The sequence below is a fragment of the Nycticebus coucang genome, chromosome 4 (genome assembly GCF_027406575.1).
Source record: "Nycticebus coucang isolate mNycCou1 chromosome 4, mNycCou1.pri, whole genome shotgun sequence".
NCBI lineage: Eukaryota > Metazoa > Chordata > Mammalia > Primates > Lorisidae > Nycticebus > Nycticebus coucang.
Genome location: NC_069783.1, coordinates 94,781,397 through 94,853,485, shown reverse-complemented (window position 1 = coordinate 94,853,485; position 72,089 = coordinate 94,781,397). Strand labels below are relative to the sequence as shown.

At 42.4% G+C, this 72,089-nt stretch overlaps 1 protein-coding gene across 8 annotated transcripts; it reads left to right on the top strand.

Annotated features, from left to right (window-relative positions):
* Nucleotides 1–26,618: 26,618 nt before the first annotated feature.
* CHST10 (carbohydrate sulfotransferase 10) lies at nucleotides 26,619–62,663 on the top strand. Of its 8 annotated transcripts, none has more exons than XM_053589758.1 (9): nucleotides 26,622–26,915; nucleotides 35,707–35,801; nucleotides 38,102–38,223; nucleotides 38,341–38,449; nucleotides 38,995–39,126; nucleotides 45,455–45,546; nucleotides 56,752–56,968; nucleotides 59,017–59,122; nucleotides 60,541–62,663. In XM_053589758.1, the coding sequence occupies exons 4-9, from the start codon at nucleotides 38,407–38,409 to the stop codon at nucleotides 61,076–61,078; spliced, it is 1,128 nt and encodes a 375-aa protein (XP_053445733.1). In that variant the 5' UTR covers nucleotides 26,622–26,915; nucleotides 35,707–35,801; nucleotides 38,102–38,223; nucleotides 38,341–38,406; the 3' UTR covers nucleotides 61,079–62,663. The 8 variants fall into 8 exon arrangements, with proteins under 8 accessions (XP_053445739.1, XP_053445737.1, XP_053445733.1 ...); XM_053589759.1 differs by having other exon boundaries at nucleotides 38,085–38,223; XM_053589760.1 differs by lacking the exon at nucleotides 35,707–35,801.
* The last annotated feature ends 9,426 nt before the right edge of the window (nucleotides 62,664–72,089 follow it).

The window sequence follows — 72,089 nt, the reverse complement described above, 5'->3', positions numbered from 1 at the left end:
GTGAAGAGAAAATAGAGTACTGACTAGGTACTTGAGAAGCCAGCAATCCAGAAATGCCAACAGGGTTTGACCCAAAAAAGGGCCCAATTTATTCTAAGCTTACAAGAAGGCTTGTTCGATGTTTGAAAATTAGTCATTGTAATCTACCATGTAGAAGAAAAAACCCACGTTTTTGTAAAATATTTGACAAAATTCAACATCCATTCATGACAAAAACACCCCTCTCAGAAAAGAGGAATAGTGGGTAACTTCCTCAACTTGTTAAAAGCATCTACAAAAAGCTCACCACTATACTTAATAGTGAAAGGCTGAATGATTTCTCTCTAAGATCAAGAACAAATCAAGGATGTCCATTTCACTCTTATTAAGAGTTATGACCTGGCTCAGCACCTGTAGCTCAGTGAGTAGGGTGCCGACCACATACACCAAAGCTGGCAGGTTCAAGTCCGTCCTGGGCCAGCTAAACAACAATGACAACTGCAACCAAAAAATAGCGAGGCATGGCAGGCACCTGTAGTCCCAGCCACTCGGGAAGCTGAGGCAAGAGAGAATCATTTAAACCCAAGAGTTTGAGGTTGCTGTGAGCTGTGACGCCATAGCACTCTACCAAGGGTGACAATAGTGAGACTCTGTCTCAAAAAAAGAAAAAAAAAGTTATGACCAGTATAATAAAGTAAGAATGAGAAATACAAGAACATGCTTATAGATTGGAAAGAAAAAAATAAAACTGTCCCTGTTTCCAGATAACATATTGTCTGTGCAGAAAATCTCAAGGAATTAAAAAAAAAAAAAACTCCTAAAACTACTAAGTTCAGGAACATGACAAAATACAAGGAAGTATACCAAAAAACAATTATTTCTATATACTAGCAATGAATAAATGAACACCAGATTTAAAAAGATACAATACCATTTACAATGGCTGAAAAATAAAATATTTAGGTAAAATAACAAAACATATATAGGATTTGTATGCTGAAAAGTACAAAGTGCTAAAGAAATAAATCCAATAAATTCTAAATAAGTGGAAAGACACATGATGTTCCTGGTTTAAAAGACTCAACATAGTAAAGATGTCAATCCTTCCCAAACTGACACACAAGTTTAACACAATTCCTATCAAAGTTCCAGACAGAATTTTTGCAAAAACAAGTTTACACTAAAATTTCTATGGTAATATAACAAAATTAGAATAGTTGAAATGATTTTGACAAAGAAGAATGTGGGAAGAATCCATCCACCCAATTTGTAGGCTTCTTATTTAGCTACATAATCAAGAATGTTTGGCACTGACAGACAGAGAGATACAGAGATCAATGGAACAGAACGGAGAACCACACAAATATGCCCAACTATTTTTTGACAAACGTGCAAAAGCAATTCTATGGAGGAAAGATAGCCTCTTCAACAAATGGTGCTGGAGCAATGGGATATCCATAGGCAAAAATGTGACCCTTAATCTAAGTCTCATGCCATATGTGAAAGTCAACTCAAAATAGATCATGGATTTATATGTAAAGTGCAAACCCATAAAACATTTAAGAAAAATAAATGAGAGAAAATATTCAAGGTCCAGGGCTAGGCAATCTGAAAGCATGAGCCCCCAAATTAAAAATCAATACACTGGATTTCATAAAAATTAAAGACTTTTGTTCTGCTAAACACCTTGTAAAGATGATGAAAAGGAAAGTTAACAAACTAGAAGAAAATATTTGTAAAGCACACAAAAAACAATATATAAGGAATATATAAAGAACTCTCAAAACCCAACAATAAACACAAAATCCAATTAGAAAATGGGCAAAAGACAAAAAGGCATGTTAACAAAAGTTAATACGGATGCTAATTAAGCACAAGAAAATGTTCACTGTCATTTGCCATAAAGGAAGGATGGATGGAAGTGGGTATTGAGGTCTGGAGTGGCAGATGGCGCATTAGGTGCATGTGGAGGATACACAGGTGAATTTGACAAGGATCTAGCTGACATGCATTAGGGAAGACATTGTGTTGACATTTGACCCAACGAAAGGGTAGGGGCTGGCAAGAGGATCTATGGAGAGAAAACATTTCAGATGAGAGAGAAACAGGACCTAGCCTTGGAGTTGGGAGGATGTAGGTTTGATTGCGCTGGTGTTCGGGTTGAGAAGGGGGATGCTGAGCTGGGAGTTGAGCCTGGAAAGGTGAAGTGGAGACAGAGCCCAGAGGACCATAAAAGTATTCATTAGAAATGTGCTCCCACAGCCAGGTGTGGGATTTATTTATTATAATAAATTCCACATTCTGTATTATTTCTAGTGGTTGTGCATCTTGGATTGAACTCTGACGGCTACATGGGGAAATATCCAGATTTTTCTTCTTTTCCTAACCTTTGTCCTCATGCTGACTCATTAGAATAAAGAAGCTCAAACTTTGGAAACTCCAGAGATCATCCAAGGTAGGGGATGTAGGAATATCACTAATAAACACAAACAAAATGGGGAAATTCACCAGAACAGCAAAACACATCAACATTTTAAATTACACAATTTTGGCACTGTTATTTTCATGATTCTTTTATGCCTTTTGGTTTTTTCTTTAAATGTCATGATGAAATTTTAGAAATTCAGCTAAGTTAAAAGAAAATAATTAAAGCAAAACCTTAATCCCACCACATCACATGTAACCATGATTAGCACTCTGTTGATTATCTTTCTATTATGTTTTATGCCTATAAGGTAAGTAAAAAAGAAGTAAACACTTTTTTAAAATGCCAGGCCTGGGGGCTCATGCCTGTTACATTACCAACACTTTGGGAGGCTAAGGTCGGAGGATCATTCGAGGCCAAGAGTTTGAGACTAGCCTAGGTAACATGGTGAGACTCTATCTCTACAAAATAAAAAATTAGCCAGGCACAGAGATGTGCACCTATAGTCCTAGATGCTTGGGAGACTGAGATGGAAGGATGGCTTGAGCCTGGGAGTTCGAGATTACAGTGAGCTATGATTGCAACACTGCATTTTGGCCTGGGTGACAGAGCAAGAGTCTGTCTCAGAATAAAAATAAAACTGTATTACTGAGTAAAATAGGCTGTATCTAAATACATGGTCAAAAGTAATTTACAAAGAAATTATCACAGTATGAACTCATGAAATACATCTGTGTATATTATATACGTACATATTTTTTTCTTTTTCTTAGCTTGGCTGAAAAGGCAAAAAGACAATGAGGATCCCGGTAACAATGAGCAACTCTGGAGCCCAAATAGTGTCTTCAATTACCATCTCTTACTAAAAGAAACCATAGCTTCTTGGAGAAATTACTTCACCTTTGGGAATGTACACGATGAACCTAAAACATCTTATGTGTGTAATACCGGGCAGCACCCAAAGACTACCAGGGTCATGGCTAAAGGACTCAGGACTGAGGAGACACCATCTGATCAAAGATGTGACCACACAAGCTTCCATGCTGTTAATTACAATGTATTCAAACATATTCAAATTCATTTGAATCTATGAGCTCATAATGATGTTTTTAAAAAATACTTTTTTACCTTGAGAAGATGATGGGGAATGGATTTGTTACATTGAAAACCAGTAAGTAGAGGGAATAAAGTACTTTTCCTACCTTTCTAATGTAAACTAGACCCCCAGGTAACTGAATAGTGGAGGACAAGTAGCGTCTTTTTCTAAAAGTACTACAACCAATACATGAAAAGGAGATTTTGGAACTCATTAAGAATGGTAGTCAGTCAGCATCAATTGTTGATAGGATCACATGAGAGAGACAAATGGAAATCTCATTCCTCCCTGTTCAAACACAGCCTAGAATCTCACCAGAGAAACTGAACCCAATTCTAATCTGATCTCTGAACAGAGATGCCTACTGGCCAGAAATACAAAGGACAGGGAACCTGGTAAGCTGCACTGTGAATCTGTAATCACAAAACCCAGACTACGAGAAATTCTCCTGGTCACAGAGACCAGGTTCTTCAACAGATAAACAGTAAAGAAATGAAAGGATGGAGGAAGAATCTGCAAATTGAAAGGGACTTAAAATGGATACTAAATTTTTAAAAAATCGTTAAGAGTATACATATCTTCCGCCACGCTTTCCAGCATAATAATTGGTATCAAAAAAATCTGATGATCATCTAATTCTATTTCCCTTAGGAGTCATAGGTGGTTCTCCTTTTCTAGATGCTTGTCTTTTCCATTAAGTCCAACGGCTTAACCAGAATTCATCTCAGTGTTTACTGTATTGGTACGATTATGGGGCACATGATGTGTTCTTTCAAAAATGGCTGCAAGTTCTTCTTTATTTCAGGAAATCGCCTTGAATTATAGTTTTTAGTATATGTTCTGTTCCCTCGATTGGTTTTCTTCAAGGGGTCATTAACATTTGTATTTTGTTTACTTTCAATATTTGTCACTTCATTTCTTTTAGGTCAATCTTATTTTTCTTCTTTTCTACCTTGTGTTTTGTCTGTTTATTGTTTATTCATTACCGTATTTGTCCCGATTTACTTTTTATTTCTGTATTGCTCTTTGCCTTTTCTTTCTAATTCTTTCCTGAGTTCTGTCGTCTCATTTCTGAATGTTCCTAATTCTGATTTTTCTTTCACGTCTTACATCATTTTTTACGTCGTTTATGTTGTTCTGAGATAATGCAACTCACTTATTCCATTCTGTGGGTGCATCTTTACAGCATGTGCCCAGGGACGTTCCTCTGCTCCTTGCTTCCTTTTTTTTCTTATAATAACTTTGTGAGGGTTAGATCTTAGTCCTTTTCTGTAGCTCCTTTTTATGTGGAATTAGTTTCTCTAAACTTTTGGAATGTGGAAATCCTTTCTCAATCCACAATTTAGTCTCTTTCTGTCATTTTTATGCATATTCAAAAATAGGGCAGTTTGCTTTCTGCTGTGTCCTGCCTCTGTTTTATAATGTGTATGTCTGTGTGTTCCACATAAACAAGAAAGGATGTTCACAATCCATTATTTTTTCAGACAGATAAACACTGTTAGGGCTCTTGTATTTTAACAACAACAACTATATATATATATTCACTGCATTTTTTCAGTTTTATTGAGGTATAATTGACAATTAGAAATTATATATATTTTGGGTGCATGCCTTGATGTTTCCATGTATACGTTGTGAAACGATCATCATAATCAAACGGTTAGTATTTCCATCAATTTACACAGTTATCTTTGGGTGGGATTGAGAACACTTAAGAGCTACCTTCTTGACAAATCTCAACTATATAATATGGCATTATTAACTGTACTATAGGTACAATATAATATAGTACTATTACCCTCCCTGCTTGGTTCTGGGTCATCTCTTTCTTTCTTCTTTGTTGTGCTTATCTGCCCCATTTTGATTTCATTTTTAACAATTTCTCCTGAGCATGGAGCCCCTCCTAGAATGGCACCCTCGTGCGTCAGTCTTGCGAGTTCCTAAGGACTAGACTGCCCAGCCCTTCAGTCCTGACCATAGGCTCCCAACTCCCCCCTGCTGTTGGGTTGAGCAAGATCTTTGTCAAATTCAGCTGTTCTCAAACTCAATTCTCTGAGCTCTTTGGGGTTTCTCCTGTTCTCCAGTCTTTCAGATGCTACTTTCTGCTTCTTTTTCTTCCTGTACAGATGCTGCTATAGAAAAGTCTGTGGTCTGTCCCTGCCCACTGGTATTTTGAAGTTTGTCATAATACCTTATCACCTAAGTTTTCTTGTACATGTTGTTTATGGATTTCTGATTTTACTATCTGGTTGCTCTGTCTATTGTTACATGGATATTTTGAGAGGCTAAAAAAACTATGCTGCCACCATGTTCACATTCCTGGCATCTTCACTCTTTTGTTTTAAAATATTATTTCATAGTATCACTTGTAATAGCTACATGCAATTCCATTTTACCAGATGACTGAAGCATACTAAATAGATCTTTTTTTTTTTTTTTTTGGCCATTTAGGACACCTCTAATTCTTTGGTGTCATAAACAGGAAGGTGGTGAATCTTTCCCCTGAATTATTATGTGGTGCTTTTCTAGGGAGAGCACTCTGAGACCTCCACCTATTCTCAGAGAAGCAGCCCTCTCCTTCCCCACACCTTGCCAGGTTATTACCACCTCCCTCAATGCAGAAGGGAGGCATTGCCCCACACCCTGAAAGAGCAAACTAAGTTATCCCGATCAGACACTTAAATTGTTTACTTAGAGAAAGTCAGCATTCCAAGCCTCCTTTGTCACCAGCCTTTCATCCCTGGGGTTCTTTTCCCATCTTGCTCAGAGCACCTAATCCAACAGCATAACTTTCCCCCAACCCCTCCCTTGTGCCCTGTGCTCCTGGCCTGTGACCAGCAAATCCTCACATGGTCCACTGAACTGCATTTGCCAGAATTCCCTCTGCTGAACATTTCAGGTTATAGTAAGCCACAGGAGCTGTTCTTGGTGAGGTTTGGGGCACAGAAGGGAAGCTGTTGTCACTTGTATTAAACACTTGTGCTCGCAATCAATGCTTCCCCCAATTGGGACACCTCTGCCCTCACCCACAGGAGCTATACAACAGCATCCTATGGAGCCTGTGGCCTCATGTCGCTCCAGTGTAGACTGAGGTTGTACACGGCACAACTGATTGCTGCTGACCCTGCTTCCCATCTCGAGGGAGCCTGGAATTTTAACTTCTTCATTTGCAAAATAGATTCACAAGGTGGAAATTTCCTCCAAGGCTGAAAGGGCTTGTTCAAAGATGCTCAGCGCCCGTAGCACAGTGGTTACGGCATAAGCCGCATACACCGAGGGTGGCAGGTTTGAACCCAGCCCAGGCTAGCTAAACAACTGCAACAAAAAAAGTAGTCTGGTGTTGTGGCAGGCACCTGTAGTCCTAGCTACTTGGGAGGCTGAGGCAAGAGAATAGCTTAAGCCCAAGAGTTTGAGGTTGCTGTGAGCTGTGACATCACAGCACTCTACTGAGGGCAACATAGTGAGACTCTGTCTCAAAATAAAACCGAAGATGCAGGGTAGCCATCAGTATGGAAAATGTCCCCTAGTCGGGCCTCTCTAATTCCGTTATTGTTGTGACTGTTGTCCTGACCTTGGGCAGCTCCCAATTCAGGGAGAGTTTGGGGAAGCAAGATTTACCTCCAGAGGATGTAGGGAGAAAACAAAAACAAGATGCCCAAAAGTCAGACATCTGGAAATTTTCACAACAAAGGTCCATATTCATTCATCTTTCAGTTGTTTAAAGCGATTTACAAAACAGTAGCTTCTATTTTTCAATATTGCAAATATAAGAATAGAATTTTTAAGTTAAGTTCTTTTAAACTGTGGATAAACAAAAAAAATAAAATAAAATCATTTATAATCCCATGCCAGGAGATAACCATTATCAGTATTTGGCATTCATCCTTCTGTTCTTTCATCAATGCATTAAATATATAATATTCTGTGAACTAAAACAAAATCCTAAGTGCTCCACCCACCCCAGTGACTGAACAGACCCCCATCTTGCCAAGGGAACCCCAGAGAAAACTTAAATTGAGTTCTCGGCCATGATGGGATAGGTGGTCAAACACACATCATTATACCCCCTCCCTTGCTAATGCCCAACAGGCTTTTTTTCCCCTAAGAACAAAACAAAAACCAATCTCCTGATTCACCAGCATTCTTTCCTGACCACCAACCACAAAGTGGGCTTGACCAGTCTATGGAGCATGTGCAGAGAGGGTTTTCATGTTCTTGCTTCATCTATTTGACCTAGAGGATGGCCGTTTCTGAACATGGACCCCATAAAAGGGCAGAAAGCTCAGTTGTGCAGACATATGTTTCTATTTTCATAAATATTCATGATTCCTCCTGTCACTTGTTAAATAGGTATATTTGGCCAACCCACTCAGCATAAATTCTTGTTGCCATTGTCCCTGTCTTGAAGTACATGTTCCTGGCTTCTGGCCAGAAATTGGGTTTCCAGCCTGTTGGAATGGCCACCCACAAGCTGCAACCCTTTATGAGTAATGAAGTTATCCTTTCCAAATTATGAATCTTGTTATTCTTCAGTTAACAATACCATATGCTCTTTAAAAAAAAAAAAAGCAACTGAATTATATCATATGTATTTTAACTTAAAATATAGCATGAATGTTTTTCTCTATCATGAAATAATCTTCATCAGCATCACTTTTTTTCTCTATCATATTCTAATATTATAAACTTCTATTACCTAATTGAGAATACTTAGGCTTTCTTTAGTTTTTATAGAATTATAAGCACCATTATTATGGAGACTTATATTTAAATCCTCATACATATAAATAGTTATTTCCATAAAACAATTCTTAGATATGGAATTGCTGAGTCATGGGCTGTGCAAAAATATTAAGGCTTCTGAAGCAAATTTTCTGATTTCAACAACCAAGACTCTGGCTCCCTCTTGAAAAGCTGGTACTGCAATTAACTATGCCAGTATTCATCCTACTGTGTTCCATGTGTCAAGTAATATCTGTGTCATAAGGTAAAACTAATCTTTAAGAGGCCTTCCATACATAATAAAATGCCTCCGAATTGTAGAAGCAAAACATTACCAGCCCCATATTCCATTTGCTAATTATCCTATTCTGCACCCCCCTCCCTTTCAAATAAGTCTCCTCTCTTACTGCTAATGGAATTCCAGTGCTTAGCCTTGAGACTGCAGGCCCTTCCAACCATACATGAAAGATATCTCAGAAAGAAAAGAAGAAAACATCATCTTGTAGAAGAAAAATTGTGTTTTCTTCTATACTTCTAAGAAAACAGATTCTGGTTTGTATAATAAGGCTGTTTTTGCAAATGTAACTGGATTTCAGATATTGCTACTGTGAATGTAAAATTTTTACATGCACAAAATCTATAATTATGATTGGTTGTCTTCATTGTTGCCCTGCTTATAATAGTTTCTCCATTTTCTGCAAAGTTTAAATACTTTGAGTTTTATTTACCATTGTTCCTTGCCCAAATACATGGAGGTTAAGAATAAGTAACACTTAACAGTTCATATTTTAAAAAGAATTTGAGATGTTGTTTCTCATAAACTATATAGATGAAGGGAAGAATCAAAATATGCCCTCTTGATCAAAACCATTCCAAGACTCAATACCAAAAAATGATTTGTAAAACTATGTGAATATTGCTTTGATGTTTGCAAATGCATTTCTGAACTCTGCCTACTTCTGAACTCTTTAAGACATTACACACACACAAAGAAAGACAAAAGAAAAATGCTAACTGGGCATTGACAGAAGAAGCCATCCAAATTCAGCAGAACAAGCACTGAGTTATGACCTCACATATCAAAAGTTATGAAGTACAGCCAAACTTACTTAGAGGGAGAATGATAGCTTTAAATGCAAATATTAAAAAAAAAAAGGAAGGTTGAGAATAAATAATCTAAGCTTCTATTTCAGAAAAAACAGCAAATAAATAAAAAGATGAGGCAGAAGGAAATAAAGATAAAAGTAGAAAGTAATAAAACAGAAAGCAGGCATGCAAGAAAGAAAAGCCATAACAATCAAAGGCTGGATTTTCAAAAAGTATTAATAAATGATAAACCTTACCAAGACTGGGGAAAAAAGGGAGAAAACACAAATGACCAATACCCAAAGTGAGAGGGAGACCTTACTACAGATTCCATAAATATGACAAAAGACAATAAGATATCAGAGATAAGCTTATACAATTTTGCAAATTTGGATGAAAGTGAAAAATTTCCCCCCAAATTAAAACTTACATAAAAGAAAATAAAAACTTGGGATAACCTTATCTCTGTTAAAGAAATTGAATCTATAATTAAATATTTTCTTACAAAGAAAATCCTAGCAACAAACTTCCCTAGGGAAATCTTTCAAACATTTAAAGAAGAGATAATTTCATCTTAGAAAACTTTTATCTGCCTAAAGAGTTGTTGTGAGGACAAAATGACCTAATATATATAATCCTCTGGATTTTCTCTATGCCAAATTATTTCATCAATGAGTAAGATAGTTTTACTCCTTTCTCCCTAAACTAAGACCCTAATACAATATTAAATACAAATAGAGAGAGTGTATATATTGGCCTTGTTCACCCAATAAATATGGTGTCAGCTATAAGACCTTGGTTACTTTTGTTTATTTCTTTCTAGATGTCTTTTATCAGATTACAGAAATTTTCTTCTATGTCTAGTTTGATGAGAATTTTATCAAGAGTGAGTACTGAGTTCATTATCAATAAATGCTTTTTCTGCATCTATTGAAATAATCGCACTATTCTTTTTTTATTTATTTAATGCAGTGAATTATATTGATTGCTTTTCAAATATCAAGCCCACCTTTAATTCCTAGAATAAACTCCACTTGGTCATAATGCATTATTCCCTTTACATATTGCTGGACTCAATTTGCTCTTATTTGAAAATACTTTCTTTGTATTTTTGAGAAACATTGATCTACAATTTTATTTTCTTATAATGTCAGATCTATATTGGTTTGAGAAGCTGACAATGCAAACGTATTTATATTAATACTTTCAGTAATAATGTTCAAAAATCATTGGCTTTACAAATGTGTTGACCAGAATAATAGGAAAAACGTGTTATATTGCGACCACAGCATATAAATGTGTGTTTGTGTGTATAAAATTAAAGTTTTATGAAACAACTCCTTTCCCTAATAGGAAGGAAGCTTTCTACTATTTCCTATTCAATTCTCTTTTATTCTTTTAAAAGATGGTTGTGAATCACTAAATTGATTTTAGTGATAATAGGTTGCTGTGTATAGTTTTTAAAATATTGCTTTCATATACGAGATACTATACGAGTGTTCGCTATAATTATTATTATTGTTAATATATGGATTTCCCAGCACCTGGTGAAATACCTGGCAGGTGGTAAGCATTTGAAAAAATGTCTATGAATGAATGAATTTAGTTATCAGTGGCTTATAAAAGAGTGGTTTCAACAGGAGGTTGGTCCGCTTTACCTTGACTCTTTCTAGGAACTAAGGTATCACTTGGATCCATGTTTGGCTGTTAGATTTGATAGCAAAAGAAATTTGCCAGCCAGAAGGAAGGAAAGGTTGTAACATAGTTGCATTGTTTGAGTGTGTGCACTCATTCAGGCAGGCCAGGCATCTGTTCATCCCACTGTCATCTCAGGTAAACTAGTTTGAAGGAACCCATGTGCGGTGGAATTTTAACTTGAATATAGATTCAAGTTAAGAATCTAAGAATTTAAGAATGAAAAAATGAAGTTTTCCAAAAGGAAAGCCTTACAACCACAGTATGTCACTGAAACAGTGTCTTCGGGTATACAAAGCAAAGCAGTGTAAAGCAGGGGGAATTAGCAATCCTCTCAGAGGTCCAAACCTGGAGTGTCCAAAGCTAGAAGAGGTTATTGTAACCATGGTATCTTAGGGTATACTTTGCAATGGTATCCAAATGTATTGGATTGCTCTGTAAAAAGCCTCCAGCCAACTTTGAGGAAGAGCTTTTAAACATCCAGTAATGAGTGATCCAATTCAGGGGAGAAGGGATGGATGAACTGATTTTGACCAAGTAGAAACTGCAGATTAGCATTTTAGATAAAATACTAATATTCCTTTGTCTACTACAGAATCATTCACTCAGTCCTGTGAGCTCTCAAGTGCTCAAGATCACGCCCTCAGATTACTAAGGGCAGCTTGTTTCCACAATGAGGTGCATTATTGCCAGGGAATCAAGGCAATCTTCAGATTGTGAAAACAAGGAAGACTTAGGCTAAAACTTTGAATGTGTCCTGAAAAAGAAAAGGCTGTGTATTGGCAAGGATACGTAATTACCATTTTCACTTAGCAAAAAGAGTTTTAATACAATAAATATAGTGTTTCTCTGCCTACCCTGTCCCTTCAAAGCTGTTCCTTTCCAGCAGATCATACTGGACACACACACACACACACACACACACATACACAGCTGTTCCTAAATTAACATAAGATCTTACAGTCAGTGGCATCTGAGTACTGATCACTGATGCTATCCAGTAATTCAGAACCTTTATTAAATCAAGTGTTCTCAAACCTGGCTCCTCAGTGGAATTGTTCAGGGAGCTTTTACCAATTAGGGTTTTCGGGCTTCCTCTGAACCTACTTGTCTAGGGAACGTGGGGCACAGATCTGCATTTTCTTTACACACTCCATGTGTTTCCCTCTGAAGACTTAATGCTCCTCTTTTGCAGCTAAATTACATTACTAAGAAGCGATTAGGATGGTAAAGAAAAGAGAGCACATGCCTGGCGAGTTTCAACTTTCCACTTGATACAGAGCTTTTCTGATAACCTTGAGACATTCAGTAATGAGACATCAGAAGTTTGTTACTTTTTAATACTTAGAGCCTATTCACACTTTATTATTAATAGGTCTTATCTGAGAGGGATACATTTTTCTGTGGTATGTGAGCTCAATATTTGAAGAGAGCTAGCACCGATTTTTCAAACTGCCAACCTAGCACAACATCATCTTACTATAGGAGATGGTTCCACTTTTGCATTCTGAGCAACATACCTCGTATGAAAAAAGAAAATAGTAACTTCATTTTAATCAGCATTCTCCTTACAAGACATAAAAATATATCCTATGCTTCCATTATTGGAAAGAAAACAGTAATTGTATTTTCCACCCACTGGATTGGCAATTATTTAACTATTAACATACGCCTCACACAAAAATCAACTTACTCATTTCTTTTTCCTTTCTCCTTATTTGTCCTCATTTTTTTCCTATCTCCTTCTTTGCAGGATATAGGAAAACATGAGGCTTTGCTACTCATGTTACAGAACATAGATCCAGATACAAAATATTTGTTCCCTACAGTGACTGAACAGGTTCAGGCCTAGCTTCCATGGAGTAACAGGCTGCTAGAGCTGAACGGGAGTAACAGGCTGCTGGAGCTGAACGGGAGCACGGCACTCACTCACAACAAGATTGTTTTCATTGAAAAAAATAAAAGCCCAGAAGGTAAGTGATTTACCAGAGTCCACAACAAAGCCAGAACTGCTTTCTCCCTATTCTTAGGTTGTAACTGGGTTATAGCTTTCATGTGAAGGTCCTACATTAGTTTCATAATAAGGGTGAGTACATTGGGTACTTTTTCTTCCATTCTTGGAGAAAAGGGAAAGGGAGGGGAGGGAGGGGGAAGGAGGGGGATTAATGGGATTACACCTGCGGTGCATCTTACAAGGGTATATGTGAATCCTAGTAAATGTGGAATGTAAAGGTCTTAGCAAAATAACTAAGAAAATGCTACAAAAGCTATGTTAACTAATGTGATGAAAATGTGTCAAACGATCTTGAACCAAGTGTATGGTGCCCCACGATCATACTAATGTACACAGCTATGGTTTAATAAAAATAAAAAATTAAAAAAAAAAGCCAGAACTGCAGTATGTGTGAGGATAATTGTCAAGAGGTCTCTAGAGAAACAGAATCAAGAGGAGAAACACACATGCACACACACACACTCACACGGAGAGAGAGAAGGAAATAAAGACATAGAGAGTCATTGATTTATTATTGGAATTGTGATTATGGAGGCTGAGAAGTCCCACCGCCTGCTGTCTGCAAGCTAGAGAACCAGGAAAGCTGGTGGTAATTTATTCTGAGGCCAAACGCCTGAGTACCAGGAACTCCAGTGTCCAAGAGCAGGGGAAGATAGGTGCCTCAGCTCAAGAAGAGCAAGTGAAATTTGCTCTTCCTCTGCCTTTTGGTTCTGTTCAGGCCCTCTGTGGGTACAGCGATGCCTGCTCACATTGGTGAAGGCAGATCTTTTACAAATGCTTATGTCTTCTGGAAACATCCTCACAGATACACCCAGAAATATTATTTTATCAGCTGGCAGGGCATCATGTAGCCTAGTCAAGTTAATACATAAAAATAACCATTATAGAAGGGTACTTTTTAAATCACTATACTCCCACATTTTTTATTAATACCTTTACTGAGATATATAATTTCACATACCACAAAACTCACCCATTTAAATTGTATGGCTCAATGGTTTTTAGTATGTTCACAAACTTGTGCAACAATTACCCTAGTCCAATTTCAGAATATTTTCATCACCCCAGAAAGAAATCCTGTACTTAATTAGTAGTCATTCTCAATTTTCAACCCCCACACCAGACTCAGGGCACCATAATCTACTGTCTGTCTCTATAGATTGGCCTGTTTCACACAGTTCATACAGACGGAATCATATAATGTGTGGTCTTTGGTGACTGGCTTCTCTGACTCAACATGTTTTCCTGGTTCATCCATGTTATAGCCTATACAAGTATACATGTATAGCCTATACATGTATATAAGTATACACGTACTTATTGTCAAATAATATTCCATTGCATGGATCTAGTATGATTTTTATTCATCACTGGATGAATATTTGGATTGTTTCCACTCCAGTTGTTATAAATAATGGTATTGTGAACATTCAGGTACATGTTGTACATAGACTTAAGTTTTCATTTATCTTGAGTATATACTTGAGAGTGAAATTGCTGAGTTACACGGTAATATTATGTTTCCCTTTTTTTTTTTTTTTTGCAGTTTTTGGCAGGGGCTGGGTTTGAACCCGCCACCTCCAGTATATGGGGCCAGTGCCCTACTCCTTTGAGCCACAGGTGCTGCCCTGTTTCCTATTTTTTTCAACTGCCAAAAAGTTTTCCAAAGTGACTACACCATTTCACACTCTCATTGGCAAGGTATGAATGAGGGGTCTGTTTTCCAGGAGTCACCAATACATGTTACTGTCTTTTACAGCCATCCTGGTGGGTGTGAAGTGGCTCTGATTTACATTTCGTTACTGATTAATGATGTTCGTATCTTTACTGTCCTTATGGTCATTTCTGTATCTTTATTAGAAGAATGTCTATGCAGATCTTTGCCCATATTTAAATTGGATTATTTTTCCTTTTTATTTTGTATCTGTAAGACTTCTATAGATATTCTAGATATTAGTCCCTTATCATATATATGACTTGCAAAAATTTTCTCACATTCTGTATGTAGTCTCTTCATTTTCTTGAGCATAACCTTGGAAGCATAAAATTTTTATGAAGTCCAGTTTATCTATTTCTTTGGTGTTGCTTGTGCTTTTATTGTCATATCTAAGGGAACATTGTCTAACACAAAGTTACCAAGAGTTACATGTATGTTTTCTACTAGTTTTTAAATTTTATCTCCTGAAATTAGGTCTATGATCAAAATAGATCATAGACCTAACTATGGGTTAATTTTTGCAACCCAGGAATGGATTAACAAACTGTGGTAAAGGTATGCCATGGAATACTATTCAGCCATAAAAAATATGGAAACTTTACATCTTTTATGTTTACTGGATGGAGTTGGAACACATTCTTCTTAGTAAAGTATCTCAAGAATGAGAAAAAGTATCCAATGTACTCAATACTATTATGAAACCAATATATAAACACTTACACTCTCATATGAATGATAAAACACAAATACAATCTAGCAAGGAGGAGGGAGGAGAGGGGAGGGGAAAGGGATAGAGTGATTGACAGGAGGAGGGAAGGCATTTGGTAGGATCTTACCTAATGTGCACAATACAAGTGTATACATCAAAATAACTAACAGTAATCAGAGAAATGCAAATCAAAACTACTTTGAGATACCATCTAACTCCAGTGAGACTAGCCTATATCACAAAATCCCAAAACCAGAGATGTTGGCGCGGATGTGGAGAAAAGGGAACACTTTTGCACTGCTGGTGGGAATGCAAATTAATACATTCCTTTTGGAAAGAGATATGGAGAACACTTAGAGATCTAAAAATAGATCTGCCATTCAATCCTGTAATCCCTCTACTGGGCATATACCCAGAAGACCAAAAATCACATCATAACAAAGATATTTGTACCAGAATGTTTATTGCAGCCCAATTCATAATTGCTAAGTCATGGAAGAAGCCCAGGTGCCCATCGATCCATGAATGGATTAATTGTGGTATATGTACACCATGGAATATTATGCAGCCTGAAAGAAAGATGGAGACTTTACCTCTTTCATGTTTACATGGATGGAGCTGGAACATATTCTTCTTAGTAAAGTATCTCAAGAATGGAAGAAAAAGTACCCAATGTACTCACCCCTACTATGAGACTAATTTAGGGTTTTCACATGAAAGCTATAACCCAGTTACAACCTAAGAATAGGGGGAAGGGGGAAAGGGAGGGGAGGGAGGAGGGAGGTGGGTAGAGGGAAGGGGATTGGTGGGATTACACCAGCAGTGCATCTTACAAGGGTATATGTGAAACTTGGTAAACGGTCTGTGAAGCTAGTGAATGATGCCCCGTGATCATATCAATGTACACAGCTATGATTTAATTTAAAAAAAAAGAAAATAAATAAAAATAACTAACAGTAAATTTTAAATGTCTTATAAGTAATAAGTAACTGTTAATCAGTTTGATTTAAGCACTCCACATTGTGCCTCATAAATGTATACAGTTATGATTTTAATTAAAATTAATTTTAAAAAGAAGGAAATAAAACACTATTAAAAAACACAGGGGAAGAGACAGCACCCGTAGCTCAGTGGGTAGGGTGCCAGCCACATACACTGAGGCTGGTGGATTCAAACCCAGCCCAGGCCAGCTAAAACAACAATGACAACTGCAACCAAAAAAAAAAAGTCGGGGGGGAGGAGCAAGATGGCAGCCTAGTAACAGCATCCTTGCAACTGGGCACAGTTAGACTGGGGAGAGAAGACTCCAGGCATCTCTGGCTGGTGGGATCTGCCCAGAAACATCCCTTTGGGGACACATGGAGTCGGCGAGAGACTTCTAAACCCCATAAGGAGGACAAAAGCAGTGGAGAACTGCCAAGTGTTTGTGTGTGTTCGTTCGGTCTAATCCCATAGGCAGCTATAAATACAACAGCAGAGAGATTGCAAACTGGAAAGGCCTTACATGTGAGCTGTTTTGGTTTTTTTGGACTTGGCACTCAGTTGAACTACCTTGGGAGAACTTGGGCAAGAGCTCAGAGGAGTTTAAGCATTGTCTGAGGCCCCAGACTGAGCTCCTGAGCCAGAAGGAGCTAATAGTGTTGGGCTGTGGGCCATGCAGAGCCATTGTGGGAGAACTGCCCAGGCAAGCTCCGCCCTCAGGGTCACTGAGCAAAGATCGGGTGGGACACCTTCACTGAGCAGCCTAAAGGTGGGGACTTATAGCTCTGGTCCTCAGGGGCATAGAATGAGACCGGTTTTGGCACACTGGGTAAGCAAGCAGCCACTTTAGGAGTGATCCCAGCAATAAGTGCTTTCCTGGGAAAGCTTCTGCTTAGCCAAGGTTAGCGGTTTAAAGTGCCTTCTAAGTGGGCTGAGGAGAGATTTATGTTCTCCACCCTGCAGGCTTTGAGAAATCAGCAGAGGCCTCCAGTCTCCATCTAATACAGCTGTATCAGCATTGTGATTAACATCTCATACCCCAGAATATCACCTGTTGCCCAGGCAATATCAGCAAGATATATGTACTGATTTGTTTTTGTTTTTTAATTTCCACATTTTCCCTCTAGATCTTTTTTCTTTCTTCACTTTTCTAGTTTAAATGTAATTTTCCATTGTTGCCTTCTTTAACAATTAGAACTTCATTTTTGCTAGTATTTCTACCCCTATTATTTGTTTTTTACCCCAATTTTATCCCACAAAGTTTTCTGTTTGCTTGTTTTGGTTTGATTTATAGCATTTTTGCCTTTCCTCTCTACTTGGTGGTGGGGGTGGGTACTGTGTCTGAACAGGCTGGCAAAGGATTGCTGACCTCAAGGGAACCACCCAAATCAGCACCCCCAGAGGTTGGGGGTTTTTAAGGTTGAGTCAAAGCACCCTACTGTACACCTATATTGCTCATATCTCCCTCTTTCTGTGCCTCTCTTCTTTTGGTCAATATTCCCTTTTACTCATCCCCTCTCCTTTCCCTTTTTTCTTTTTTTTCTTTTGTTTTTTTCCTTCTTGCTCTTCAATCTTCTCATCCTTCTGGCCCTGTACCAAAAGGACTCATCAAAACCCTAGTCCAGAGGCACAGTAACTCAGAAAGCAAGAGGAAGTGAAAGGAAAATTAGGGCAAGGAAACAGATAAAACACTTATGAGGAAGAATCAGCAGAAAAATGCTGGCAATGTGAAAAACCAGTCCAGAGCAACACCCCTAGGGGACTGTGAGGTAGCTACAGCAGAGGATTCCACCTGTAAAAAAATGTTAGAAATGACAGAAAGGGAATTTAGAATACTGATGATGAAAACAATGAAGGAAATGATAAAAAAAAAATGAAGGAAACTGATAATAAAGCGGAAAATAACCAAAAGGAAATCCAAAAACAGAATTAAATTAGAGATGAATGATATGAAGAATATAGAAAGGATATAGCAGAGCTGAAGGAACTGAAGCAGTCAGTTAGGGAACTTAAAGATGCAATAGAAAGTATCAACAACAGATTAGACCAGGCAGAAGAAAGAATCTCAGAGGTAGAGGACAAAGCTCTTGAGATAACTCAGTTAGTTAAAGAGGAAGAAAAGAAGAGAGAGAAAGCAGAACGTTCACTGACAGACTTGTGGGATTTTATGAAATGTTCAAACATATGAGTTGTAGGTATCCCAGAAGGGGAAGAAGAATGCCCCAGAGGAATAGAAGCCATTCTAAAGAATATAATAAATGAAAATTTCCCAAATATCACCAAAGATTCTGACACACCCCTTTCAGAGGGATATCAGACCCCAGGTCACCTCAACTATAACCAAGCTTCTCCAAGACACATTGTGATGAACCTGTCCAAAGTCAAGACGAAAGAAAAGATTCTTCAAGCTGCTAGGAGTAAGCACCAGTTGACTTACAGGGGCAAATCCATCAAGGTGACTGCAGACTTCTCTAATGAAACTTTTCAAGCAAGAAAACAATGGTCATCTACCTTTAATCTACTTAAACAGAACAATTTCCAGCCCAGAATTCTATATCCTGCTAAGCTAAGCTTTAAAATTACAGAGAAATCAAATCATTTACTGATATACAAACATTGAGGAAATTCACCACAACAAGACCAGTCCCACAGGAAATACTTCAACCTGTTCTACATACTGACCATCACAATGGATCAAAAGCAAAGTAAACATCCAGAAATTAAAGGACAGAACCTAACTTCCACAATGAAGCAAAAGATAAAACTAAGCAATGGATTCTCACAAAATAAGATGAATAGAACACTACCACACTTATCAATTCAATAAATGTTAATGGTTTGAATTCCCCAGTGAAGAGGCATAGATTGGCTAACTGGAGTAAAAAAATACAAGCCATCCATTTGCTGTCTGCCGTAAACACACCTAGCTTCAAAAGACAAATTAAAATTCCAAGTTAAGGGTTAGAAGACAATTTTTTCAGGCAAACAGAATTCAGAAGAAAAGAGAAGGTGCGATCTTATTTTCGGATACATGTGCATTTAAAGCATCTAAAATCAAAAAAGACAAAGATAGTCACTTTATATTGGTCAAAAGAAAAATACAACAAGAAGACATTTCAATTTTAAGTATTTATGCACCCAACTTAAATGCTCCCATATTCTTGAAACAGACCTTACCTGGTCTGACCAATATAATATCCTATAACACCATAATAACAGGGGCCTTTAACACTCCTCTTACAGAGCTGGACAGATCCTCTAAACAGAAATTAAACAAAGATTTAAGTGACTTATATGAGACCCTAGAACAACTGTACTTGATAGACACATATAGAATACCCCATCCCAAAGATAAAGAATATAAATTCTTCTCACCGCCCCATGGAACATTCTCCAAAATTGATCATATCCTAGGACACAAAAAACCCTCAACAGAATCAAAAGAATTGAAATTTTACCTTGTATCTTCTCAGACCACAAGGCACTAAAGGTGGAACTCAACTCCAACAAAAACATTCAACCCCACACAAAGGCATGGAAATTAAACAACCTTCTGTTGAATGACAGTTGGGTGCACGAAGAAATAAGAGAAGAAATCATTAACTTCCTTGAGCATAACAACAACGAAGACACAAGCTACCAAAACCTGTGGGACACTGCAAAAGCAGTTCTGAGAGGAAAATTTATCGCTTTAGATGCCTACATTCGAAAAACAGAAAGAGAGTGCATCAACAAACTCATAAGCCATCTTAGGGAATTGAAAAAGGAAGAACAATCTAAGTCTAAACCTAGCAGAAGAAAATAAATATCCAAAATTAAATCAGAGATCAATGAAATTGAAAACGAAAGAATCATTCAGAAAATTAATGAAACAAGGAGTTGGTTTTTTGAAGAAATAAATAAAATAGATAAACCTTTGGCCAGACTAACTGGAAATAGAAAAGTAAAATCTCTAGTAACCTCAATCAGAAATGATAAAGGAGAAATAACAATTGATGCCACAGAGATATAAGAGATCATTTCTGAATACTACCAGAAACTCTATGCCCAGAAATTTGACAATCTAAAGGAAATGGATCAATATTTGGTATCATACCCTCTTCCTAGACTTACCCTGGATGAAATATAGCTCCCGAATAGACCAATTTCAAGCACTGAGATCAAAGAAACAATAAAAAATCTTCCAACAAAAAAATGCCCTGGTCCAGATGGCTTCACACCAGAATTCTATCAAACCTTCAAGGAAGAGCTTATTCCTGTACTGCAGAAATTAATTCCAAAAAATTGAGGAGGAAGGAATCTTCCCCAACACATTCTATGAAGCAAACAGCACCCTGATACCAAAACCAGGAAAAGATCCAAACAAAAAGGAGAATTTCAGATCAATTTCACTAATGAATATAGATGCAAAAATTCTCAACAAAATCCTACCCAATAGATTATAACTTATCATCACAAAAGTCACACATCATGATCAAGTAGGTTTCATCCCAGGGATGCAAGGCTGGTTTAACATACACAAGTCCATAAACGTTATCCACCAGATGAACAGAAGCAAAAACAAAGCCCATCTGATCCTCTCAATAGATGCAGAAAAAGCATTTGATAAAATCCAGCATCCTTTTCTAATTAGAACACTGAAGAGTATAGGCATACGTGGCACATTTCTTAAACTGATCAAAGCTATCTATGACAAACCCACAACTGATATTTTACTGAATGGAGTAAAACTGAAAGCTTTTCCTCTTAGAACTGGAACCAGACAAGGTTGTCCTCTGTCACCATTACTATTCAACGTGGTGCTGGAAGTTCTAGCCAATACAATTAGGCAAGACAAGGAAATAAAGGGAATCCAAATGGGAGCAGAGGAGGTCAAACTCTCCCTCTTTGCTGATGACATGATCTTATACTTAGAGAACCCCAAAGACTCAACCACAAGACTCCTAGAAGTCATCAAAAAATACAGTAATGTATCAGGATATAAAATCAATGTCCACAAGTCAGTAGCCTTTGTATACACCAATAACAGTCAAGATGAGAAGCTAATTAAGGACACAACTCCCTTCACCATAGTTTTAAAGAAAATGAAATACCTAGGAATATACCTAATGAAGGAGGTGAAGGACCTCTATAAAGAAAACTATGAAATCCTCAGAAAGGAAATAGCAGAGGATATTAACAAATGGAAGAACATACCATGCTCATGGACGGGAAGAATCAACATTGTTAAAATGTCTATACTTCCCAAAGCAATCTACCTATTCAATGCCATTCCTATCAAAATACCAACATCGTACTTTCAAGATTTGGAAAAAATGATTCTGCGTTTTGTATGGAACCGGAAAAAACCCTGTATAGCTAAGGTAGTTCTTAGTAATAAAAATAAACCTGGGGGCATCAGCATACCAGATTTTAGTCTGTACTACAAAGCCATAGTGGTCAAGACAGCATGGTACTGGCACAAAAACAGAGACATAGACACTTGGAATCAAATTGAAAACCAAGAAATGAAACTAGCATCTCACAACCACCTAATCTTCGATAAACCAAACAAGAACATACCTTGGGGGAAAGACTCCCTATTCAATAAATGGTGTTGGGAGAACTGGATGTCTACATGTAAAAGACTGAAACTGGACCCACACCTTCCCCACTCACAAAAATTGATTCAAGATGGATAAAGGACTTAAATTTAAGGCATGAAAACAATAAAAATCCTCAAAGAAAGCATAGGAAAAACACTGGAAGATATTGGCCTGGGGAAAGACTTCATGAAGAAGACTGCCATGGCAATTGCAACAACAACAAAAATAAACAAATGGGACTTCATTAAACTGAAAAGCTTCTGTACAGCTAAGGAGACAATAACCAAAGCAAAGAGACAACCTACACAATGGGAAAGGATATTTGCATATTTTCAATCAGACAAAAGCTTGATAACTAGGATCTATAGAGAACTCAAATTAATCCACATGAAAAAGCCAACAATCCCATGTATCAATGGGCAAGAGACATGAATAGAACCTTCTCTAAAGATGACAGACGAATGGCTAACAAACACATGAAAAAATGTTCATCATCTCTATATATTAGAGAAATGCAAATCAAAACAACCCTGAGATATCATCTAACCCCAGTGAGAATGGCCCACATCACAAAATCTCAAAACTGCAGATGCTGGCGTGGATGTGGAGTGAAGGGAACACTTTTACACTGCTGGTGGGACTGAAAACTAGTACAACCTTTCTGGAAGGAAGTATGGAGAAACCTCAAAGCACTCAAGCTAGACCTCCCATTTGATCCTGCAACCCCATTACTGGGCATCTACCCAGAAGGAAAAAAATCCTTTTATCATAAGGACACTTGTACTAGACTGTTTATTGCAGCTCAATTTACAATTGCCAAAATGTGGAAACAGCCTAAATGCCCACCAACCCAGGAATGGATTAACAAACTGTGGTATATGTATACCATGGAATACTATTTAGCCATTAAAAAAAATGGAGACTTTACATCCTTCGTATTAACCTGGATGGAAGTGGAAGACATTATTCTTAATAAAGCATCACAAGAACGGAGAAGCATGAATCCTATGTACTCAATTTTGATATGAGGACAATTAATGACAATTAAGGTTATGGGGGGGGGAAGCAGAAAGAGGGATGGAGGGAGGGGAGTGGGGCCTTGGTGTGTGTCACACTTTATGGGGGCAAGACATGATTGCAAGAGGGACATTGCCTAACAATTGCAATCAATGTAACCTGGCTTATTGTACCCTCAATGAATCCCCAACAATAAAAAAAAAAAATAATAATAATAATAAAGAATTTGGTTGTCTTGGAGAACAGCAATTCTCAACCATTTTGGCCTGAGGACCCATTTATACTCTTGAAAATTATCAAGAAACCGCAAGAGCTTTTGTTAATCAGGATTATATCCATTTATACCAACAATATTACAAAAGAAAACTGAGAAACATTTACTTATTAAAAACATTTACTTTTTAGTTCATTTTTTAAAATAAATATTCCTGTGTTACCTTAAATAAAACATTCCAAGGAAAAATTGCTATATTTTCCAAAACAGAAATACGGCATTGTTTATCTTTTTTTGTAGATCTCTTTAATGTCTAGCTTAATGGAAGATAGCTGAATCATATGCCTCTTCTCTCTGCATTTGATCTGCTGGAATATGTTATTTTGGATTAAGTATATGAAGAAAATCCTTCCTCACATGGATAAGTAGAAAAAGGAAGAAGTTATTTACATCTTTTCAGATAATTTGGGATATTTTGGGTTCCTATACCCAAACTCAACAAGTGGTAGTTTTTTAAAGGTTAGTATAATATGGAATCCAAAAACCCTGTCTATAAACATTTCATGCTCTGCGACACTAAAATGTATAAGTCTGGGTGCTGGCCAACACCAACAACCAGTTCTCTGATTGTCCACACACCTGCTGGTTGTCCTACAGCTCAATGTAATCCTGACACTAACTACCTGGAGTTGGAGTAGGACCTCATAGGCTCAGGCCTCAACTCACGAGATTGCCCTCACTTCAGGTGCTAGTCACAAGCACACGAGTACAGGGTTCCCAGTTCATCCCCATTTCTGTCCAACTTACCTATAAATCAGGGGTTTCCATAATTCTCCCCATAATGATTTGCTAGCACAGCTCACAGAATTCAGAAAAACAGTTTGCTCACAATCGTGGGTTTATTATAAAGGATACAACTCAGGAACAACCAACAGAAGAGCTGCATGGGGCAAGGTTATGTGTTCTCCCTCGGCACAGCTCTCCTAGCAGTTGGACATGTTCACTACGTGGAAAGTCTCTGAGCTCTCTAGTTTAGGAGTTTTTATGGAGGTTTCACCAAGTAGGCACGATAAGATTAATTCAACCTTCAGCCCCTATCCCTTCCCTAAAGGATAGGGCATAGCACTGAAAGTTCCAGGCTTCTAATGGAGGCCTGGTCTTTGCGGTGATGAGTCCCCATCTGAAACCATCTAGGCGCCTATGAAAGTTGCCTCATTAGAATAAAAGACACTCCTATCACCCAGGAAATTCCAAGGGATTTAGGAGCTTTTGCCACAATTGATCAAGCATTACACAATATTAAGACAAAAAGATTGCTGGTAACATCTCTGATCTCATCAGAAATCTTTAAATATTGGGATGCTGTCAAACTCACAGTGATGGATATAGGTTTTTTCAAAAGTTAGAAATTTTCACTTGAAAGCCTGAATTTTATCACTGACAACAAATACTATCACTTGTTTTCTTGGAAGTGACAGGCTCATTTCATTCATTTTGGAGAAATGTCTGTCAAATACCCAATTCTGAGTAACCACATTTTATCTGTCAGTTCTTCTTTCAGGTAAACTTAGCATCCCATGAAAAAGAGCAGCCAGTCTTTCTGCATTGCCAACCATTAACCAGGTGTGTGGCCTCCAGACAACCACCTTTCTCTGGAATGCAGCAGGGCACTGTCCATCCCATCACAGGGACAGGACTGCTTCAATGACACTTTTTGTTTTTACTTTAAGCACATCAGTTTTGTTCCACTGCTGGCACTTGTGATAAGTACCATCGATTTTACCCATCATTTCTTTTGCATCATCAGAGCAAATGTCTAAATAGCAAAGGAGACAATGTCCTAGTATTACTATGAAAACAGTTTTGTCATTGCAGATCTCTTAAAAGGATCTTGGACTCTCAGAAGTCCACAAATCACTCTTTGAGAAGCGTTACTCTAGAAACTATCCTCCTGCTATATAAAGGCTAAATACAAATATATTCCTGGAAGTTTATTTATAGAAACAAAAAGAAGAACTAGACTAATTTGGAAAAGGTCCAAGGAAAATACTCAGTTACATTAGCTGCCAACACGTAAGCCTCTACAAAGAACTACATCTTTTAATATTTTTAACAGCATCTTGGGAATGCAGTAATAAATAATAAAAATGACAACAGGGTGCGGGTTTAGTGCCATATTTGCTACTGGGGGAGAACTGTGCTATGTACTTTAAATGTATCATCACCAATATTCTTTATACCCTCTCAGGGAAATGCTATATAATTTTTTCTATTTTATAGATGAGGAAACTAGGGCACAGAGAGATGAAAGAACTTGACGAGGTCACAACTCCATGTGGTGAATAAGGATTTAATCCATGTGATCACATTTCCAGAGCTTGGATTCTTAAGCCCTGGATAATATGCTATATCACATCTAAGCCCCCAATTTACTTGTTGCTTTTCTCCCAAGTATGAGAGTCCATTCAGATCCTCAAAAGGAAGCCAAATGTCTCATCTCAACCACAGTGCCCCACAAAAGGACTCAACAAACATTTTCTGAATGAGGGACTAAAAACTAGGGAACAGCTTTGCCATCTTTAAACCAGTAAGGTTAGCAATGGTGCTGAAAGTGAAACTCTCGGTCAGCTCTCTTAATATTATGTTTAACTCATTAATGAGAGAATCAACAGGGATGAGCAAAAAAAAACCAAAAACCTGCTTTGAAAGGTGGATGCACGTGTATGCACATGTGTGTATACAGAAACATATCAATTTTGTCTATTTGCTGAATAGATGTATAGTTGGGTAGTTAACAAACATGTAGGTTAGATGGAAATAAAACTAGTTTACTTTCCTTAGGAGAAAAAACCCGAATGCCTTGGGATTGACTTTTCCCACCGGCTCTAAAATCCCAAAGCTTTATCCATTTCTGCTAAGAAGTTAGCAACTCTGCAGGCCTCTGAACTGTTGAGGACCTTCGCGGTTGTCATGCGTCAGTCCACGACACCGTGACAGTTACACCGCCAACACAGGCAGCTGGCTCTTTAAAGAACAGACGGTCTTGCGTTTACTAGGTGGGCTCATTAGAAAATGCTGCGAGGTAACCCAAACTCACGCTATTTGGCCTTTTTCCAAGTTCTAAATTTTTAATAAAAATAATTTATCAACTTTTTACATTTTTCCAAGTTCGGGGCTTTTTTCGTTCTCAAATAGCAAACCTGTTTTCCGGGTGGGGACGGGGCGGGACTTGGTTGGGCCGCACGTCTCGGCGACTCCCGAGAGCGATCGCGTTTTCAGGGGAGGGGAGGCGGAGGGCGGCGCTCGGGACCGGGTCGGGGGCCCTGGGCGGGTAGGGCTGCGCGCGCGCGGGGACACGCGGCGGGGACGCGCGCGGGAGGCGGAGACGCGCACGGCCAGCCAGGCGCGCGGGGGCCGCGAGGGGCGGCGGCGGCCTCGCCCCCGGGAGCCGGCCTTGCGCGCCGGCCGTCTTACTTCCTCTGCCGCCGCCGCCGCAGCCGCCGCCACATCCCCGGGCCCGGCGGGCCGCCGCACAGAGACCGCCGGCGGCGTGGGGCGGGGCGGGCCTCCGCGCTCCCGGGACGCCGGGGCCCCGCGCGCTTCGCCCACAGGCCCGGTGAGGCCCGCGCGGAGCTGGGCGCCCAGGCCGCGGGAGAAGCCTGAGGACCGCGGAGGGTGAGCTTGGGCACCCGCGGGGTGGGTGGGTTTCCATGCCGCGGGGACCCCTGCCTCACCCCTGGGTGCACTGAGAGATGGGAGACGCGTGTTTTCCTGGAGAGCCACATCCAGGTGTTTCGGCGACTTAAGGACCTCCCTAGTTCGTGGGATGAACGGGAAGAGCCTTCATCTCGTTAATTATGCAATAAGGTGTGCACAGGGATGCCGTGATCCGCGGAGTTACTGATGCTGGGGCCATCCTGTAATTCACTTCTTTCTTCCTTGCCTGAGAATTTGCATTTGTAATTGGCGGCGGAGAAAGGAAGAAAATGTTTCACTCGGGTGTAATGAGCTTTCAAAGAGAGAAGGCAGGGAAGAGGAACGTGTTCAGCCCTTCGGAGGAGCACCGCTTTGGTGGGTGCGAGGGGAAGGCAGCGGAGTTGGAAATGCATGTTCCCTGCTAGGCAGGAGCCAGAGTGCTCTCAGACTGTGATTTTCACTGTCAGGAGGCCTGTCAGGAGTTGGAGTTTGAGGCATGAATTTCTGCACTTCTGGCTGGGAAGGTGAGCCAGGTTTTCCAAGTCTGGCAGGAAAGGGCTGGGCAGTGAACAGAAAGCAGCACAGCCAGGTTCTGGTTAGCTATGCGGCCGGACTGTCATAAAGGTTTTTTTTTTTTTTTCTTTTTTTGTCCGAAACACCAAAGTCTGGGGCTTTGGGCCATGAGGAGTTAGGTTAGTACATTGCTCCGTTTTGACTGCCAGAGTCAGAAACGACTCAGATGCTCTAAAAATTAGGCAGCTCAGTTTACCTCCAGCTTGCTGATCACCAGCCATCTACTTCTCTACTGTTTTCAGTGACTGAGAAAAGACATAAAGAGAGAAGGGCTCTTTTTCCCGTCCCTCCCAGTATAATTAGGGCATAGTGTGTCTTGGCTCAGAATTAAAATTTTAAGATGGAAAGATTTTTCTTTCCATCTTTGCTCTTGTCACTGAAGAATAGAATCTCAAATACCTGAAAGAATTTTACTTTCCTTCCCTAAAATGAAAATTGGAATGCTTGCAAAACAGAACAAAGAAAGGAAAGAATTAGTAAATATCATGAGCAACTTGCTGTTTATATTTTAGTCATTTTTTGAAATGGTTGAGGAGGTTATTCATTTAAAAGGTGGGAGAGCGCTAGAAATAGAAACAGGAAAGAGGTGAATGCAGGACCTTACAGATTGCAGAAATCAATGAATTCATTTGCTTCTGCTACAGATCTGGAAAAATCTGGATGTGAGTACAGTCATGTGCCGTATAATGACATTTTGGTCAGTGACAGGCCACATGTGACAGTGGTCCCATAAGATCATAAAGCTGTATTTTTATTATACCTTTTCTATGTTAGAAACACAAATCCTTACCATTGTGTGACAGTTGCCTATGGTATTCAGTACAGTGGCATGTGTACAGGTGTGTAGACCAGAAGCGATAGGCTGTACCATGTAGCCTGGCTGTGTAGTAGGCTGTAGCATCTAGGTTTGTGTAAGTACAAACCTCTGTGATGTTCACACAAGTACAAAAATCACCTAATGCCTCATTTCTCAGAATGTATCCCATCGTAAGCAATGCCCGACTGTGTGAAGCTTAATCTTTGAATCTACATAACATTAAATTGCTTTTAATTTAGCACTGAGTTCTTAGAATAAAGGAAAGTACAGTTAGATTGCGATGGTTTTATCCCAGCCGGCTTGGGCTGTATTACATGTTAAATGAGTTGTATGTTTATTTTGCTAGCTAACTTTCTTCAATCAGGAATCTAATTCCATGAATGTGGCTTATTTCTAGTTATTTATCCATTATATGACACTTAGCTATAATTGCCAGGTGCTAAAAGTTGAAGGAATATAAAACTAAGAACATACTCTATTGGACAAATTAATCTCATATAGGAATCCTTTACCTATATCAAACATGTAGAACAGGTATAATTGGATTTGATGGTTTTTGCTACAAACAACATTTTTCACACTCAGTTACATGAAAGTCTTTTAAACAGCTAGCTCTTTTGGCACACTTAAAATATTTATTCATTTACCAAGAAATCCCAATATATCACATAGGAGACATGTTTTGCAAAATAGGCTTGAATAATCAAATTGGTTAACTGTCTCCCAAGTAAAAACCAAGGTGTGCTAAGTAAGTTGACCTTATAACTTTTAATGATGCTTATTATTTTTTAAATTATCCCATACAGTGACCAGTCAGGGCAAATACAGCAAGGAAATGTGACCCCAGGCCTCAGAAGATATGTGAAGGAGAATGTGAGCTCCCCAGTTAATGTGCCCGTGTCAGTGTTGTTACTGCCTCCTTTCTTGCTTGTACAGAGATTTTAGGGAACTGATAACTCTCAAATAGGAGTATACACATAGAAGGGTTTTCTCTAGTATAATAATGGGAGCACACTGTCAGGCTGGGGTTCTATGAGTTAGTCCCTGCTGAGACCTAAGCCAGTTATGCAGTGAGTCTGTACATGTGTTGGCTGTATATTTTTATTATTGCTCAAGAGAATCTGTTTTATCTACAGATGTATTCCTCACTGGATAGAGATTAGAGTGTTTTCATTCTTCTGCCTAAGGGTGATTGGTCATTCCAAGGTGGTAAATTGTAAGGACGATGATGGAGAAGACAAAGAAAAGTTCTGAACTTAGATTGAGAGAAACCCTTGCCGTGAACTTAAAAATCTCAGTGACATGTAATATAACTTTATCTATAATTCTACTACATAGATAAGTTCATATGTGGTATTTTGCTTTATTAGCTTGTAATTTAATCATTCTGTTGACTGGGTAATATCCTGTTTCCCCAAAAATAAGACATCCTCCGAAAATAAGACCTACTTACAGGAAAGATAAGATGTCCCCTGAAAATAAGACACTGTCTTATTTTCGGGAAAACAGGGCATGTTATGGTTCAGGAAATACAACAGGATTAATGGTAAAATGTCCCCATTGCTCCAGCCCTGACTGGTTAGTTGCCTTCTTCCCTGTAGTTCTCTGAGGGTTACCAGTTCCTGTATGCATTACCAGGTTTTATTCAGGCAGTTTCCTTTAGTGTCTGGGAATCTTTTAAAGGAATATCTTAAAAGCTGAGCAAAGGACATGTGATCCTTGGGGGAAGTTGTATGATGGGGTTGTGAACCCAGAGGTTTCCATGTCCATTACTCCTCTGATCCACCCCCTTCCCCTCTTTTCCACTCTGCCTGAGGAACTGTGGCTTCCTTGCCATAAGACCCCTTCCGAGGCCTTTTCCCAGAGGTCTGCATGGTTCTCTCCCTCACTCTGTCTGCCTCTTCCCTAGGTCATCCCCACACCTTTTTTTATTATCAGCCATTGCACTTGTCCCCTGGCTTCGTCATATACATTCATTGCTCTGTTTGTTTATGGCCCGTCAGTTAGAAGCCTCATGAGAGCAGGGAACATGTGTTGCTCAGAGGAGGACTTTGTTTAATATTGCTGAATGAATGAATGTCTGGAAAAAAGCCATTTAAACAGAGTGAAATGGGCTTATTTACCATGGGACTTTTCAGGACCTTTAATAAGTGAATGTGCCTATCAAAAGTGAGGCCTGGTGGGTGGGAGTCAAACTCTTCAGCAGAGCAAGAAAAGCATTGTGCTTCTGGATGACAACTCAAATATGGGGAGAGAAAGCCGCTGGCAGGAAGGAATGTTATTGGCAGCTGAGCAAAATGAATTTACAAGCATCTTTTTCAAGATGCAGGGGAGGAAGGGTGGGTTTGCATCCAAAGATGATAATAGTAACATACCCATTGTTAGTAATTACAAACATGTAAAATGTGTGCTATTTTTTTTCATTTTAGAAAGATAGAGGAAAAAAAAAAAGATTAGAGCTTCTTGTAGGTTTTTTTCTTCCCTGATCCTGCTATTCCCATAAGGTCTTAGGTTCCTTACCTTTCAGTTCTGCCTTGTGGGGTTTCTGAGAGCCGCCTACCCTCTGGCCTGGCTTGAGATCCTGACATCTTGACATGTGAAATGCCATTTAATGACTGGAAGTAGGAAAGGGGGCGGGGGCGGGTTCTCCTCAGGCCATACCACGGCCAGAGGGGATACACAGCAGGCTCAGGCTTGCCATCCCCACGGGAGGCACATTGGAGTTATCTTGACTCCTTGAACAAAGGGCAGTTAATTACACAAAATGCCAGGTATTTTTTTTTATTGTTATTAAATCATAGCTGTGTACATTAATGCGCTCATGGGGCACCATACACTGGTTTTATAGACCGTTTGACACATTTTTATCACACTGGTTAACATAGCCTTCCTGGCATTTTCTTAGTTATTGTGTTAAGACATTTATAGTCTACATTTACTAAGTTTCACGTGTACCCTTGTAAGATGCACCGCAGGTGTAATCCCACCAATCACCCTTGTAAGATGCACCGCAGGTGTAATCCCACCAATCACCCTCCCTCCGCCATCCTCCCCCCTCCCTCCCTTCTCTCTCCCCTTACCCCATATTCTTAGGTTATAACTGCATTATAGCTTTCATATGAAAGCCATAAATTACTTTCATAGTAGGGCTGAGTACATTGGATACTTTTTCTTCCATTCTTGAGATACTTTACTAAGAAGAATATGTTCCAGCTCCATCCATGTTAACATGAAAGAGGGTTTTTTAAGGCCATTTGTCATCTGGTTGTAGGGAAAGCCGCAGCCCTTAGCAGAGCCCTGAGGAAGGACTGTTCTTGGAAGGCCACATTACCCTTGCAAATGGAAATAGCTCCCTTGGTGGTGTCATCCTCCAACAGAAAGTAAAACCCATGGCAAACATCTCTGTTCAAAGAAATAGTGCAGAGAATGGGGCAGGCTTACAGGAGCTGGGGCTAAGGAAATTTGGAATGCTTTTCTTTTTGTTTAAAAAAATGAGGCAAATTATGTTTTTTCCCAAGGTCAGACAAATCCCCATTCTACAGTCTAGTTGCTTATAATGAGAGGGCTAGAAAAGAGTGAGATGGGGGCAGCATTGGAAGGTCTTAGATTCTAATTAAACCTCTTTAAGCTGTTTATTCAGAACACATGTAATTCAGAGTGTCAATAGGCTCTCCTTAACTAGATGGGTTTTTGCTGCCAGTTTTCCTTAATATACAAGGAGGTGGTGGGAGAATGGCACTTATGCTAGAATGCCTAGAATCTGCATTTTAACAGGATCCCCAGGAGATTCACGCGTTCATTAAAATTTAAGAGGGGCTAGGGCCTGGACCAACAGTTCTCAGTCCCTGCCATTTCTTGGACTCATGCTTAAAGCTATGAAACACTCCCAGGTACCACCTTTGGAGGTTTGTGTTGTCTTGGTTGGGGTGTTCTTGGCATCCAGGGAATCGATATACTTATTAAAAGCTTCCTGCTGACATCCAACCAGGGCTGGGATCTGTTGCCTAGACATAAAGCCAGACACCATCAGGTGCCTATCTGGAGTCAAAATGCATGTAATCGCAAGGCAAGTTACACTGCAGTGGCTGGACACACTGCTCTTTAGGATTCATCAAACCACCCCACCACCACCACCCCCCGCCTCCAAATCAGATACCGTGGATCCTACTAGTTCATTCGCTGTTTTTGAGGGACACCATGATTTGGTGATGTGGATCTCCTAGCTGGGTTTGCTTGTACCTGTTTGGAATACTCTCTCCTCCAGAAATGCAAATGACCTTGAGACCCGGCAATTGCTGAGTGAACACTGGCTCTTTCCATCTTTGACTCTGCTGCTAGAAAAAAATTTCAAAATTTAAATCATATCATGACACTGCCACCCCTCTTTTCATGTCAAACTCTCTTCAGCAGCTTCCATTGCTTGCAAGGAAACACTGAATTCCTTTAAGGAATTTAATTTAGCTTTATGAGGCCCTGTGCTTGTCTGGCCCACACCTGCTCTGCCTCATCTCTGACTATACTCCAGAAACTCCAGCCCCTCGGGCTTCCTTTTTTTATTCCAGAGCCTGTTCTCCTGGCTGGGAGCCCTGGCCCGTCACCTTAGCACCTGTGCTGGCCCCAACCTCTATGCCCAGGCCATGTCTCCTTGTATTTTCTTCTCATAGCACTGTGTCCCTCTGAGCACCATGTCTACTTCTCAGGTGGATTCTTTGAGTTAGGAGGGTCTCTCTGTTAGACTGCAAGCTCTGGGAGGGCAAGAGCTCTGTGTGCATGTTTGGTTTAGGATTCACTGTCGTATCCCTGGCGCCTATTTTATTGGAATACTCTCTCCTCCAGAAATGCAAATGACCTTGATGAACTGGATAAATAATTATTTTTAGGTTATTTTGTCCTTAAACCTATACGCAAATGTACACCTCCTCATGTTTGAGGAGGGTTATATGTTGTGAAATGTGGAGGTATGGGACCTTAGGGCAGTGGGAATTTGGAGAAGAACCCAGGGTGTGTGGTCTTCCTGGTTTGGGCTGGCTTGTGTAGGATGTGACTTGGAGAACAGTCCCCAATCTGTCTTAAGTTTTAACCAGATTACCTTGATGGCTTTTCTACTTGAGTGAGTATGTAACTTGTGAATTTTCTTACTATAGACCAAATGGGAAGAAAGGTACATGCTTAAATATTGTGCCTCCTTCCACCCTAGGCTTTCCCCCACCCCCCACCTCCTACCCCCAGCGGCATCTGCCGCTGCACAGTGCTTCTTCCAGGCCATGGGCAAGCTTGCCTTTCACCTTCCCAGTCTTTTCTGCCTTATCTAGGAAAAACCACCTTCCTACACTGCCTGCGGCTGCTTCTGTCAAAAGAATTATATCAGGTGTAGTGTAAGTACAGTAACCTGGTACTTCTGAAGATGGCAGGGGGTAGGGCCAGGCAAGGGCACAGGGCAGTTCCAGCCATGTTTGTAACATTTTATTTCCTTAAAACAAAGCAAAACAAAAAACTTGGGGAAGTTTAGCAAAACCATTAACATGTATGCGAACAGGTGTTTGTTATTTATTCTCCATGCTTTTCTTTACACTTTAGTTATTTTTTAAAACTGGATAAAAACTACCTAATGAAGACAGAAATGCTATATATTTACTAAAGACTCAGGTAGACATTGAGTTTGGTAGTTCACCACTTTTTTCCTGACTAGAAAATGTAATATTTATCATCCTTTCCCCCGTTTTAAAAATGATAAAGGAACTGCAGTTAGAAGTAGTGAGGCAGAACAGCCGGGTGCAGCACAATAGCTCACACCAGTAATCCTAGCCCTCAGGGAGGCCAAGATGGGTGGATTGCTTAAACTCAGGAGTTGGAGACCAGCCTGAGCAAGAGTGAGATCCCATCTCTACCCAAAATAGAAAAACTAGCCAGGCATTGTGGCAAGTGCCCGTCATCCCAGCTACTTGGGAAGCTGAGGCAAGAGGATCACTTCAGCCCCGTAGTTTGAGGTTGCTATGAGCTGTGACACCGTGGCAGTCTCCCAAGGGTGACCAAGTGAGACTCTACCTCAAAATAAAAAAAGTAAAAATAAAAATTAAAAAAAAAAGCTGGTAAGGCATGGTGGCACATGCCTTTAGTCCCAGCTACTCTGGAGGCTGAGACAAGAGAACCCCTTGAGCTCAAGAGCTTCAGGTTGCTTGAGCGATGATGACTCTAGGGCACTCTACCAAGGGTTACAGAGTCAGACTCTGTCTCAAAAAAAAAAAAAAGAGCAAGGTAGAAAAAAAATTAAACAGCAGAAGTAGAAACACCAGAGCAGTGGTACATGGCATTTGCTATATTTTATTTTTATTAAAAATGCATGCTTATTGCGGTCATTTTTCTAAAGCATGAAGTGTATAAAGAAAACACTTTATCCTCTCAAGATTTTGTTCTATGCGTTGCATATGTGTGTGTGTTTGTACGTGTATATGAGTATGTACATTCACATATAGATAATTTTTTTAACAAATCTTACACTCAATCATGCAACTTGTCTTTTTTGTTTACTGCTATATCTTGATGCTTCGAATCTATATAATTGGCTTGCCTTTCAGCATAGAGTTTTATTTAAAATTTAGAAAGGTTTTTTTTTTTGCACTCTGGCATGCTTTCTTAACTCCCAGTCAATGTATTTTAAGTAATATGTGTATTCAAATGCACTGTGACTTACATAATTTTGCTTTCAAGCAATACTGAACTCCTGGTATTATTGGTTGTTTTCTAGTCTTAGTTAATGGATATTAAATGTATAAATACTCTCGTGTAGACTAGAAAAAGATTTTAAGGTTAAAAGGGAGGTTTATACTTTAGAAACCCTTGGGTAGAGGGCTAAGAAAGCAGCCTCCTGGAGTTTCTGCTCTCCTGAGTTTCCTAATAAGTTGCTTGGTCAGCAGTCATTTAGCACATAGCAAGTGTTGGCTTACCGTGGGCCAGACACTGTTCTAGTCCCTACTGTCCTGACCAGGGGGAGCTTGCCTTCTGCTGGGGGAGCAGACAGCACACAGTGGAAGTGAGTGTTGAGGCAGTGCTAGGTGCAGTGAAGGAAATGCACCAAGGTTGGGGCATGGAGAGCAGTGAGGGGCAACTGGCTGGCGGTGTGAGCTGACTCCTCCTCTGCGGCCCATGGGAGGGGTGCAGGCCCTGCTCACCTGGCATCTACAGGTGCCCAGTGGCTGAGAGAAGTTCTGAGAGCTCCCTCCCCCATAGTGACCACCCACAGGCCCTGTGGCCGGTTAGGAGCCTTGCAGCAAGACACAGAGTGACTGGCAGGTGGCATTCTGGTCTGGGTGGCTGTGCTTAAGATACTGCTAAGGGCCTGGGGCTTAATGCTCTGCTAGTGAGAATTGTTTTTATTGGTAGGGGCCAGAGTTTGTGCACATGAAGCCTTCGAAGCTGCAGTCCACACTGGTGTCCCCACGTGTCCTGAGCACCATCCCAGGGACCAGAAGCAGGAGGTGAGCCAAGAATGGCATGGGAGGAAGGTGGTTCCCATGTAGGCCACCCTTCCCCTGTCCAAGGCGGGGTCAGGGTGAGGAGGGAAGGGGCTCCCTAGATGTCTTATTTAGTTCAGTAGAGTCTGTGGAAGTCATGCTACAAATTGCAGTTTTTTAAAAATAAAATTCCCACCTGAAAGAACACATCGGATGATGATTGTTAGGGAGGACTTTTGACAGTTTCTCTGTCTTGTGGGAGTGTCACAGCATACTGGAGGGTGTACTGGTGGCTGTTTGTGAAAAATTAGAAGCCAAAGCTTTCCAGTGACCTACCCAGCCAGAGAGAGAAGTACTAGCCAATCCCCAACCCCAGCCTGGTGAAAGAACCTAACAGCCCCTAACTTTAAATGAAGACCCAGTTCGTAGGAAGGAAGGCCAGTGTGGCTTCAACATAGGGCAGCTCTCACTTTTCAGCTAGCCTGGATACAGAAATCTTATGCCTAGGCCACCTGGCTTTTTCACTTCAGCCAAGGCCATTCATTCATTCTGTTCCTACTTTAGAGGTGAGCTCAGTCAGGGGTACTCAAAATAGATCCTTTCAAAAGACTAATTTCCTCCCACAGGGGTGGGGAACCTGCAACCTCAAAGCCACTGTGGCCCTCCAGATCCCCCCTGAGTGTAGCCCCTCAACCAAATTCTAACTTCACAGAACAAATCCCTTTATTAAAAGGATTTGTTCTATAAAATTTGGATTTAAGCAAAAGGCCATACTCAAGGATCCAAAAGACTACATGTGGCCTCGAGGCCACAGGTTCCCCACTTCCATACCTCCCAAAGAGCTGACCCAAGTGTGCTCAGGGGCTGGGAGGCCCAGGAGGTATGCAGGAAGTGAGCAGAACCGGCCAGAGAGTGGGTAGTGCCAAGGTTCTCCCACCTGCCTGCAGAGAGAGGGTATCTGAATGCCAGAGGGAGATAGGTCAAGGTGGCTCTCCTCTCTGTCCCCTCATCCATGGCACTTATCCTGGGAGAGTGTGAGTTGCACACTCCAGGCCACTCAGAGCTGGGCCCTCCATGCAGAATTGAATACAGCCTGCTTCGTACTTCCCACCTTGGTCACTCCCTCCCCAACACACCCCGGCCCATCTGTTCCTCAGCAAATGCCTTCAGCTAGGATTTCTCAGTGGGGATCTGCCACTAGGACTAATGGGGATGGCCCCTCCAAGCGTCCTGTCTGAGAAGGATGAGTTCCGTGGACTCAGAGCTGCAGAGAGCTGCATCCTCTGGCCACAGTCTAAGCCTCACTTGTCCCTAGAAGGGGAAAGTTAGTCCCGTAGGTTGAGAATGCCTTCTCTTTGCTTCTCTTCTTGGGGTAGACCACACTATTGTGTTAATTTCTGGCAACCAAACTTCGAAAGATATAGATGAAACCAGAAGGGCACAAAGGCCACTGTTGAACCAGGGTCTGTGCCAGGCCAGGTGGGCGCTGGCTCTTCTGTCTGCACTGATTCATTTAATGCTCATGGCCACCCTGGGAGGAGAGCCTTATCTCAGAGATGGGACACTGAGGCTTAGAGAGGTTAAGTGACTTGCCATGTCACAGGGCTCATGAGTAGTGAAGCAGGGATTTGAACCAAGTCTGGGGCTCTTTGTGCCGTCCTGCCTCCACCAAAGAGTGTCAGAAAGACAAGGAGACTTGTCAGAGATGGAACACTGCTGATAAACTACAGGACACTCATTTAAATTTGAATTTCAGAAAATAACAAACAGCTTTTGTTAGTCTAAGTATATCCCGTGCAATATTTGGGGCATATTCGTGCTAAAAAAACTACCCAAAATTTAACTTAACTGAGTGTCCTCTATTTTTATTTGTGTAATCTGAAAATGCTACTTGAGGACCCCAAAAACACACATTCTGTGCCTAATGTGTGGGCACAAAAAATCATTTGTTTTTATAAGCATGTCCTATGCAGTATTTGATACATACAATAAAAAATTATTTGTTGTCATCTGAATTTAAACTTAACTGGCATCTTGTATTTTTATTTGGCAAACCCTACCTTGACCCCAGGAAGCACACTGAGCCTTACATGTGAGTATCTGAGGGTGGTTCACAGGCCATCCTGTAACAGGTGGTGTGGCAGGTGGTAAGATCCCTGTGGCAGGCTGTGGTCAGATGTGGACTGGATAACACTTGGGAGTGTTATGGAGGGAACTTAGGGGGTTTCAGATCCTGGTTCCAGTGAGATTCTAGGATGTAAATGTTGCTGAGACAAGGAGGTGAGTTATTTACCTGGGTCCTCACAGAGCTGTGACCCATGCAGGATTAGGAAGTTGTCTCTGAAGTCATTCGCTATCAACACCATGTTGAGAAGATCAATTCTCCCTGCTGCCCACAAGTGATGGATGGCTTAAAGCTGGTGGAAACCAAACCAAAGTGCCATCTGTAAGTGTTCTAGTTTGGCTTGAAGAAGCACTGTGTTAAATGTGAAATGAAACACACTTTTTGTCTCTTTTGCTGAGAACTGATGGCGACTTCCTCCTTCTTTATGTGTCCCTGCAGCAGAGCGTGACTTCTGTGCCAGGCTGAGGACTGACGTGCCCCACATCACTCCTGGGCCACAATAGCATGAAAAACACGCACCCTCAAGGTTCTGCACAGGCCCTCACAGGCAAGTAAGAAGCAGGCGAGAAGTGTGGCTATTCATTTCTTTGATTTTTGAGAGATTCTCTGTGTGACCACATCTTGTCAGCCAGTCAGGATTTTAAACAGCCAGCTCACAATTGCTTCAGTGTGACTTCTGCTGCCGTGAATCATGTCCAGCAAAGGTCTAGTCCCTGGCAGTTCTCCTCCTGCCACCTGCCTCCAGGCCCATGTGGGAGCTCATGGTGACATTAGCCTGGGCCCAGCAGGAGTCAGGAGGCAGTTCTGCAAAAGCAAAATCTTATCCCGTGTTCCCAAAACAGAGATGGCATCCTCTCATTATCCCTCCATGAAGGTGTTCTAAATGTGATTTTATTATTAAATCAATTATTTAATATTAATTAAAAATGAAATGTTAAAGTAAACACCAAGTCAGACTACATATTGTGTTAATGGAAAAAGATTTAAATTTTTGTGCTTATACTGTTAACTGAAATCTCCTGTTCTCTTTATTACTTTTTGTTTAATGGGTTCATTTTTAAGCAGCAGGGGCATCTTGCTTGTGTTTTCCAGGAAGAATTGTTGAATGGCTGACATTTGACAACATGCACCACCAGTGGCTTCTGTTGGCCGCTTGCTTTTGGGTCATTTTCATGTTCATGGTGGCTAGCAAGTTCATCACGTTGACCTTCAAAGACCCAGATGGTAGGTATGCTTTGTGGTGGAATGAATTTTGGCTACTATGCACCCTGCTGCAACACTGTTCCTAGGCACATGCACAGATGACCTCTGTCACAGAATCCAAGGACTTTAATGTCAGCAGGGACTTGGAGGTCATGATATCCAAGAGCTTCATGTTACAGAGGTGTGGGGGTGGCAGAAAGGAGGGAAGGATCTTTTCAAGCACCTTGAGGGCAGAAGGTGGTGTCTTGAGGAGCAGGGAGCAGGGCCCCTCCCAGCGGGTCCTATGCCTTGCAGCAAGGTGTCTTGCAGGCTCCTGCTTTGGAAGTCCTCTCTGCCTCATGCCACCATAACAGATGCAGTCACTGTGCCATCTGGGGGTCTGCACTGGTGGCCACATGTTTGAAAGTCACATCAGCAGGAGGAGGGTCATTTAAATGTATGTTGTCGAGTTGTCTTTATATATGCGCTCACATCGCATTCTGTCTCAGAATTGCTGATTCTGCTTCATACTCTTGTCATTTTTTACCTAAGCCACGGTGTTTTTTTCTACAAAGTGGACGTGCTCCCTTCTTGGACAGCCTCCACAGCTGGCCTGAGCATGGCGAGGCACTCTGTGATGGGAAGTGCTGGGCGTGTGCAGGGAGGGTTTGATGAGCTCTGCAGCGGAGGCCAGCTCCCTCGGTGGCCAGGTGAGTGGGCACAAGGAGATGGGGCAGTGGGAGGGGCCTGAGCACTTCCGCCTGATGGGGAGACACATGGGTCTTTATTCTGCATGGTGCTTTGTGCTTCCTCCTGCTGATGGAGGCCTTTAGAAATGCATCTGCACCAGCAGTTTCCCTGACCTGTGCTGTCTGTGTGACCCATGGGCTACAGTGCCCTGCTCCACCCCAGAGAGCTCCCAGGCAAGCTCCTGGCTGTGTTGAGGGCTGCCTGATGCCCCACATCTGCTGCCCCATCCTTCCTCTGCCCTGCTCCACCTGTAGAGGGATGACAAGGTGGGAAGGCAGGTCTGCAGGGAAAAGAGGGACACCCTGAAATTAGCCCACATGAGGGTTCTTCCTCCACAGTACACTCAGTGAGAGCTACTGGGCACGTGGTGCTGGGGCCCTGCCTGGATCTCATCATATATCCCACCTCATGACACAGGGGCCCTCATGAGAAAACTCATGAGATGCACACAGCTTCAGGAAGGTGGTGTTACACCTGCAGGTATCTGGGGTGGAACGTCACACTCATACTGGGATTATGAGCTCTGTCAGTAGAGCCAGGGTCAGTTATTGGATCTCAGTGTGACAGTTTGGATGTTGCTGCAGCAACTTCAGCACAGTGACAGGTCACCAATGATGGCAGTCCTTCCTGTACTTCAGAGTCATCTGAAGGACTTCGTAAGCCTTCCACTGCTTGAGACTAAGTGAGTTAGAGCCTCCAGGAGTGCATTTCACTTGAGAACCACAGATGTAGATAATAATTTGGAAATGGAAAGAGAAACAAAGAGCTGCTGAGAAAAAGAAATATTACTTGTAATTCCTCCACTGTTACCTCCTCATGAGGAAGGCCCTCAAAAGGCAGGTAATGAGGGTTGAATTGTTTATGGTTTATTTTAAGAAAATAGGAGCATATGTAATGTATTTTAGTGGGGCTTCTATGAATAATAGTTAAATAAAATGGTTACCACAGCACAGTGCAGCCTGTCTAGAGGCACATAGGATCTTACCTAACTGCCCAGTTAAATAGTGTGCCTTGTGTTTTTAATATTATCTGGCAGAGTAAAGAACACCTCATTTCCAGTGGTGTCTGATTCACAAGGTGTCCTGCTTGATGTGTCAAGTTTTGTGCTGAACTCTTCCAGAAAATTATAGATACTGATCTCAGAAGCTAGGCAGGGTTAGCCCTAGTTAAGTACCTGGATGGGAGACTGCTTGTAAATACTGGGTGCCTTGGGCTTAAAAAAAAACAAAAAAGAAAGAAAGAAAAGTGTGGATGTTGGAGAAGCTTTTGTGGAGGGAAAGCTAAGAGTGATAGTGATAGGAGGCAAAACCTATGAAGAAAGGTGGAAGGCTTAGGACTGCGAATGTGGAGAGAAGCTCTGCGGCCAGCCTTAGTACTGCTTGCCAAGCATTTCCAGCTGTCTGCCTTGTGGCCAGTGCTGGGGGCCTCTCTGCCCTCTGGAGTTTGAAGTGGCATATGGGTGCTGGGTCAGTGAAATGGGAGTACAGTGACGTGGCCACTCCTGGGGGCTTCAGAGCCAGCACACAGTGGGCCTTGCTCCCCCTTACCACAAGGTGGGGCTGTCCAGCATCCTCGCAGTGTGCAGTGAACTTAGAGAATGAGAGGCCCCTGGGTTGGCCCACTGAAGATGTGGGGTGGTTACCACGGCACAGTGCAGCCTGTCTTGATGCACATAGGATCTTACCTAACTGCCCAGAAGTACCTGATAAGGGTCATGAAGGTGTCTGGGAGCCGAGCTCTGATGAAGGAAGGGTGCTGACACGCAGGCTGTCTTCCCAACCTGTGTGGTTCAGCTGGGCTCCGGTTAAGCCAGAGAAGTTACATACTCAGCACCCACCCCTGCAGCTGACAAAGGGGTTCTGGGGGCAGGCTGGTGCAGGCATCTCCCACCGGGGCCCTGCACCCCAGGTGCTGTGCCTAGTGGGTAAGGTCCTAGAGCCTCGTGGGCCCTCTGTCTGAGGGACAATTGAAGGTCAGCCCACTGGTGGATCTTGGAACAGTACAGGAAACCGAAATGGATTTGTAAACGTGGCCGTAGGGGTTTCTCACGTGTCGGAGTTTATTTCATATGTGTTCACAGTGTATTTGCTTCTGAGCAGAAGCCTGTTGTGAAGTTTCGTTACAGGAAGTAACCTATGACACAGTGGAATCCTCTGTGAAGGGGCTTCCTTTCCTGTGAAGCAGGTGGAGAATCCCTGGCCTCAGTGTTCTGGGGGCTGCTCCTTTCAGCTCTGCCCTCCAGGAAACGGGCCCTGCACAGGAATCCCAGTCAGTGGACGTGCATTTTCTCGCCTACCTGTTCATCATGTTTTCTCCTGTCACTTGAGCTGATGGGAAGACCACATTTGTCTTGAACTGCTTTTTAAAGCAACACTTAACCATTTTTTTATATTTTATAATCTCTCTTCAGTTCAGCAGTGGAACCACAGTGGTATTTGTGGCAATGATTTATCTTCCATTAACAAATTTCCGTGTCACAATGAAGTAGGATCGGGTGTTGTAACTAGACATTATCACAGGAAAATAAATCCCACTCAGCAGTGGGAATTTGATGGCATGATATGTCGAGACTCAATCAAAAATGACATCCTTGTGGATCTAGTGTGTATTTGTAGACACTGTTTTTCTTCTCCTGTTTTACTTCCTCTACCAATCTTTTGCCTGTGGTAGCCCCCTCCATTCTGTTGTAAGCTGCTAGGACATGGAGCACCACTTGGTTGTCCCTGCACTCCTCCACCCAGCACAAGCTAGGGACAAAGGACATGTGTGTGATGGAATCATGAGGCTCAGCAGCTGGATACACAGCTGAGAGGAGGGGCTGTGATTGCTTCTAGAAAAATAAGCAGGACATCACTTGGCAAATTTAAGCATTTTGTAAAAAGTTGTAAACACGGGGCCTGTAACAAAAGCTAAGATGTCATGCAGACATCCAGCCATACCTTGAGGATTGGAATCTTGAGTCCTGAAGCCCAGGACTTGCTCCTGGGACTCAGGGTGGAGGGAGGGATCTCTCCAAAATCACAGTGGGAACAGTGCGTCTGCTGAAAATAAAAAGCTCTTGACAAAGCAGCAGAAAAGAAATTCATGGGTTAGTGATGCTGTCAGTTTTATCTGAATCTAGTTGAATCAGGGTTGGGTAAGTTGGGGAAAAAAATACCAGGAAGTTTAAAATCATAGAAGTGTTAAAATTGGGGACCAACTGGTAGCGTGTGTGGTTTCAGAGGTGAGGTACTTCACATTGCCAAAGCGTTCTGCATGGTTCTGAAATACGAAACAGGTTGCATTTCCCAAGTTCATTGATAAGTTGGTTATTTAGACTTCAGGATACATTTCCCTATCAAATATTACTAAGAAAGCTTAGGTTTCTATGAAACCCAGTTAGTGTCACTGCTCAGAGATCAGAAGTGACAGTTGAGATGGAGGATGATGGACAGACACATGGGTCTCTGGGGACCCTTGAAGTGTGCCCTGGTCTGTTTTTACACCATACACAGTGTTCTTTGTCTTTACTGCAGGGACAGAGCAACTCCTGTGTGCAGCTCTGGTTAGGCCTGCATGTAGATGCAACCATAGAAAAAAGGAAGCAAGGCTGTAGGTGGGTGGTTCATAAGATGTGAGGCAGAGAGATTCCACTAGAATCAAGTAACTGGAGTGTAAGAGGCAGAGAGACTGTCACTGTAGTCCCAGCACTTGGATGATCAAGTTCATCCTACCTCAGGGAAGAAAGAGGTGGCAGGGAGGCCACTTGGGTGTGCAAGAGGGAGGGACCTTTAACAGTCCCAGGCTTGGGACTCAGGACAACTGTGTGCTAAGTACGAGTATTAATGACCCAAGAGGAGTAGGCTTTTAAATTTAAATTTAACATACTTATACTTTTGTATAACCAACTTTTATGCTTTTGATAGCCAATTTTTGTTTCTAATTATATACATCACTAATTATATACAAAATTTTGAAATGTAAATGTTTCTCTGTTTATAGAGAGTTAAGGTTATCCTTAAATTCTACCCCAAAGGTTTCCCCAAGATCAGTTTGTTGTAAATTATTACTCTGGACAAGCGCTTTGTAAGATTTCTCTAGTCCTGTGATTTTTAAACCAATGTGTAAGTCATAATTTAACTTGCCATTTTTTAAATTGTTTTATTTTGAGATCATTGTGAAGTTACATACAGTTGTAAGAAGTAACAGAGAGAGACCCCGTGTTCCCTTTACCAGTTTCCCCCAAAGGTAACATCTTGCAAAACTCCGGGGCAGTGCCACAGCTGGGATATTGGCATGGATGCAGTCAAGTGGAGGCCCCTTCCATCACCAGGACTCCCTCCTGTTTCTCTGTAGAGCCCTACTCCTCTCCCCAGCTCCAGCCCCAGCCCTGACCCCAGCCAACCACTAACCTGTTCTCTTCTACATAATCTTATCATTTCTAGGACGCATGTATGTGTGTGACCTTTTAGGATTGGCTTTTTTCATTCAACATAACAATTCTTTCCTTGGAGATTCATCCAACTTGTTGCTTGCTTCAGTGGTTTCTTCCTTCTTACTGCTGAATACTGTTCCATGGTGTGATCGTTCTACTGCGTGTCAACCACTCACCAGGTGACAAACACCTGGATTATTTCCAGTTTGGGGCTATTACAAATGAACTACTCTGAACATTGGTATACAGGATTTTTTTCTGAATATAAACTTCCATTTCTGTAGATTAAATGCCGAGGAGTACAGTTGGTGGATTGTATGATAGTTGCACGTTTAGTTTTTCAAGAAATTGCCAAAAGATTTTCCAGATTTGCTATATACTGCTTTACTTTCCCACCAGCAACATAGGCGTGATCAAGTTTCTCTACGTCCTCACCTATCATTTGGCATTTTTACTATTTATTTTTGTAGCCTTTCTGATGAGTGTGTAGTGGTATCTCATTGTGGTTTTAATATGCATTTGTCTCACAGCTAACAATTTTGAACATCTTTTCATGTGTTTTATTTGCTGTCCGTATGTCCTGTTACATGAAATATGTCTGTATGTCTTGGCCATTTTCTAATTGGATTGGTTGATTTTTTTTTTTTTTTTTTTTTTTTTTTTTTTGCAGTTTTTGGCGGGGGCTGGGTTTGAACCTACCACCTCCAGCATATGGGGCTGGCGCCCTATTCCTTTGAGCCACAGGTGCCGCCCTGGTTGATTTTTTTTAATTGTTGAGTTTTGAGAGTTCTTTATATATTCTAGATACTAGTCCTTTGTTAGGTAGTGTAGTTTGTAAATGTTTTCTTCCTGTCATAGCTTGTTTTTTCCACTTCTTCAACTGGCCTTTCACAGAGTAGGTTCTCTGTTTTGTTTATAATTTTATAGTTTTATGTTGCACATTTAAGTCTGTGATCCATTTTGAGTTCATTTTTAATAGGGTGTAAGGTTTAGATAAAGATTCGATTTTTTTTGTCTGTACATGTCCAATTGCTCGAGCACCATCTGTTGAAAAGACTGTCTTCCTCCACTGAATTGTTTTTGCACCTTTGTCAAAAATCAGTCAGGCATCTTTGTGTGGATCTATTTCTGGAGGTTCTGTCCTGTGCGTTGGTTCTCTGTGCCTGTTCCTCCTTGAGAAGACATTTTAACCTCTCTGTCTTCCAGCATACAGTGCCAAACAGGAGTTTCTGTTCCTGACAACTATGCCGGAAGTAGGGAAGCTGGCAGAAGAGAAGCACTTCCCTGAGGAACTGAAGGTAGGCACCAGCCAGGCAAAGAACCTGACCCCTCTGACATGACAGGGGCAGCCCTCACACAGGGCTGGCCTTCCCGGAGTCTGTGCTCTCTCTGCCACTGGTTTCCACTTATCAAATCCTGCTCTATAGCAGCTGCTTCTGTTATGTCTGTTTGGGGAGGTACAAGGTCACACATTTCTGTTCCTCACAGTACTTACACATCACGGATGCTCTGTAGATGTCGGTTGTGCTGACCTCCTGACCAGCTGAGCATGAGCCTCACTAGGGGAATGGAGGGCATCCAGCAAAGTACAGAGAAACTGGGAGTGGGAAAAGATACCTGACCCAGAGTCATGGAATTTTAGAGGAAAAAGGGCCCTTGAGCAACAGAGCAGCTATGCCAGCCTCCAAATTGTATGGATGAGAGGACCGAGTCTAGGAAAACGCCGAATCCTCCAAATCACTTGGGTATTACTGGCAGAGCCCAAGCCTGCTGACTTTAACCCAGCTCTTGCCTAGCTTAGCATTCTGACTCGACATCTTTCTGCATAGGCTCCTTTTGCACATAAATTCCTAATAGTCCTCTGACCAGGGTGAGGAATGTATTCTTGAAGAGCCCCTCTCGCTTTCTTTTTTGTTTAATTTCAGAATATTAAGAGGATACAGATGATTTAGGTTGCATGGATTGCTTTTGTAATGCTTGAGTCCTGGTTATAGGTGTGCCCATCACCCAGACAGAGTTCATAGTGCCCATTAAGTAGGTTTTTCCTCCTCCCCCCTACCCCCTACCCCTGATTGATTCCCACCAAGCTTTACTTCCCTCTGTGCACATGTCTGCTCACTGGTTAATGCCAGTTTAATAGTGAGTACATGTGGTGACTCTGGCATGGGAACCCTGCAGCCTTAAGGCAGAATGTGGCCTTGTAGGTCATTAAGCACAGCCTTTTGACTGAATCTTAATTTTATAGAGCAAACAAATGCTTTTATTAAAAGGGGTACAGCAAAAAGGATTTTTTGTCTCAGCGCCCATAGCACAGTGGTTACTATGGCACCAGCCACATGCAGTGAGGCTAGCAGGTTCAAGCCCAGCCCGAGCCTGCTAAACAACAATGACAACTGCAGTAAGAAAATAGCTGGGCATTGTCAGGGGCACCTGTAGTCCCAGCTACTTGGGAGGCTGAGGCAAGAGAATTGCTGAAGCCCAAGAATTTGAGGTTGCCGTGAGCTGTGACACCATGGCACTCTACCAAGGGTGACATAGTGAGACTGTCTGAAAGAGAAAAAAAAAAAAAAAAAGGTTTTCTTACCTCCTTTGGTGCTTAAAAAAGAACAATTTTGAGATCAGAAGGTGCAGATTCCCCACCCCTTAATGGTCTCTTGTTCTATCTGGATGGTTGAAAAGGTATAATTCATCCTTTTTATGGCTGAGTAGTACTGCGTGGTTATACACACACATTTTATTAATCTACTCATGAATTGATGGGCACTTGGGTTGATTCCACATCTTTGCAATTGTGCTACAGTAAACATTTGAGTGCAGGTGTCTTTTTGATGAAAGTCTTCTTTTCCTTTGAGTAAATACCAAATAGTGCGATTGCTGGATCAATTGATAGATCTACTTTTCGTTCTTTGAGGGATCTCCAAATTGTTTTCCATGGAGTTTGTACTAATCTGCAGTCCTACCAACAGCAAATACTCCTTTCTGCACCCATGCCAGCATCTTTTGTTTTTGGACATTTTAATAAAAGCCATTCTGACTAGAGTAAGGTGATATCTCGTTGTTTTAATTTGCATTTTCCTAATGAGTAGTGACATGGAGCATTGTTTCATATGTTTATTGACCATTTTTCTTTATTCTTTTGAGACGCTTCTGTTCTTTTAATCACTTTTTAACAGGAATTTTTGGGGGGTTTTCTTGCCGATTTGCTGAGTTCTTTGTAAATTCTGATTAGTAGCCCTTCTTCAGATGTGTAGCTTGTGAATATTTTCTCCCATTCTATAGGCTATTTGCTCTGTTGATTGTTTCCTTAGATCTACATCTTTTATTCATTTTGAATTAATTTTTGGAGTGATGAAAAGTAGGAGTCCTATTTCATTCTTCTTTCTATGGATATCCAGTTTTCACAGCACCATTTCTTAAACAGGGCTTCTTTTCCCCAGTGTACATTGTCTGCTTTGTCAAAAGTCAGTTGGTTGTAGGTAGATAGATTTATAACTGGGTTCTCTGTTCTGTTGGTCTGTGTCTCTATTTTTGTACCAATATCGTGGTGTTTTGCTGTTTTACTATAGCCTTGAAGTATAATTTGAAGTTTGGTAATGTGATGCCTCCAGATTTGCGCTTTTTGGTTAAGATTGCTTTGGCTGTTTGAGCTCTTTTCTGGTTCCAAATGAAGCATAGAGATATTTTTTCTAAATCTGTGAACTATAACTTTGGTAGGTATTCCATTGAGTTTGCAAATCATTTTGGATCATATGGACATTTTAATGATGTTGATTGTTGAATGATTGCCTAACCATAGGCATGATATGTCTTCCCATTTGTTTTATATCCTCTGAGATTACTTTCCTCCGACTTCCATAGTTCTCCTTGTAGAGACCTCTCACCTTCTTGGTTAAGTATATTCCACATATTTTATTTTCTTTGTTGCTGTTGTGATTGGTATTGAATCTTGGATTTGACTCTCAGCTTGACAGTTATTAGTATAGAAATGCTACTGATTTTGTATCCTGAGACTTTGCTGAATTTCTTAATCAGTTCCAATAGGCTCTTGTTGGAATCTTTGGGATTTTCTATATATAAGATAATATCATCAGCAAAGAGCAATAATTTGAATTCCGCTTTCCTGATTTGGGTACCCTTAATATTCTTCTCTTGCCTGATCACTCTGGCTAGGACTTCCAGCACTGTGTTGAATAGAAGTGGTGACAGTGGGCATCCTTGTCTTGTTCCATTTCTTAGGGGGTGTGTTTTTAATTTTTCCCTATTCAGCTTGATATTGGCTGTGGGTTTGTTATATATGACATTTATAATTCTGAGATATGTTCATTCTATGCCTAGTTTGTTAAGGATTTTTATCACGTTATATTCTGTTGAATGCTTTTTCTGCATTTATTGAGATGATCATATGGTCTTTGTCTTTGCTTCTTTTTATGTGGTAAATCATATTTGTTGATTTACATATGTCGAACCATCCTTGCATCCCTGGGATGAAGCCGATTTGGTCCTGTTAGATTTATTTTTTTGATGAGCTATTGAAATTCTGTTTGCTGAGGATTTTTGCATCTGTATTCATAAGAGATATTGATCTGTAGTTTTTTTTGTTGTGTCCTTTCTTGGCTTTGGTATCAAGGTGATACATTTTTTTCTTCAGGTGTTTTTATTTATTTATTTTTAATTTCAGATTAATATGAGGGTATAAACAACTAGGTTACAATGTTTGCATTTGTTGAGTATAGTCCCTCTTGTAGTTGAATCCCACACCCAAGAGGTGTGCCATCTACCCTTACATTGTGCCCATTAAGTGGGAGCACACCCATCGCCTTCCCTCTTCCCATCTCCCCCTGTGATTCTGGTTTTATAGAATGAGTTGGGAAGGATTCCTTTCTTCTCAATATTATAGAATAATTTCTGTATTATGGGTGCCAGGTCTTGTTCGTAGGTCTGGTAGAATTCTGCTGTGAATACATCTGGTCAGGGCTTCTTCATTGGGAGGTTTAATATTATGATTTCTATTTCATTGTTGATTATTGATCTGTTTAGGAGTTCTGTTCTTCCTGGCTGAGTCTTGGGAGGGTGAATGTTTCCAGGAACTTGTCCATTTCCTCTTTGTTCTCTAGTTTGTAAAGATTTCTGTAATAGTCATAGATGATGTTTTGTATTTCTGGAGTCTCAGTTGTATTGTCACCTTTTCCATTTCTTACTGAGCTTATTTGGGTCCTTCCTTTCCTGTTCTTGGTTAATCTGGCAAGAGGTCTGTTGATTTTGTTTATCTTTTTGAAGAACCAACTTTTTGTTTTGTTTAAGCCTTTCTGTTTTTGTTTGTTTTCTAATTCATTTAGTCCTGCTCTGACCTTGTTATTTCTTCTCTTCTGCTGTCTTGGGGTTTGGTTTGTTCTTCCTTTTCTAGTTCTTTGAGATGTGATATTAGGTTGGTAATTTGTGGTCTTTGTGTCTTTTTGATGTAAGCATTTAAGGCTATGAATTTTCTCCTGAGGAATGCTTTTTCTGTGTCCTATAGATTTTGATGTGTTCCCTTTGTCTTGTGTTTTTATCCCTTTATTATTCAATTCAAAGAATTTTTTTGCTTTCTATCTTAATTTCATTCTTGAACCAATAATCATTCAATAGCAGGTTATTTAATTTTTATGACTTTATATAGTTTTGAGTGCTTCTCTCATGATTGATTTTTACTTTATTCCACTGTGGTCTGAGAGGGTACACGGTATGATTTCAGTTGTTTGTATTTGTTGAGACCTGTTTTGTGGCCTAACATATGATCAGTCTTGAAGAATGTCCCATATACTGCTAAGAAGAATGTGTATTCTGTAGTTTGGGAATAGAATCTGTAAATCTCTGTTAGGGCCAGTTGATTTAGAATTTGGTTTGAGTCCATTGTTTCCTTGTTTGTTTTATGCTTTAGATGATTGTCTAATTCTGATAGTAGCACATCAAGGTCCCCTGGTAAAATGGTGGTATTTCTTTCTTTAGCTGTAGTGAAATTTGCTTTATATAAATGGACACTCTTTTATGGATATATATTTAGGATTGTTATGTCTTCTTGTTGAATTGCTTCCTTTACCATTAGAGAAGGACCCTCTTTATCTTTCTTTACCTTTGTTGGCTTAAATTGAATTTTGTCTGGTATGAAAATGGCTACACCTGCTCTCTTTTGACATCCATTTGTGTGGAATATTTTTTTCATCCTTTCATGTAGAATCTATGTGTATACTTGTGGTTTAGTTGTGTTTCCTGGAAATAGCAAATATTAAGGTTGTGTTTTTTCATCCATTCAGGCAGCCTGTCTTTTGAGAGAGGCATTCAGTTTATTAATGTTAATTGATAACATTGATATGTATAATGTTGGTCTGTTCATCCTGGTTGATAGTCCCTTATTTCTTTGATTTACCTCTTGTTGTGTTGATTGTTTTATAAAAGTTAGGAGTTTGTGGGGAGAGGGGTTTAGCTGAATTTATACTGGTGGGTATCTGTTGTGCTGATTTGTGTATAGTCCTGTTCTATTTTATGGAGGGCAGATCTAGTCATGGCAGATTCCCTTAGTGTTTGCTTGTCTGGAAAAGAGTTAATTTCTCTGTCAATTATGAAATGTAGTTTTTTTAGGAAATAAAATTCTAGGCCGGAAGTTGTGTTTAATCCTTCCCAATCCGATTTTTTTGCCACTCACATGCTCCCCAGCTCTTGTTTATTTTGGGTGGGAAAGAGGTTGATGAATTATTTATAATTATCCTACAACTTTGAAAGAGAAAAACATAAATATGAACTCACTTGATGATTTTATTGTCTATTTTAGGTTACCTAAAACAATTAAAGTGTTTTTGCTTATTTTTGTTTATAAATGTTTGGAATGTTCCCTTTGTCTAGAAGCAATCTCCAGAATGAAGCCCAGGCTCCTTGCATGTCTCACAGTAGAAAGTGGTATCTCTCCTTCCATCTTTCTCATTTCTTCTGCAAAACGTGCAATTGTTTGTTGATTTTTTTCATTTTGCATTATAAAATGCATCTTCCCATTTACCCTTTGTTCAGTGTCAGCAGATGGTCTTTCCCTCTTTCTTGAATTTCTGATCCTCACATTGCCCACGTGCTGAGTGATGAGATTTCTCCTGTAAGAAAGGTGTGTCTCCCTTTTTCTCCACTCTCCTTCTTATCTAATGAGTAAAGGATGTAGCTGTTCACAACTGCAACATCCACCGGCTAGAAGAATAATTTTCCACCTTTTGTAGAACCTCCTTGTAAATCCCTAACATCCACAATACTGATCAGCTCTGTCCACTCCTCCCGTAAACTTTGTGTGTCCTAAAATAACTGTCAGTTTTTCAAGTTGAACAAGCTGTTTCTTCTTATAACCAGTGATCAACTGTGTTTGAGGGCCAAAGAATGTGCTCAGCATCGTCACTAACCTCTTGTCATGAATGAAAGGCACATCATTTTCATATCACATAATTTACATTCCTGAATTTACATTTCTTCTTTTTCAGATCACTTGGAAAATCCTTCCTAAAAGCCATACCTATTCCAGTGATATGTATTTTCATTTTATGCAACTTCTGGGCTCTGGATGTCTTCTGACATCAGAGCAGAGTAGGAAAATCATCAGATGTCTGGCATAAGATTGGAAAGGGTTAAGTTGAATGAAGATGGGTTTCTGATCCTTTCTGACAGGTATTCCACTGAGAAATTTGCAATTAACCTGATAAGTTTTCCTTTGTAGGTTATTTGGTGCTTTGGTCTTGCTGCTTGCAGAATTTTCTCTTTCATTTTGACTTTGGCCAGATTGATTACTGTGTGTCTTGGAGATGATATATTTTCTATGAGTCTTTCTGATGTTCAGTATTCATCTTGTATCAGAATGTCTGAATTTCTGGTGATGCCAAGGAAGTTTGCCTCAGTAATTTCCCCAAGTAGATTTTTCGTGTTTGTAGCACTTTCTTCTTCTCCCTCAAGCATACCTATAATTCAAATATTTGTTCACATAGTTGCATATCTCTCTAAGTGATTGCTTAGACTTTCTTTTGCTCTTCTTTGCCTCTTTAAGTGACTGGGTTATCTCAAGAGCCTTGTCTTCTAGCTCTGAGATTCTTTCTTCTTCTTGGTTTAGCCTACTGTTAAAGCTTTCTGCTGTGTTTTGAAATTCCATAAATGACTCTTTCCTTCCTTTAACTTCTATTATATTCTTTCTTATGTTGTCCAGCTTTCTAGTGACTTTTTCATTTTTTTCCACTGATTTCCTGAAATTTTGTTGTTGTTGTTGTTGTTGTTGTTGCTTCTTTTTGTTGGTTTTCAACTATCTCTTCAATTCCATTCATCTTCTTTTCAGTCCACATTCTGAAGTCCCTTTCTTTTAGTTTCCCACAAGGAAAATGCCACTACAGTACTTCCTTGTGTTCCCTTGGGGGTGTCAAATTATTTTGTTTTCCTGTTGCCAGGCTTCTCTTGCTGGTTTCTTCTCATCTGGCTCCTCTTCTCTGAGCTCTGGTTAATAGGATTGCAGGGCCCCTGTTCTCCTTTGCTGAGAACTCTCTCAAACCAAGTCCTGGAGTGATGGCTCCTCAGGCTTGCAGTTTGGACCTCATTGAGGTTCTGCCAGCCTAGCAGTAGTGGTGGAGACTCAGTAGTGGAGTCTTGGGGTCCAAGCACAACTATAGGGTCTGTGAGATGGAGTTGCAGGCCCAGCAGGAGTCCTGGAGCTACAGGGGCAGATCCTCAGACTCAGGCACAGTGAGAGCTTCAGAGCAGGCTCTGTGGATTTGGAGGTAGAGCAACCCACCTTTGAGGGCTATTCACCAGCATGGAGACTGCTGTTGCCCACTTGTGCAGGCAGGGGTTTATCTCAGTGATCCAGAGTCTGTGTAGGTGGTCTGATTCTGCCGGTTAGCCATGGTTCTCTCCCTACACATAAAACACACTGAGTCAGTCACCCCAGACTGCCAAGTCTCTCAGGCATCGCCTCTGTTCAGTTCCCACACTGGGAAGAAGGTGTGCTCAGCCCTTAGCCACCAAGGATGACATGAGGGAGTATCTGTTCCCTCCCCAGGCTGGTAGGGGAGATGCTAAGGTTAACTGCTAGAGGGCTATGTCCTGAGCAGACATGGCTGCATGTGCCAGAGCAATCAGGATGGCATTGGTTGTAGAAGCCTGGGATTGGCAGCCACCAGAGTTGTGCAGTAGAAGAGGGAGACCGCTCACAGATCAAGTTACCTATAACTTTTGTTTCTCTCCTAGAAAGCAGTGTCCCTTTGGGTTGCTTCTGTCATGTCTTCATGTCTTCACAGTAGTGTGAATTGTATTGTTAATCTCCGAGACAGTGGCTGATACTTTTGAGTAAGAACTGGCCACTCCCTGTTTAACTAAGTTGATAGATGCTGTCTGTGATGATCTACAGAGTTGTTTCCCCTGTGGTTGATGCTTGCAGGAAAGAGCCAGTGGCAGAAATGCTCCTTTGTGCCTATAATAAGCTCTAGTCCCTCAGGTGGGGTACCTGAGTTCCTTAGGCTTTGAGGAGGGGCCTTGTGTCTCCCAGGGGTTGCTTGATTGCCACAGCAGAGGTGGGTGGAGGGGCGATGGTTAGGTTGTGTGATCCTGGAGGGCTCTGAGATCCTAGAAGGCTCTTCAAAGCCTTGGCAGGGCTCAGAGAGCATTTTTCTGGCCCCTAGGGTGAGCCACTGGGAGGAGGGTTGAGGCTCGTTCCTCAAACCAAGATGACTGCCCATAAGGAAGGGGCCACAATTCCCCAACTGGCTGTCAGGAGTAAGCTCCGTCCCTCTTGTGTCAACCCTGCCCTCTGGTGTCAGGTTGCACCAGGGCACACCTGAACACACTGAGTTTCTGTGGCTCCCTGGTCTGGAATCTTCCCTGCCAGGAGACCCTCCCTAGTCAGTGCAGCTTTCCTGTAGTCACTGCACTGTAGGGGCAGTGCTTCCTCAGATCGCTGCATCTCAGACCCCCCCACCATACTCTCCATCAGTTCTATCCATTTTGGCTCCCTCCCCTCCTAATTCCAATTCCCAAAACTTCCTCCATGTATCTCCCCAGCAACCCACTTGCATCCAGCTAGCACCAGGTCTGGACTGCATCTCTGACCATGGGCATTCATCTCTGAGAAATGCTGGCAAGCAAGGAGCTCCCAGATTGGGCACCCCAGCGTCTTCAAGGGGAGAGTCATGGTCCCTACTCTCTATGGAAACCTCAGACCAGAGGACACACCAGTTGGGGAGAGATGGCTGCACTCCAAATTCTCAACTGAGACTGCTCTTCCAGTTGCCGTGGGTGGGGAAGAGGCAGGGAAGGACAAGAGTCTGAATGGAGAAAAGCCGACTCTCTGGCCTCTAGGGTCACTCTCCTTAGAGGGGAACCCTGCATGGAATGTCCAAACTCTGTAATCACTCAAGTTCTCCCCACAATTCTGTCTTCACAACAGTGCTTGGGCTTATGGACTGAAAAAGCTTCTAAGCAACTTGGTAGCCTGATGATCTCTGAAGGAATGTGGAAGGGAGAAGTTTCCCTCTCTTACCTTGCACCTTCACTGGCTCTGAGCCTCTCTGGGTTTGATCCTCTCTGTATCTTTTGTTACTTCATCTTCTCCTCTGCTTTGCAGTTTTCCTCCATGAGGTCCCTGGCAGGCTCTAGCACTTCTTTCTCTGGCCTGCAGCTGAGCTGTGTCCCCTCTCCCTTCTCCTTTCTCTGAAACCCTGGCAAGCGATGTCTCCAGTCAGTCATCTTGCCTCCTCTTCATGTGCCAACTTTCATTCTGGATCTGGATGGTTGAGGTTACATTTGTTGCCAGAGGAAGGAAATGAATCAAGCAGGTTGTAAAAATGTTTCTCAGCCCAGAATTAAGCTGCAGAGAGAGGGACAGCTTCTGTCTGTGGTTGGCAGTGTAAGGATGACAAATTAGAACCCAGTAAAAATAGAAAGCCTACACCTGGTCAGAGAAGAGTGCTGTGGAGTTTACTTCTGTCAGGACATTGATGTATAGAGATCAAGTCTGCAGAACTCTGAGAGGCCCAGAAATGTTGCTTTTAGGTTGAGGCATCCCAAGGCAAAAGGAAAGAATTTGGATGGGCTCTATACAGAGGAGAAGTGAAAGAGCCTAGAGAACACGGGAGGGCAGCATCAATGGGATGAGTTACGGGAAACATGGATAAAAACAAAGTTCCCTTCTCTTCCTACCTTCTTTTGGGATAAATGAGAAAGAGATGGGATCCTTGAGGGAATGAAGTTAACTTAGACCCTTCTTGCAAGAGCAAGGAAAGTGCCTGGCACGGCTTCTGGAATTCTGTGGCAGGTGGAGGGCAGAGGGCAGCAGCGTCATGTGGGGAGGATCAAAGGTCACCTGCTAAGTCTATAGGCACCTGCTCTCACTTCCCAGAGTTCCCCAACTCTGAAAGTAGGCCGTCAGGAATCTCCTGATGTGCTTCCCTGTACCCCAGGAAATTCAATCACAGACCCCAGGGAGAAAGCATGCCCTGGACAGAGGTTGCGGAATGTCAGGGAGTTTGGTTATGGTAGATCCACGAAGGAAGAGTGGGAGCCTCTGTGGTTCCCACATTTCCAGTGTCTTTGTTCTACTGAGTTCTAAGGCTCACACCCTCCTCCCCACTTTGTAACTGACTCAGTCTCTAGGGAGGACATATTGTTACACCTGCTGGGTAAATGGATTGCCTGGCAAGGCTAGTACATCTAAAAAGATGTAACAAGTGCATTTTGGTCCATTCAATAAAGTTAATTTGGAAGGACTGTCTGCTTCGTGATCTTGGGAAGAATTTCTGTGTAGCATTAAGGAGAGAAATAATGGATGTAGCTGCAATGGCATTTCAACACGCTGAGAACCAGGGCCACCGCCAGGGAGCACTGAAGGGCTGGGTGAGCCACACAGCCCCCTTCACAAGGGCCCTCCCGACTCTTCTTGGAGAAGATGGTGATATGAGCAGGAAGGGGATTTTAACTCACTAAAGACACAGGTCTCTGAGCAACTTGTGTACAGAGTCACAGGTGTTCTCAGCTGACCCCAAGTGGAGTAGACACTTAACAGGCAGTTGCAGAAGTGGCCTGCCACCTAGCAAAGCAGCCTCAGGGTGCATGCATGCCCAGAGAGGCATGTGCTGTCATTTATGACTTCAGCTTTTTCATCCTTTGGGGCTTTGTTTGTTTGTTTTTCCTAGCATGCAGATTCCAAACACCTTTTTTGTTTTGTTTTCTTTTTTTAAGTCAATCTTCTCCCAAGAAGGAAAGTCGGATGAAGTAAGTTTGCTTGCATTTTCTTGCCCACTGTACAGAGTCATGTCCACAACTTACCAGCACAGTGGGAAGGCCCTGAGGAAGGCCTAGAAAGTGGCTGGGATAGTGGTTGTCACCCTGTGAAAGGGGAGGAAGGAGGACCGAGAAAACCTAGATGGTGAGGAAGGGACGGGCCAACAGGAGTGTTTCCTGCTCAGGCTCTCCTGCATCCTTCTAACCACCCTCGTGCCTGTCTTGCCACTTGTCACCTGCAGCCGACTGGGAAAGTGCTTCAACCCCTGGTCTACATGGAGCGCCTGGAACTCATCAGAAACGTCTGCAGGGATGAAGCCCTGAGGAATCTCTCTCACACTGCTATCTCCAAGTTTGTCCTGGACCGAATATTTGTCTGTGACAAGCACAAGATTCTTTTCTGCCAGACTCCCAAAGTGGGCAACACCCAGTGGAAGAAAGTGCTGATTGTTCTAAATGGTACATGCAAGGCCAGTGAACGTCTATCTGGGATGTCCAGGGTTGGCCCAGGGAGGTGGGGGGACACCAGAAAGGAGTCAAAGGAGGGGTAGTTTCTCCTGGAAGGACTGGCAGCCCCACAAACAGTTCTCTGTCGTTGCTGTTTCCTGTTAGTGTTGTGCCTTGGAAGTCGGTAGGGTTCATTTAGGCACTTATTCTTTTCAAAGGGGCACAGGCAAGGTCAGGAGCTTTGCCTTTCACAGTGGAATCCCCACCCCAGGCACCTTGCCCACCCCATTGGTCACCTGTCTTCTTATCTTCAACTTCCTGAACTAATTCTTACAGCCACGTTCTCTGTCCTGAGTGAGTCAGGGGCCCCTACTAAGCTCCCAGGGACTGACTGCCTCTGCAGGGAGAAGGGGACCCTGCCCCGGGGCCTGCGGTCTCTTCACCTGCAGACCACGTATTCTGTGTTGGTTGGGAAAAAAGAAAGGGTACCCCATTTTACACTAAGCATTTGTATTCAGAGGGTTTAGTCAGCTCGCTTCAGGAAAAATCTGATGTTTGCTGGGGAATGAATTAGGTCATCAAAAAGTGGCCTCATGCACTACAATTTTGATTACTGACCTGTCTTCAGGTACCGTGTTTGTTTGTTGGTTTAAATTAGCCTGAACTGATCCAAGATAATTATGGGCTCTGTCTCTTTAATTCAGCTTTGAAAGGAACTTAGTTCCAGCTGACAGCAGTGGGCCTCGTGGATTAGGAATCACATCTTGGGGCCTCAAGGTGGGTGGCCCTGGTGCTCTTGTCCTCAGTGTCGGCTACTATTTGGCTTTTCACTGGTTGGTCAGGGGAGAAAAGGGTGATACCTCATCTTGTAGTCACCAGGTGTTTAACTAATATGCTCCTGGAGTAGTCTGATAGCACATGGGCTTTTGAAATTGGAGAAAAAGGTCACAGATTAAATTGAAAACAAGGAATATACCCAAAACTAACAGCCCGCCACAGTGTGAAGTATCATACTTTAATAAGGTGAACACCACTCACCAGTGGACTTGCCAGATCATCTAAGGAAGAAGGATATTTTCAGTCATCCTTAGATACCCTGATGGGGGACAGGTGCCTGGGTGGGTCCAGGTGTAGATCCATAGAGCTGGTTCTTATACTGTCTCCCAGAGAGCCAGAGTTCCTTTTGCCCACTTCACAGTCATCCACAGCACATGACACAAAGTTCTGTGTGTTCTGTGTAGGGCTTACACATCTGGAGAGGATGAGTGAAACAGACCAGGCCATAGCCACTGCTCAAATGGCCTGAGAGAGATTCTTCCCTGCCAGGGATTTGCTCATAACATGACAGATTTAACAGAAAGATGACTGTTAAGGTTTGCGGAGGCTTGGCTGAAACATTCTCAGCATAGTGACAATGTTTCCATCTGTCTGCATTGAAAAGAGTGAAAACACCTGCCCAGCCAGCAGCCCTGGGCTGCCCTCCCAAGTGCCATTCAGTAGCCTGGACCCAGCACTGAGCTTGGATGACAGACTCTAGCTACTGATGGTGCCTACCTTCTCCTCAGACAGTCTTGTGCTCCTGTGACTCCTGACTCTGCAACTCCCACAACTTTAGCCAGACTATTCAGCATCTGAAGTCTTCGCTTGCCAGTCTGGGATGCTGTAGGGGTACCTGTGGCCTGGGAGAGATTAGCCTGTCCACCATGATGGGGCTGTGACAGCGCTGTGGACAAGTTTAGTGCTGTAGTCACAGTCCTGCCCCATCCATCTAGCATAGGCCAAGTATTGCTGGTTTGGGGAATTCTGCTTGCATGCAGCGATTTTCCTTTAATGATGGATTTAGCCCATTAAGCCCATTGCCAGGATAAACACTGCCAGTATTTCTACCCTTGGTCTCTCATCCTACCGGCAGAAACAGGTGGAATTCAAAGTCCTAAATTTAGATACTGGGCAAGTTTTTCATCCATGCCATGGGCAGCACAGGGCCTGAGGTCAGAGACAGGCAACTTCTCTGGGGTTTGCACCAAGGTGCTCAACACACAATTCTGTTTACTTCCCAGGAGCGTTTCCTTCTATTGAAGAGATACCCGAAAATGTGGTCCATGACCACGAGAAGAATGGCCTCCCCCGCCTCTCTTCCTTCAGTGATGCGGAAATTCAGAAGCGGTAAGAGTAGCTTCTTCAAGTGGTAGGGGGGTGGATTTTGAAAACCTGAGAAGCAATTTTGAAAACACCCTAGGCACGGTTCTGTACTTGCCAAGTGTTCCAAATTGCTCCAAGGGCCACTGGGAACTGTCAGTTTGCCCCCAGTGGGAGGCAGCTGAGCATATGCCTGGTACTCAGCGCAGTTAAACCCAGATCCTTGTGCAAATTTCTGAACACAGTCTCCAGCTTTACCATAACACCTTCCATTAAAATGAAATTTTATTAGCAGAAATGAGTGGTCAACTTTTTTCTGCTATAAAAGTTTTACAGATTCCTTGTTGAATGTGATTTTCACTCTAAGTCAGGGATTTGGGTTGCAGGGAGACCCTACTGAATGTTGCATTTTGCCAGAGGCGTTGTGCCTGCCTCTGAGAGTGGTGTGTGGGGCTGTACCCAGCACAGGCAGGGCCAAGAGACAGACACAGACAGTAGCAGGGATGGAGTCCATAGCTCATAAATGGGGATGTTCCCCAGATGAGCTCTCAGATGACCCCATGAAGCAAAGTTTAAAGGAGTAAGAACATAGAAGCAGCCCCTGTGAGACCACCAGCTAGGCTTTGCCCTCCCTGCCTTGCATGGCCTCTGGCCCTGGTTGATATAGTCTGCCCGGCTCTGCAGACCCTATGAGAGATGCTCCTGGGGAAGCACTGCCCTGTCACCCACCACTCTGAGCATGCACTTCATTGGGCTTTTGTGGGCCTCAGTGAGCTAAGACATACCAAGCAAGGAAAAGCTGTTTTTGGCATGTGCTGAGCACGCCTTAACAGTGACAGCATTGCTGACCTTGTTACTGTCACTGCTGCCAGCTATCCTAGCCAGTACTGATACCCTGCTGCTGCCCCGATGGCCGCTCACTGGCCACCACTCCTGCTGACTGGAAGGTGACGCCTCACTCTCCATTTTCTCATGTCTCCTTTTCCCTCTTACTTTTCCTTCCCCTGGCAATTTTGAGTTGAATATTTAAAGAAATACCTTTAAAGTAACTTTCTCTAACCTCACCTATTTCTGATTTCCTCAGAGTTCCTGCCTTTATGATTTTCTGCCCAGGAACAAAACTTTAAACATTCTTAAAGTTTTGAATTTTTCAAGTAAAACAAAATATAGATTAAAAAGATGTATTTGTAGTGCCCCCACTCCCGGATGAGTACTAGGACTCACGCCTTGGATAGTTAAGGTTTTCCAAGCCTCCATTTCTTCACCTGTAAAACGGGTTAATCCATAAAGTCTAGGAAAAGATGCATGGCAGGACTTTGTCCAAGTGAGGGCTCAGCAGATGGCAGCAGCTGCAGTGTTTAGTCTCTGCTCCTCCCACCATCACAATCATTACCACCAGTGGCATTGAGTTAACCCTGTTTGTTTGTTTGTTTGTTTTTCCTTAGCTTAAAAACATACTTCAAGTTTTTTATTGTAAGAGATCCCTTTGAAAGACTCATTTCTGCATTTAAGGATAAATTTGTTCACAACCCCCGGTTTGAACCTTGGTATAGACATGAAATTGCCCCCGGCATCATCAGAAAATACAGGAGGAACCGGACAGAGTCCCGGGGGATCCAGTTTGAAGACTTTGTGCGCTACCTGGGCGATCCGAACCACAGATGGCTAGACCTTCAGTTTGGGGACCACATCATTCATTGGGTGACATATGTAGAACTCTGCGCACCCTGCGAGATAAAGTACAGTGTGATTGGACACCACGAGACTCTGGAGGACGATGCCCCATACATCTTAAAGGAAGCTGGCATAGACCACCTGGTGTCCTACCCAACCATCCCTCCAGGCATCACTGTGTACAATAGAAGCAAGGTGGAGCACTATTTCCTGGGCATCAGCAAACGAGATATCCGACGGCTGTATGCACGTTTTGAAGGGGACTTTAAGCTCTTTGGGTATCATAAACCAGATTTTTTGCTAAACTAATACATAGGACCTGTGGATTCATATGTCTTCGTTAGATCGGGGGCTAACCAGTTGGAGGTCGAAGCACAGAAACGACACTTCCTCCATCTCACCTCTCCTTTTAGAACTCCCAGGGGCTCCCACAGGCCTCTGCTGGACGCTGTTGTGACTTAGTTTGGATATAAGATGTACTGAGGGCCCTGTCCCCCACCCCTACCAGTGTCATTAGGATGGTACTGGCTTTCCCTATCCTCAGAGGGGAGAAGAGTCTAAACATTTGCATCCAACAGACTCACAGGGAGGAGCACTCCACAGCCTCAGCAGCCATCTCCCTCAGCTATCAAGGGAACACAGGGCTCTGGTCAGGGGTGTCCAACCTGTCACAGGGTACCGCAGGATCAGCACCCAGCACTTTCAGGACAGACAGATAAGCCAGGAGGCTGCAAAAATCACCGAGGCTCACACAGCATCACATCTGAGGAACAGAGTGACACCTCTGGCTTTCATCTTGGTGCTGCTGTGATCACAGAGGTGGGACATTCTTTTCATGACGATTGTGTTTCTGTGACATTCCGTGGTACCCTGAGCATGGTTTCCAGCAGTCCATGTTTTTAACATCCATGCCCACGTCACCTGCCAAGCGCCTCTCTCATTTGCCACGAGACATACAGATTGCAAAATTGAGGGCAATTCTACCTGCGAGGAAAAACATATTTGGGGGCCTCAAAAGGAACAAGGTATGGGAAGAGAGAGAGCTAGCTGTGGATTCGAGCATGTCTGTCCAGGCTTACCCTACCTGGGTGGGCAGCAGGGATCTCTACCTGTCTCCTCCAGGGATCTCCAAACACTACAAGGGCACCATGCCAGCATCTCAGAACTCGGTACAGTTTAGACATTTTAATTCCTTTCATCTCAGCAAAATGCATACCATAGGGCCCGTTTCTGATAACACCACCATCCTGGGTTCCATGGCTAGAAGTTGGGTAATCAAGTTCACCAGCAATAAAATCCTGGCTGAGGCAGCCTCCAGTAATGTGTCTTCTAGGCACTGAAGCAGGCCTCCGTGAAGAGCAAGCCACAGCGACTATTTCAGATGCCGTCCAGCAGCCAGGGCCATCTGGACAGACAACAGACCATTTGTTAAGATACGTCCCCAGTGCTCAGGTCTGCATAGCACTGCTGAACCAGGGCGAGGGGTGAGCTGGACTTTTCTTAAAGGCAGCCTCAACCTTCCTTGTCTCAAAATGGTTTCCTGAATATGTAAATGTGAAAGTAAAATAAAATTTAAAATATGTGCCAAACCTGACACGGGCTGCTTTTCCTGGGGAAGGTGCTCCCAGGCCACAAGTGCCCCTCCCTCCTAGGCCAGTGACAGCAGATGGGCCTGGGCGCACACAGGAAGTGAGACTCAGCCTCTGTCCATCCTCAACTGACAATGCCAAGGTTGTGACACTTGGGTTGTTTTTCTATGAATTTTAGCAGAGTCTTGTTCAAATTTCAGACTCAATAAGCTGATCAATTACTTCTTTCTTATTTGAAATGTAACAGTGTTGAATAATGTATGTGAATTTAAGGCCTTAAAGTTAGTCCTAATTAAAATAGCATTTTCTCTCAGAAGCAAAAGGTTGGCCACTTGGGTTTATTTTATTCCTCTCCTCAATTGCATGTGGGTTATTTTCCTAACATGTTTTGCCAAACAAGTAGAGATTGCTACCAGAATGTCTCCTGCACATCTCACAGTGTGTCTGGCACAAGGACAACCCTGCCCACTGCAGCGCCTGGTACCATGCCCCACTGCTGGTCAGCCCCTATGCCTCCACTGAGGTTTTTGGGCTTCCTTCTGAGTCTCCAAACTCTACTTATTCCCTTCTCAGGCCTAAAACAGGTGGTCCTTTCCCTTCTGTCCTCTGAGACACGGCTACAGTATGAGGACTCTGATCCCCCAGGTGGCTGCCACCTCGGGACAGAGGCCAGGGCCAGGGTGCAGGTCATTCCCAGGCAGCATTACCCAAGCTGGGCAGCTAGAGAGCACAGGCCTCTTGGGGAATCTCCTGGATGTGAGAGAAACGTAACCAGCACCCCTGCCTCAGGAAAGTGTCTCAGCCAGGAGAGCAATTTTTAAATAAAAATTCAATAATATTAGGCTGACTTAATGGGTCAGTGTTGTGAATTGCTTCTCTCTACTGGATTCCACTCTTCACACATTGCAGATCTGTGAGCAGCTGTATGCTGAGAACCTTCACAGTGTGGTGTTCACAATCCAGGTGGGAGCTGATGGTCCTAGCGACTGGCGGGGTGCACGCACTCCAGGTTCCTGGGAAGAAGAGCCTCCTACCGAGGAGGGGGGCTCAGAGTTACTGGGGGATAATGCACCCCTGACCCCCACTACTCCACTCTAAACCCCAGTATGGGTTGCTTCGCTGAACGTCCAGAACCAGGGAACAGCAGAAGCCCAGATCAGAAGGGGAAGAATAATCAAGACGTCACATAAATGTGAGGCAAAGGCAGCTGGTCATCTGCCTGACAAATTTAAATTATTCAACATACATTTTTCAAGCCCCTTGGACCTGCTGTGCTCCGTCCCAGGATGGTAGGGTTCCAGGATGGCAGAACCATAGGCTCCCAGAAGAGGAGAGGCCTGGGAAGTGCCCGGACAGGCCACACGGTCGGGGAGGAGGCTTCTGGCAGGCACACAGGCCCCATGGGGAGGATTGTGAAAGGCACAGCTGGCAGGAGAGGATCTCCAGGGAGGCAGCTGTGGTTAACAGGAGTCCCAGCAGGGAAAGGCTAAGCAGCATTACAGAGAGCCTTTAGGGGTGTGCTACATGTGTGGATTGAAAACGCACCATCATGGATGTGTATCTTGAGTGTATTCGCTTGCTGGCAAAGTGACAAGAGTGTACCTGCTTGGTAACATAGAGCTCATTAGAAAAGTTAGCAGCCAGGTAGCAAATAGTCCCAGGTTCACTTCAGAGACTCAGAACAGCATCACTTTCCTGTCAGATTTGATGACCAGGCGCAGGCTGGTCTGGGATGGCCAATGCCTTGTGTTCTTCCAATAGACTTTAAAAGAGAAATGATAGGGTCCCTCTGAGGCTGTGAATCAGGAGGCTTCTTCCCAGTATAATCCAAGGCTGGAAGGAGCAGGGAGTGGGAAGGGCACTGTGGGGTGGGAGTTCTGGCTTTGCTCAGACTTCTGCTGGGGGGAAAGGGGGCTGACCTCTGGTAACAAGGGAAGAAACAGCATGAAGAGGATGCCTCAGGGTAGGGGACTGAACTTCATCTGGCCATAGTTGGTGGAGCACCAGCTCATGTTTCTCTGCAGGGAACTGCACATTGGGGGCACACCCTGAGTAGTGTGGGGTGCATCAGCCTGGGGAGGAATCCTGGCCCCACGCACAGATGCTCTGGGGGCCCCCCAACTCCTGGAGGGCCATGGCAGGCAGCCCAAGCACCTGGGAGAAGAGGTGAACCTAAACTGGAGTCATTTGGGGAACTTGAAGAGAGGGGTTCAGGTGCCTGACCTGCTGATGATGAAGAGGAAGGTGGCACAGAGGAGGCTGGCTCCATGGGGTCCAGTGGTGCATTCAGGACCGTGACGTGTGCTGCCAGCCATGGAGAGGTTTTAACAGAGTTCTGGGGCTCTGTTTTGTCCTGGAGAAAGTTCATGGTGGCCACAGTGGGGAGAATGAGTTGGAGAAGATATTATAAAAACCCACACCTGGGAGACCTGCCAATAGCCCAGTACAGCCACTCAAGGGAGACGGTGGTGACTGGGCTAAGGAGAGCACAGAAGAGGCAGACCAGCACCCTGGGCCAGCCTGGCCCCTTGACACGTGAGAGCAGTGCACTGTGAGGAGCTGGAATAGAGCAGGGCTCAGCTCTGGGTCCAGTGAGCAAGTGTGTCCCACGGCTGGACTGTGCTCTGCGAGGTGCACAGCAAGTACTCGATGCATGGGGGGTGCAGCCGTGCTCTGCAGGCAAGCTTGGTGCCATTATCTAGGTGATAGGCAGGATTTAACTTTTTTATCATGAAAATTTTAAAATATATGCCAAAATAAATAGTCCCTGAACTCCAGTTGGCCCTCAGCTTCAGCAATTTTCATACAACGCATCACATCTGCCCCTGGTCCTGCTCTCTCAGGGTGGCTTGCACAGCGCACACACCTGGGAGGCCTAGATTGGAGAGCTGATCCCCAGCACTTTGATACCAGACCCCACAAGACTGACTCTGAGCTACCTGACGTGAGCTACCGGACTCACATCCACTGTTTTCACCCTGATGTTGACCAGAGACCAAGGGCCCCATGCAATGTCTCCCCTCGGGCCACCCAGCATCTCCCCTTGGCTTCTCAGCTCCCCACTCTCCTTCCCCATAGTGTCTATTCCAGCCTTCTCCATTTTCTCAAACTCTACTCCATTCTTGTACTGTCAGCAGAAGACCTCACCCCCTGCAGAGAAAACAGATGTTCTCAGATGAGCACTTCTCCAACATTCTGGCATTAAAAAACCACACACTCTCTGAATCACATATCTGTCCCGTCCTGCCTTCTGCCTTCCCTGGATCTAGCACAGCGGGAGGGCTGTGCATCCCTCCCCTCCGGCCCCTGGTTGCTCTTCCTCTGTTCCCTCTGTTCCCTCCGTTCTCACCCCTTCCCCCTCCTACTGTCCCCTAGCAGCGTCCAAGCTGTCCAGGGCTCTCTTGAATCTTCACCCAAGATGAAGCACTCTCCTAGTTCAGCAGCCCCCACCTACCTGCCAAAGTCATCAGGCAAGGCAGAAGGGACAGCTTTCACACAGGATTTGAAGGAACAACCACAAAAATTTTTTCCAAACTACAGCTTACTCCAGGAGTCACACCAGGACAGCTGGCTACTCACACCAGAATGCTTGCCTGACACAATTTCCTAAACACAAACCAAGAAAACAACCCGCTGAGACTTTAAAATGGCAAGTTTTGCTTTGCAACTGCCTCCAGTCAGCAATCGGAGCGCCCAGCTCCCCAAGGACACCACAGGTGCCAATGGACTTTTCTTTCAAAACAACTTACACAACTTTTCTCTTTCCCCTTGTGCTTCGGACATACCAGAGGCCACCCAGGTCAGTGTGTATGTCCTGAGTTGCAATTCTGATTTTGTATATTCCCAAATCAAACCTTTTGCCTAGAAATGTCTCTGCATATTTTTACTTGATATTGACATACCTAAAACTTAAAACGATAGCTTCCTTCACTGTCTACATTTCTTCACCTCCCATTCACTTCTTAATCCCCCACATCTCTACCCCGGCTTCTGCTGACTTTAAGGAAATTACCCTACAATCTGTAATCACCCTGTTTCATTCCTGGTATTACTGCGTTGTGTCTTCTCTTTCTTTATCGTGTCAGTCTTGGTAGAAGTTTATCAAGGTTGTTAATTTTTTTGAATAACCAGACCATCGATTGTTTCTTTTTTCTTTTTTTTTTTCTATTTTCAATTTCATTTGTTTCTGCTCTGATCTTTATGTCTGCCTTTCTTCTGCTTGCTTTGAATTTATTTTACTCTTCTAGTTTCTTGAGGCAGGAATTGAGACTTTGAAAATTTTCGTTATTTTTGACGTAACCATTTAGTGCACTGTTACCTGCATCCTGTGTATCCTGACATGTTGTGATTTTATTTTTATGTAGTTCTGTATATTTTTTAAATTTCCTTGAAGACTTTGTTACGCATGGGTTAATGGATTATTCAGAAGCCATTAGAGATTTCCAACTCTTCAGAGATTTTCCTGTTCTCTATTATTGATTTTTAGTTTGATTCCATATAGTCAGAAAACATAGTCTGCATGATTTCAATTATTTTACATTTGCTGAGGTTTGTTTTATGCCCCTGAGCCCTGAATATGGGCTGCCCTGGCGAATGTTTTATGGGTTCTTGTACGAAACATGGGCATTCAGCTTTTGTTGGGTATAATTAATACTCACTTCCTTTTTGAAATACTGACTTTACTTAGCTTCTGATACACACCCCTGATTTTTCTTATACCTTGCTGGCCATCCTGTCTATTGTCTACATTCCTTTCCTCTGCCCACCCTCTAATTTTTAGTATTTCTTGTTATTTTAAAGCCCAGTAATTCTGTTGCTACTCTCCCTAGGCAAAAATATGTACTTACAAAGCTTCAGTTGCCATCTATATGAACATATAAGCCCCAGGAGGACCCCAGAACTTAATGTGTGGGAAGCACAGCTGTCTAAACAGTGCCTGGCAAAACTTTGAAACAAAATTTTTTGACTGTCGATTTAGACCCAAATTTGTACCTTCTGTCTGAATGCCTTTTCTAAGCTTCTGACTCACATACCCAATCAACTGCCTACTAGATGTTCTTTCTTGGTTGCCCCACACTGATTTCAAACTTATTAATTTCTGAGATGAACTTTCATCTTCCCATCCAAGCCTGTTGGTCTTCGGTGACCATGTCTCAGGGAGTAGAGACACACAACACCCAGGTGTCCACCCCAGAAATCTGGGCAGAATCTTGGGATGATTCCTTCTTACTCGCCCCTCATACCCCATCCATCATCCAATCTTGTTGATTTAACTGTCTACATGTCTCAGGTCTCTGGGTACTTCTTTCCATGCCCATTGCCACCTCTCCAGTAGGGCCACCAGACTCCTACTCTGATGCTACTCCCTGCCTCTAATTCTGCCCTTCTGTGACCATTTCCATACCCTTGAGTGGGGTTTTTAAAAATAAAAATCTAATCATTTTTCTCCCTACCTGAAATTGTTAAATGGCTTCTTCCTTGGCCTTAGCATAAAGTCCAAGTTCTTCAACATAAGAAGTCCTTAGGATTTAGGCTTGATTCCTCTCCAACCTCATCTCTCGCCATCACTTTCAATCCATCCTCCTCCTCACAGGCTTTGGCTCTATCAGTGGACCCATGCTCATTTCCATGAGTCTCCCATGACCTCTCATCATCTCCAGGCCTGTCACAGGATCCTAGGATCCTGTACCTAGGATTTTTCCCCCACCTCTTCACTTAGGTAACTACTATTCATCCCTTGGTAGCCAGCTCAGGAAGCCTTTCTAAACTCTTAAGCCTAAGTAAGACACCCTTCCTTTGAGTTTCCCTGATTCTATTACTTTTCCCCGTGAAGCCAGCTGTGCCATGGGTTTAAACTGAAGCCAACAGGACATGAGCAGAAACCTCGGGGTTGTGGCCTTACTGTCTAAGGGAAAAGGCTTTATCAGAGCTTGATTCCACCTGGAGGTAGGGTATCATCCAATTGTAGACCATGTAGTCTTCCTGTCTCTCTACAGTGAAAAAAAAGTCTATGAAACACGTGTGAAGATGATAAGCCCCAAGGCAGTCCCACTAAAAGACTGACATTATAGACCCCACCTCCACATTGCCACCACATCAACAGTGACCCTGTATAATAACAGTTGGTTACAGCTGAAAGAGCTAAAAGGTGTAGACTCTAGGCAAGGGAAACCCATAGACAACAAAAGATATCACAACTTAGCCAAGGAGCACTGTTTGGAAGGTTGAGTCATGTCTCCTAGTAAGTCTAACAAGAGCTTCAGGCTCCCAACTCTGCTGCAATTGAACCTAGTGAAGTGACCACACCCTAACTGAGGTCAAATAAATCAGGAGAATGCAATCAGGACTCCACAGCTACTAGATAGTGGCTTCCCACCCCCATCATACACTGCTGAAACAGTGCTTATTTTTCATTTCCTAACCTTGGAGCACCACCTGGTTTCCAGGTAATATATCCTCTTGTCTTCTTCTTACAGCACACAGCCTCGATGAATTATAGTGGTTTCTAGGAAAAGCAGAGCCTTAACATACCTCTAACATTTATGTCAAGGTTGACAAGGACTGCAGATCCTTGAGGGCTTGCTGCAATTGCCAACAGGATACTGAATGAAAGAAATCTAATTAATGCTCATGCTCCAAGGAACCAAACACCTCCCTGACCCCAGGTCAGTTATCTGTTATTGGAAAGCATTTTTAAATGGACGTATCTCCTCACATTCCCTACTCAACTTTCACTGCCTGGTATGCACTCCCCTCCTTTCCACCCAAGACCATGTGTATTACTTTGCTAGGGCTGCCATAACAAACACCATGGACTGGGTACTTAACCAATAAAAACCTAAATTTCTTGCAGGTCTAGAGGCAGAGAGTCCAAAATTAAAGTGCCAGCAGATTCCGTTCCTGGCTTACAGACTGACTTTTTCTTATCATGTCAAACATGCAGGGAAAGAGACACAGAGAGAGACTTCTGGTCTCTTGCTCTTCTTGTCATGACACTAATCCCATCATGCGGGGATGGTGTCCCATCTTCACAACCTCATCTGAGCCTAATTACTCCCCAAAGATCTCACCTCAAAATGGCATCACACTGGGGGTTAGGGCTTCAACATATGAATTGGTGGAGGGACCACAAACATTCAGTTCTCAACATTCCATCCCAGCCCCCCAAAATGCATACCCTTCTCACTTGCAAAATATATTCATTCAATCTCCACAGCCCCCAAATTTTAAGTCTTTCCCCGCATCAACTCTAAAATCCAATGTCCAGAGTTTCATCTAAATATCAACTAAATTAGATATAGGCAAGTCCTGATGTACGATCCATCCTGAAGCAGAATCTCTCTCCAGCTATGAACCTGTGAAACCAGATAAGTTATGTGCTTTCAAAAAACAATGATGAGATGTTCCCATCCCAATAAGGGGATAATAACAAAGTCTTAAGGCTTGAGACTAATCATTTCTGGTTTGGTGCTTTGCTCTCCAGACCCACTGAAGCAGCAGTCTCACCCTAAGGCCCACTAGGGTGGCAAAGTCACTCCCACAGCTTGGCATAGTGACTCTACCCCTTTGGCTCAGCCCCACTGCTTCAGTTCCACAGAGTGCCAAGGAGGCAGTCCTGCCCTGTGAAACTGAGATCAGGCAGCCTCATGCCCTGGACCAGTGGTAATTGCAGCAGCCCTGATGATCTTTGAGTCACTTTTGGGGCCCTCATTTCTTTGTCTTGAACGGTAATGAATGTTTGCTGCCTTCCTTCATTAATCTTGCTTTCTTGAGTCCTAGGTGTATTTCGTTGGTATAATTCCATCTCTGTCCCTGGCTGACCAGGTCCATAGTTCACATTGACACCAATCTTCTTATCAAATTATCATTCAGCCACACCCTTGGTGTTCTCTTCTAAACATACTTTCTTATTCTTTGAAATATGGACAGACTGAGAATTTTCAAAAACTTTAGGCTCTAGTTCCTTTTTGCTTAATAATTCAGGGTTCGAGTCATCTCTCTCTTCTCACACTTTTTTAAGCAGTGAGAAGACCAAGTGCTCCTTCAACAATTTGCTTAGAAATCTCATCCAGGGCAGGCCAGCCCAGTCCAGCCCTGTCCAGCTTCACCACCCTCTGGGGCCCAGAGTGGAGGCCAGGCCCCTGTGTGTCCCATAGATCAGGTGGCCTGAGGAATCTGAGAGCTTCTCCAAATAAGAAACCTATACCTTACCACTACCACCACAGCCAGCCCTTACCTGCAAGTGCCAACTACTGGCCTGGAGGTCAAACGGCACAACCCAACACAAAATTTGCTGACACAAGCAAACATTGCTTGTGAATGAGATAAGCTTCTTGAGATCTCCACCTCTCCATCTTTGCAGGAAACCAAAAGCATACTCATATGCCCAGTACCCTGCTACTAGAACCAGCATTTGAGAAAACCACCATACTAAGGATATTTATAACCAAGAAATTTATACAGAATTTTGGCCACTGAAAGTACCCAGAAACAAAGCCAAATGACCCTGCCCAACATACATTACAATCACACCCTTGGGGTCGGGGAATCCTATCCAAATAAAAGTTAATTCAAAAAGTGACTCTAAATGAGAACAAACAGCATAACAATTCCGGCAGTATGAGAAAATATGGCATTATGCTATCCATAAGGGATTATACTAGCTCTCTAGTAATGGATCCCAACCAAAATTAAAATCCTGAAATGCTAGCTTAAAAATTCACAATCCATATAAGGAAGGTCAATGAGATCCAAGAAAAATCAGAAAATCAACTAAGAATATGAATGACAAAGTTATCAAAGAGATATTTTAAAGAAAAACCAAACAAAACTTCTGGAAATAAAAGATTCCTTGAAAGAATTACAGAAGGCAATTGGAAGCTGCAACAGTAGACTAGATTAAGCAGAAGAATCTGAGAACTTGAAGACAGATCTTTTGGATTAATCCAGTCAGACAAAAATAAAAAATAATTTTTAACTAAATGAGCAAAGCCTTGGCCTTTAAGAACTATAGGATAATGGGAAGTGTCCAAATCTATACTGTATTCCTGAGGGAGAAGAAAAAGCAAAAATTTTAGAAAACCTATTTGAGGAAATAAGTGAGGACACTTTATTATTAGTCTTGATAGAGATTTAGATATCCAGAGATAAGAAGCTTAGAGAACTCCAAGGAAATACACTACAGGAAGAATTTTATTAAGAACATACATTCATCAGACTATTTAAAGTCAACATGAAGAGAAACATTCTAAATTAATCAAGAGAAAAGCATCTGGTCACCTGTAAAGGAAATCCTATCAGACTAACAGTAGACTTCTTAGCAGAAACTTTACAGGCCTAAAGAGAATGGAGTCCTATTTTCAGACTTTGTAAACTAAAAAAAAAAATATTTTTTTCATTCACAAATTTTGTGCCTGTTAGAATGAGCTTCAAAAATTAAATGTAGGGCAGACAGGATGGATGTGTAGCCCACCTCTCCCAAGCCATCAGGTGAGAGGAAAGAGGGTCTGGACCTTCCCCGTGTGTGGATTATTGCAGCAGACAGACAGCTGGAGACGCTCAGTGAACTGGCGGATTGCTATATATGAGCAGTAATTTAAAACCACAGACTCTGTTGTAGAGATTCTTCCCTGCTCCGCCGTGCTGGCCAGCAGGCCCCTCCCCTATGGAGATCAGCAGCTTGTAAATGCTGACAAAACCCAATTAACAAATATTTATTCCTGAACTGAGGG

Coding starts and splice junctions, on each gene's coding strand:
- CHST10 (XM_053589762.1), top strand. CDS start 38,407: ATGAAAAACACGCACCCTCAAGGTTCTGCACAGGCCCTCACAGGCAA. Junction 45,547..56,751: donor ACTTCCCTGAGGAACTGAAG/GTAGGCACCAGC, acceptor TGTCACCTGCAG/CCGACTGGGAAAGTGCTTCA. Junction 59,123..60,540: donor GATGCGGAAATTCAGAAGCG/GTAAGAGTAGCT, acceptor GTTTTTCCTTAG/CTTAAAAACATACTTCAAGT.